Below are 65,589 nucleotides of genomic sequence, written 5' to 3' on the forward strand. Positions count from 1 at the left end.
TCACAACTCTCACATTTGTACGAGTTAATTGAACTGTTAAATTCCTTAGTGGACTTGAAGGTTAAACTTACGGCCGCATTAGAGCACAGCATCATATTGCACAGAGAGGTATGAAATCTAAGATCTATGTTTTTAGCTGCAGATAATTTGTGTTATATAATAAAAGGCTATGACTTGTAAAAGGAAAACTCATCAATAGCGTGCTTCTTTATTTACTTGCATGCTTAAATATCCTATCTTTTCCCCAAGGTGATGTACATAGTTCTTCCCATCCCCATTTCCTCCTCAAGGAATCAATCCTATGAAGTAGGTTATGCTGAGAGGTTATGCTGAAGGATATGCAATGTCCTTCTTAGCCAAGTCCAATACACTAACCACTACAAGTGTGCTCTATTCATTGTGACAACATTCAGTCCTACCCTCTGCTTTCCATTCCTAAGGCAGTGACCAACTCATAAGAAGGCTGTCATCCCATGATGGCTAAGTTTGCTCAGTAGCCCTTAGTGAGGGTCTAGATATTTGGCAGTACATGGCGGCTAGTGGATTCCACAAATGCACATGTTACCTAACACTTTCAAAGACTCCTTCAGGGTTTCCAAGTATGCTGAAACCATACTGATTCTCCACAAGGCTTCTCCTTGGATGTGTTTTAATGCATCAATTTACTAAGGACAAATGTTAAGCTAATGGGTGTTCTATCCCAGCACTGGACTGGACCTCCTGCCTGGCCACATCAAATACATAATTGTATTTCTACCGTGATCTCACATGATGAGGAAACGAGTCAACAATAGTGCATGCCTTTGCATCGCACAGACAGGGGAATGATGCCAAGCCAGGTATTCTGGGAAGTGAGAATCACAACTGGAATCTGCTCAAACTGAAAGTGGATAATATGTTTATAGTTTAATTGCATTGTAGTCCCTGTTTAACAAACACAAAACCAAATAAGCCCCCCCCCCGCCTTTTTAAGCGAAGCTTTTGAAGAAGTCTGCATGCCATTCAAAGCAGCCAGCAAATTTGATGAGATGTACAGCAGAGACAATCTGAGTTAATTGCTATGGGTGCATAAAAGCTTAGCCATCTGTGCTATTTGATAACTATCAGATAAAATAGTTGGCTGATTATTCAAATTGTTTTCAAATAATTCATTGCAATTCTGCAAGCAATACCCAAAGAGATGCCATCATTATTATTATGCAAATTTTAAATGGCACATCACAGCCATAATTTTTGTTATACGCTTATGAAGAGTCTCCTTCTATCAACTCAAAAGCAAAATAAATAAATAAATAAATAAATAAATAAGCTCAACTGGAAAAAAACCAAAATAGAGTCCAAATGACTTCTGCTTGGCTTCCTGAAACAGTTTGGTGAGGCATTTGTGGTGTTTTAAAATGCTACCTTGGGATTGCTGTCAAGGCACCTTCCCCACCTACATGTGTTCAGTTCACATGCAACTATGCATGGCACTGGGAAATAATTAAATAACAAAACCAACAACAACAACAATTTATTATTTATACCTCGCCCATCTGGCTGGGTTTCCATTTAATCCATTTGAACTGCAAAAAGGCTCAAAAAGATCAGAAACAGCCAGAAAAGAGTCGGAAAACTGCAAAAAGAGTGTAAAAAATGGGAAAATAACTAGCAATCCCAAGCACTTTGAGATACTGGTATACCTCCCCCTCCCTGCTTGTCATTGCTTCCACATTGTCCTCCAGCGGAGAGAAAGATGGAGGGCCACAATTGCCATCATTCATGCCAGTGCTGCTGGGTTTTTTAAGGGTTTCCAGAGGTTGAGGGGGCGGTTACAGGCTTTTTAGATGATGTTCCCCACTATAGGTGATTTTACATACCCTGGAATGTAGCTCCTGTGTAAGTGGGGAGATATCTGTACATCAACACATACTCTAGACATCTTTTTTTGGATTAGAAGAGAGCCATTTTTTTATTTAAAAAAATCCACTGAGGAGTATCTGGAAAATAGCTGTCCTGCTCACGGCATTAGCATTGAAGCATGGCAGATCTGGACTCCACCTCTGAAATAATTTAATCAGCCTACTACTGGCACAGACGTATTGTGGACAACCGCTACTGCCATAACTGTGCCTCATTGCAAGTAGTCTGAGATCCTGCACCATCCAAAACAAAACTCCCAAATCACTCACAACTCTGTGGACTCTTCTCCTATGTCTGTCTACGCCATTTTGCACATTGGGGCTCACCCCTAGGAAAGTGTGCATGGGCACCAAAGTCCGAACTGCAGCCGTTGCATATAAAAATACCTCCCTAAAGGCATTCGGGTTGTCCCTACCAGCAATACTTAACAGAAATGCCTCTGGTCTTTTAAAAAAAGTTATTCCAAACATTTTTTTTTTTTTTTTTTTGGTGGCAAAGGGGTGGAAGGAAGAAGAAGTCCCGACAATAATGGATTGGCATAACAAGCTACAGTGGTACATTTGATTAAGTACTTAATTCGTTCCGGAGCACCACTTTAGCTAATGGGGCCTCCTGCCGCTGCCACGCTGCTGGAGCCCAATTTCTGTTCTCATCCTGAAGCAAAGTTCTTAACCTGAAGCACTATTTCTGGGTTAGCGGAGTCTGTAACCTGAAGCGTATGTAACCTGAAGAGTATGTAACCCGAGGTACCACTGTACAAGAATTTGCTGAAATGGCGCAAATTCTTTGAATAGCCTGAGAGGCAATTCAAAACAAAAATTTATGGAAAAGTGGGATAGATATAATATATATGTGCAAAAATACAGTAAAGGTTCTCTATCTATGCTAGCATTTGAGAGAGCATTGGAGAGAGACTGAGTTGAGAAATAAGACCAATGATACATATTGATATAAGAATGTATTTGATAAAATGTAAAGAAATATACAATAATAAGAGTACATTCATTTGTAAAAAAAGGAATGTACCACGGGATAGACAGGAAGCTCAAAGTGTTGGTACATATATGATTTTAGAATACTTTTTTGTCCTTGGTTTTTTTCTTTAGGCATATGAACTTTGTATATACCAGTAAACTTTGTATACATGCTGAAAATTATATTATAATAAGCCTTGTAATGTAGTATGATAATGTAAATAAGAACGTTAATAAATAAATAAATAAATAATTTTTTAAAAAAGGGAAGTGTACATGGGACTGAAGCTTGAGGCATGTACCCGTGTCTTATACTGTCTGCATTTCACTGGACGACCCCTTTGTTCCAGTTCACCTGACTTGAAAAACATCTTTCACAAAAGATGAGAAATCACTTTAATGAATGGTTGGTACGTTTTATTTTAGACTTAGAATCATAGAATCATAGAGTTGGAAGAGACCACAAGGGCCATCGAGTCCAACCCCCTGCCAAGCAGGAAACACCATCAGAGCACTCCTGACATATGGTTGTCAAGCCTCTGCTTAAAGACCTCCAAAGAAGGAGACTCCACCACACTCCTTGGCAGCAAATTCCACTGTCGAACAGCTCTTACTGTCAGGAAGTTCTTCCTAATGTTTAGGTGGAATCTTCTTTCTTGTAGTTTGGATCCATTGCTCCGTGTCCGCTTCTCTGGAGCAGCAGAAAACAACCTTTCTCCCTCCTCTATGTGACATCCTTTTATATATTTGAACATGGCTATCATATCACCCCTTAACCTCCTCTTCTCCAGGCTAAACATGCCCAGCTCCCTTAGCCGTTCCTCATAAGGCATCGTTTCCAGGCCTTTGACCAATTTGGTTGCCCTCCTCTGGACACATTCCAGTTTGTCAGTGTCCTTCTTGAACTGTGGTGCCCAGAACTGGACACAGTACTCCAGGTGAGGTCTGACCAGAGCAGAATACAGTGGCACTATTACTTCCCTTGATCTAGATGCTATACTCCTATTGATGCAGCCCAGAATTGCATTGGCTTTTTTAGCTGCTGCGTCACACTGTTGGCTCATGTCAAGTTTGTGGTCACCAAGACTCCTAGATCCTTTTCACATGTACTGCTCTCAAGCCAGGTGTCACCCATCTTGTATTTGTGCCTCTCATTTTTTTTGCCCAAGTGCAATACTTTACATTTCTCCCTGTTAAAATTCATCTTGTTTATTTTGGCCCAGTTCTCTAATCTGTCAAGGTCGTTTTGAAGTGTGATCCTGTTCTCTGGGGTGTTAGCCACCCCTCCCAGTTTGGTGTCATCTGCAAATTTGATCAGGATGCCCTTGAGTCCATCATCCAAGTCGTTGATAAAGATGTTGAATAAGACTGGGCCCAAGACAGAACCCTGTGGCACCCCACTAGTCACTCTTCTCCAGGATGAAGAGGAACCATTGATGAGCACCCTTTGGGTTCGGTCAGTCAGCCAGTTACAAATCCACTGAGTGATAGCATAGTCAAGACCGCATTTTACCAGCTTCTTTACAAGAATATCATGGGGCACCTTGTCAAATGCCTTGCTGAAATCAAGGTAGGCTACATCCACTGCGTTCCCTTCATCTACCAGGCTTGTAATTCTGTCAAAAAATGAGATCAGGTTAGTCTGACATGACTTTTTTTCAGAAATCCATGCTGACTATTGGTGATCACAGCATTCCTTTCTAGGTGCTCACAGACTGTTTGCTTAATGATCTGCTCCAGAATCTTCCCTGGTATTGATGTCAGACTGACTGGGCGGTAATTATTTGGGTCCTCTCTTTTCCCCTTTTTGAAAATAGGGACAACATTTGCCCTCCTCCAGTCTTCCGGGACTTCGCCTGTTCTCCAGGAATTCTCAAAGATGACTGCCAGTGGTTCTGAGATCACATCTGCCAGTTCTTTTAATACTCTTGGATGCAGTTCATCTGGCCCTGGAGACTTGAATACATCTAAACTAGCCAAGTATTCCTGTACTATCTCCTTAGTTATTCTGGGCTGTGTTTCCTCTGCTGAATCATTTGCTCCAAATTCTTCAGGTCGGGCATTGTTTTCTTTATCGGAGAAGACTGAGGCAAAGAAGGCATTGAGGAGTTCAGCCCTTTCTGTGTCCCCTGTTTGCATTTCACCATCTTCTCCTCTGAGTGACCCCACTGTTTCTTTGTTCTTCCTTTTGCTACGAACATACTCATAAAAGCCTTTTTTGTTGCTTTTAACCTCTCTAGCAAGCCTGAGTTCATTCTGTGCTTTAGCTTTTCTGACTTTGTGTCTACACGTGCGGGCTATTTGTTTGAATTCCTCTTTGGTGGTCCCCCCCCCTTTTCCATTTTTTGTACACATCCTTTTTTAATCTTAACTCAGTTAAAAGTTCTTTAGATAGCCACCCTGGCTTCTCTAGGCACCTTCCATGTTTCCGTCTCATTGGTATCGCCTGAAGTTGTGCTTTTACTATCTCCCTCTTAACAAACTCCCAGCCATCATGAACTCCCTTTCCTTTTAGTATTACTGTCCATGGGATCTCACCCAGCACTTCCCTAAGTTTTATGAAGTCGGCTTTCTTAAAGTCAAGAAATTGAGCCCTAGTATGCTTGGCTGCTCCTTTCCGCTGTATAGTAAACTTCAGAAGAACATGATCACTCGCGCCTAATGATCCTTCCACTTCTACCCCACTAACCAGGTCATCAACATTGGTTAGGACCAGATCTAAAATGGCTGTTCCTCTTGTTGCTTCTCCCACTTTCTGGACAATGAAGTTGTCTGCAAGGCCAGTGAGGAATCTGTTTGACCTTATGCTCTTGGCTGAGTTTGACATCCAGCAAATATCCGGGTAATTGAAGTCCCCCATTACTACTATCTCCCTTCCTTTTGCATGCTTGGCCATCTGTTCCAGGAAGGCATCATCTATGTCCTCCGTTTGGCTTGGGGATCTATAGTAAACTCCCACAATGAGGTCACTGTTATTCTTCTCTCCCTTAATTTTGACCCAAATGCTCTCACTTTGGCTTTGAGGTTCTAAATCTTGGATCTCTTCACAGGTATACACATCCCTGACATTCAACGCCACTCCTCCTCCTTTCTTGTCTGGTCTGTTTCTCTGAAATAGATTGTATCCCTCCATTATTACATTCCAATCGTGGGACTTATCCCACCAGGTTTCAGTGATGCCTATTATGTCATATTTAGTTTGCTGTACCAAGAGCTCAAGCTCATCTTGTTTATTTCCCATGCTTTGCGCATTAGTGTACAGACATTGAAGTCCATTAATCATTCCCCCGTGTCTCTTATTTAAGGATTTTTTCCTCCCACCACTAGGTCTGCGTGCTTTTTGCTCCATTTGGTCTATGACGTTTGGATGATCATCTTCATCAATTGATAGACTCCTACCTGCAGGAGCACTGTCTCCCTCCCCCACATTAGTCAGTTTAAAGCCCTCCTGATGAGGTTTCTGAGATTTTTGGCAAAAACATTCCTCCCAACCGTTGTGAGGTGCAGCCCATCGCTTGCCAGAAGTCCATCTTCAAGAAACTGCAGTCCGTGATCTAAGAATCCAAACCGTTCCTGTTTACACCATTTGTGAAGCCAGCTGTTCACTTCCACTATTTTTCCCTCTCTCCCTGGGCCACATCGTTCAACTGGGAGGACAGATGAGATGACAATTTGTGCATTTAATTGCTTCAATTTCCTTCCCAGAGCCTCGTAGTCTCTTTTGATCTTCTGGAGGCTATTGCTTGCAGTGTCATTGGTTCCCACATGAACCAAGAGGAAGGGGTATTTGTCAGTGGGTTTTATGATTCCTTGCAGTCGTTCAGTTACATCTTGGATCTTAGCCCCGGGGAGACAGCACACTTCCCGAGACATCTTGTCAGGCCCACAGATCACTGCTTCTGTTCCCCTCAGTAGGGAATCCCCTATCACCACTACACGCCTCCTCTTAGGTTTGGTCGGGGTTCTTCCGTGAGCTGTCCGTTCCAAGGTCGCCTGCACATTCCCTGAGGACTGACTTTGCTGCTTGTCTTCATATACCTGATCGACTGTAATGTTAGGTTACTGCCTAAGCTGGCATTTTTACTTCAGTTATTCTACTACTGACTGAACGACCTGACACATCCATGAGGAAACACAGAAGAAAATGTAGCTACGTAAAGAGCCATGAAATGTGGCCTTTTGCCTCTGTCCCACACTTATTCTGCTGAGAAATGTTAAGCATTAGGGTAGAAACCATTTTTAACGGTATTACATAAAAGTCTGTTTCTTTTTATATAGAATAGATGCACTTTCCCAATGAGAGGATTATTTTTGTGCTTGTCACAATTTTGCCAGAGGTAGAATTTGCATCATTCACTCTGCGATGAGCTAGGATAGCAGGGGGCAGGAAGAAGAAAGAAAATATTCACTGATTTTTTAAAACAACAACAACAACAAAACAACTTAAAGAACACACAGTCCTTTCTTAACTTATCTTTGTTCTAAGTATGCTATATTGTCAGTGGGCATAGCAAAGAGTAATTGTGGCCAAGGAATATTACCGGGGGGGGGGGGGGTATTTCACTTTCTCTAGCTCTTCTCAATTGTGCAAAAATATACTCACCTACTTTAATTTCTTCACTTTTAGCAAGGATGAGCAAACCATTTGTTTCCACCATGACATCAAAATGCAAAAGAGATCAGGTGATCAATCCATTTCAGTGGCATAACTTACATTAGTATATGACAAGTTAATTCTGAAGTAAGTCAACTGCGAGGCAATTTACGGAAGCAGAAAAAAAGGTGAATCTCTTTGGATAGACAGCACGTAAATTAACAGGCAGTGTAGTCCTCTTGAAATCAATGGCAAATCTCCCATTGATTTAATGGAGCAGGGATTGCAGCAAAATACTGTAGTTTGTGTACTTCCTTACTACAGAGCCAAAATCTTCTGGAGGCCACTGATTTGAAATAGATGGCACACATCCAACGAAATGTACTGAAATCGACCTGGATTGGCTCTTGGCATGCTTCATTGAGACCTCAAAAAGCTTACCACAATAATATATATTCCGGACTTACTTCAGCATGTGCCATTCGCCTGAATATGACTGGCATTTACCTGTGACAGCATAGCTGGAAGCAGTGTAGATTGACTGAAAACTACACTTGCCATACACAGCAGTTGGCAGCCAGGACCTTTCTGGGAGGCTTCAGGCAAGTCTGTTTCTCAGCGCTGGATATCATTAGGCAGAGTGAGGTGGCGGCTGCCTCAGGCAACTGATTTGGGGTGTCATAGTAGGGCAGCAAGTTGCTATTAATTATTGTTGTGCTTTATTGCCAGTGTGGGAGAGAGGTTTCAATGGGATTTTCTGACTAGGGCACCAGAATAACTCAACTGCCTTGAGTACTATCTACCCTGACAGGCAAGTCATTTGCTAATCCTCTGGCATAATAGTGTCTTGAGCCAGCCCTGTCAACTCCTTATCTGTACAATTGATCAGACTTAGTCTAAGGCAGCTTTATATGATCGTGTTAATCATTTTACATGGGATTGTCCCCTTCCATGCATTGGGGACTTGCTCTTAATTTTTATTCATGTTGCTGCTACTTTATGGGAGACAGGTTTGAGAAGAAAACCAGCAACAGTCAGATCTACAACATATCCTTTCTCCAACAAGCATCAAGCAGATGGCTCTTAGGAGGTCTTCTAGCTAAGCAGCTTTTAAGAGAGAAGCCCACATGGCTTCTGTAGCAAAGCTATATCAGATGTCTTCAGACTTTTGACTGGGCCAGAGCACAAACCTTGCTCACACCTGCTTGCACCTAAGTTTCAATGAAACAATTTAGGTTTGAATCTATATAACAGCCTCTTGATATGAAAGTGGTTAACATTGGTTGTCCTTGTTTGGACAATGGTATATGGTATGGCTCCTTCATGGATAACTGCCTTGTTGGGGTGAAGGGGCTTGAATAACTCAGAGAAGTTATGAGCCATGCCGTGCAGGGCCACCCAAGATGGACAGGTCATAGTGGAGAGTTTTGACTAAACATGATCCACCTGGAGCAGGAACCAGCAAGCCACTCCAGTATCCCTGCCAAGAAAACTCCATGGACAAAGTCAACAGGCATATAAAAGTTATGATTCTGGAAGATGAGCCCCTCAGGTTGGAAGGCGTCCAACATGCTACTGAGGAAGAGCAGAGGACAAGTACAAGTAGATTCAGAGCTGATGAAGTGGCTGGGCCAAAGCCGAAAGGTCACTCAGTTGCGAATATGCCTGGAAACGAAAGGAAAGTCCAATGCTGTAAAGAAAAATATTGCATAGGAACCTGGAATGTAAGAACCATGAACCTTGGTAAGCTGGATGTGGTCAAAAATGAGATGGCAAGAATAAATATTGACATGTGCATCAGTGAACTAAAATGGACAGGAATGGGTGAATTGAGTTTGGATGACCATCATAAAAGAAATGGAGTGGCCCTCATAGTCAACAAAAGAGTGGCGAAAGCTGTACTGGGATGCAATCTCAAAAATGATAGAATGATCTCAATACAAATACAAGGCAGACCTTTTAACATCACAGTAATCCAAATTTAGGGACGTGGGTGGCACTGTGGGTTAAACCACAGAGCCTAGGACTTGCCGATCAGAAGGTCGGCGGTTCGAATCCCCATGACAGGGTGAGCTCCCGTTGCTCGGTCCCTGCTCCTGCCAACCTATCAGTTCGAAAGCACGTCAAAAGTGCAAGTGGATAAATAGGTACTGCTCCGGCGGGAAGGTAAATGGCGTTTCCGTGCACTGCTCTGGTTCACCAGAAGTGGCTTAGTCATACTGGCCACATGACCCAGAAGCTGTACGCCGGCTCCCTTGGCCAATAAAGCGAGATGAGCACCGCAACCCCAGAGTCGGCCACGACTGGACCTAATGGTCAGGGGTCTCTTCACCACTGGCTGTGGTTTGAAATGGTTCTCTGTTGCTTGAGAACAGCAGCAAGGGAGTATGGTATTGTGTTCATTCATGTTCTGCTTTTGAGCTTCCTAGGAGCATCTCTTTGGCCACTGTGGGGAAAACAAAATTTTGGGCTAGATAAGCCTTTGCTATGATCCAGTAGGGCTCTTCTTATGTTCCTATGGCTTCAAGGAGACTATCTGGTATTGAGTAAAGGGAATTAAAAATCATGCAGAAGCTGAATAATAAAGAGAGGCAAATAAGTAGTGAAATAGTGCCGTAAAAACTGCTGTGTGTATTTTTGCTCTGTTTATTCAAGAGGAGCAAATGGGAAAAGAACACAGTTTCATTCTAGTGGGATTCAAATGCTTCAGTGCCTAGCCTAGGGCTGTTACCAAAGCAGAATCTTTGTGACAATGGCGTGTGACAGTTTCTTTGCCTATGATAAAAACAGAAGATGAGCCTCTTGGATAGGGCTAATGGCATTCTGTTCTCACAGTGGCCGGCCAGCTAGATACCTGTGGGAAGCCTGCAAGCTGGGCATGAGGGCAATTATACTCTGCCCACCTGTGATTCCCAGCAACTGGTTTTCTGGCAGCGGAGGCAGAACACATCCATCATCGCTAATAGCCATGGATAGCTTTGTTCTCCATGAATTTGTCTAATCCTCTTTTAAAGATATCCAAGTTGATGGCTGTCTCCAGTGGGAGCAAGTTCCATAGTTTAACTGTGCACTGCATTCAGGTAGGTAGCCGTGTTGGTCTGACGCAGTTGAAATAAATATAAAAATTAAAAAATTGTCCAGTAGCACCTTAGAGACCAACTAAGTTTGTTCTGGGTATAAACTTTCGTGTGCATGCACACTTCTTCAGATACACTTGTGCACTGCATGAAGGAGTACTTTTTTTTAATCCACACTGAATCTTCCAAAATCCAGCTTCATTGAAATGAACCATACTGGTTGCTGTTGGTGCTTCTTTCATTGGAAATGTAAGCAACAAAATTGTAAAGAACTTTCAGGAATAAATCTTTGCCAAGACCCACTTTTGTGGCCATACCATATTTGTTGTTGTTTAGTCGTTTAGTCGTGTCTGACACTTCGTGACCCCATGGACCAGAACACGCCAGGCACTTCTGTCTTCCACTGCCTCCCGCAGTTTGGTCAAACTCATGCTGGTAGCTTCAAGAACACTGTCCAACCATCTCGTCCTCTGTCGTCCCCTTCTCCTTGTGCCCCCCATCTTTCCCAACATCAGGGTCTTTTCCAGGGAGTCTTCTCTTCTCATGAGGTGGCCAAGGTATTGGAGCCTCAGCTTCAGGATCTGTCCTTCCAATGAGCACTCAGGGCTGATTTCCTTAAGAATGGATATGTTTGATCTTCTTGCAGTCCATGGGACTCCCAAGAGTCTCCTCCAGCACCATAATTCCAAAGCATCAATTCTTTGGTGATCAGCCTTCTTTATGGTCCAGCTTTCACTTCCATACATCACTACTGGGAAAACCATAGCTTTAACTATACGGACCTTTGTTGGCAAGGTGATGTCTCTACTTTTTAAGATGCTGTCTAGGTTTGTCATTGCTTTTCTCCCAAGAAGCAGGCGTCTTTTAATTTCATGGCTGCTGTCACCATCTGCAGTGATCATGGAGCCCAAGAAAGTAAAATCTCTCACTACCTCCATTTCTTCCCCTTCTATTTGCCAGGAGGTGATGGGACCAGTGGCCATGATCTTCGTTTTTTTGATGTTGAGTTTCAGACCATATTTTGCGCTCTTCTCTTTCACCCTCAATAAAAGGTTCTTTAATTCCTCCTCACTTTCTGCCATCAAGGTTGTGTCATCTGCATATCTGAGGTTGTTGATATTTCTTCCGGCAATCTTAATTCTGGCTAGGGATTCATCCAGCCCAGCTTTTCACATGATGAATTCTGCATATAAGTTAAATAAGCAGGGAGACAATATACAGCCTTGTATATTATTGTATATCCCTTCATGGATCACTGCCTTGCCATGGCGAAGGGGATTGAATAACTCAGAGAAGCTATGAACTATGCCGAGCAGGGCACCCAAGATGTAACATGTAAAAAGGTAAAGGTAAAGGTACCCCTGCCCATACGGGCCAGTCTTGACAGACTCTGGGGTTGTGCGCCCATCTCACTCAAGAGGCCAGGGGCCAGCGCTGTCCGGAGACACTTCCGGGTCACGTGGCCAGCGTGACATCGCTGCTCTGGCGAGCCAGAGCCGCACACGGAAACACCGTTTACCTTCCCGCTGGTAAGCGGTCCCTATTTATCTACTTGCACCCGGAGGTGCTTTCGAACTGCTAGGTTGGCAGGCGCTGGGACCGAGCAGCGGGAGCGCACCCCGCCGCAGGGATTCGAACCGCCGACCTTTCGATCGGCAAGTCCTAGGCGCTGAGGCTTTAACCCACAGCGCCACCTGCGTCCCTATGTAACATGTAGCTAGGCCCTAATACAAGAGTTTCATGTATTCGGATGTAATACATGAATGTAGCAGATCTAGGGTGTGCATTGCCATCTGCAATCTTGAATGGAGGTTTTTGGCTTGAATACAACTGGATGGGTTGAATACTAGGATTAGATAATTCCTTTATGTAGTTTTCCTACAGCACCTGATATGCTGTAGGGGAAAATCATATTCTGTTTGCATGGAATATACAAGCCCGGCCACTGAATCATTATTTTCCTTTCTCAAGTTAAAAGTTCAATATTTTTACACATGTCCAATATTTTGTTAGTGCTAAAAATGGCACTTAAATTTTTAATCCATTCCCTGGAAGGATGTCAAGATTTTAGACCACCCTTACAGCAAAATGAGATGGCTGTCATCTTGTAGCCTACCTAACCTCCTTGGTAATCATAATATATTATTTTTGTTGTGAGTAATTTGAGCCATAGTCCCAGGCCTTCAAGCATATCCAGTATCTATCTGCCTGGAAATCCCCTAAGCAACTTGTGAGTCATTCAATCACCGAAAAGGCTTGGAAGCATTTCTACTGGGAAAGAAATCACTTACAACCTTTTATTATTACACATTTTTAAGCAGGCTTCGAAGAGAGAGAGACCTTGGGGAATGATGGATTTGTGGTTTATGCCAATACCTGTGAAAATAGCTGAGCAAAATTGTCATGAAAATTTACTTCCACGGGAACAAAACCTACACAACTGCTTTTACCGGACGGTGAATGTTTCTTTAAAAAAATTAATTATATTTAACTTGAACATCCATCAAAGCAAACTCCCTTCAGGAAAGTAGACTAGTGCAAAGCTGTGTTTAGTTAAGAATTAGATAGCTTGTGAATTGGACAAGAAGAAAATAACCCATGCTCCAAATTGGAAAGTGAGCCCCATGGACCAACTGTTCCCTATAAAAGATTTTATAGAATGGGGTCTTCTTTTAAAAAAGGCTGAGGCACTTGGCCAACAACATTAAGGTATCTATTGAAGTAACAAATGCATTGCTTCACCATGGAAATTGAACCCTTCCTGATAAACAAAATTGAATGCCCCGATTGCTGTGTCAGGATTCTTGGCAAGCTACAAACAGGTTATAGGAAAGATGAGCAAGAAAGATGGATGGTGCCTTATAGCAGAAATGGGGAATCTGTGGCCTTCACTTATTGCTAGACCACAGCTCCCATAATCCCTGTGCAATGATGCTGGAGACTTGTAGACTGGGCAGTATCTGAAGGTCCACAGGTTCCTCAACTCTGGTTCATAGAAAGCTGCCATACCTTGATTCAGACCATTGAGCTCAGTAAGGCCCACACTGACTGGCAGTATCTCTCCATGGTTTCAAGAAGGGATCTGTCCCCGCCCAACATGGAAAGGCTGGGGATTGAACCTGGCACTCTTCTACATGAAAAGCATGTGCTCTACAACTGTGCCATGTCTACAGCCTGCCTTTACTGTTGCTTCTCCTCACAGCTGTTCTCTAATTGGATGCATTTCCTTAATTCAAACACCTCTTTTCCTCTGTTTCAGATCTCCAGTGTAACTCTCATCCTTCCTTCTCAGTGGATGTTCCAAGAGTGGATTCACTGGGGGGTTTTTTAATTAAAAAAAAAACAGCTTGGAGAAGGAAGATTGTGCCCCATTTTTACTGCAACGGTGGAACTAGTGAAACTAGAGCTGGAGGGTGTTTAACCCACGTAGTGTGTCTCTGATCAACAGCCTGCCCTGGAGGAGGAAAATGTTATCTATAACCGGAAAATAGGAACCTGCCCTATACTAAGTCAGACCATTGGACCATCTGGCTTTGTATTGTCTACTTTGACTGGCAGAAATTCTCCCGGGTTTCAGACAAGCTTTTCCTAGCCCTTCCTGGAGACATCACTAATTGAACCGAAAACCTTCGCATTCAAGGCAGATGCTCTTATTTATTAAGAAATTAGGTGATCTAATCATGGATTCTCCATATTACACTGGCTTTTGACCCTCAGTACCCTATGGCAAGGTGATGGACCTTCCTGGCCTGATCTTTATCTCCATCGCTGCCCCTGAGCCAACTTGGACAGATTCCACAAGCTCTGTGCCTCTCTCCAGATCACCTGCCCTGGCCTCAAGGAAATGCATTTGTTCACTCTGGGCTGGAAACTCATTGCACCCATGACTTCTGTCAAGCAGGCAGATAGTCCTACATGTGGCTTTCTATGCAACCCCACAGTCCTGCTGGTCTTCTACTTGCACACCCATTATGTCAGTTTACCTGAGAGTTGTTAGGTCACTGATGGGAGGTGCAGCCTGGTTTGCCCTGCTGCTGAATTTGCCCAGTTGTTTGTCACTTGTTCCCTTGGTTTGATGTTTTGTCGCTGGTGCAGAGATGCTACATCTGCTGGGGCTTGCCTCTTGCTTGTGGAACAGATTCCAAGTAGTCATCATCATCGTTAGTCCCTTAAGCAAGGCACTTCTATATAAAATATTAGGGAGTATTGCACTCAGCTGTTGTAGCTGACCGTATCCATTTTTACTTGAATCTTTCACCTATTTAACACCCCAAGCTACTTAGCATTTATTTATGGAGTTTTAAAAAGTCACTTTTCATAAATAGTATTCTAATCAGGACACCAACATCAGTAAGGTAGGTCAGTATTGTATTCTCAGCATAATGCCAGGCCACTTATACACTGACTAGATCACTTCGATCATCTGGAGGAGCCTTCTTGATTGTCCTATTATGTCATAGTCATTTAGTTTATATGCAAACTAAAGCTTTTGGCATAGTGGTGCCAGTACTTTGGAACACTGTTCTCATTGGAATCAGCCAACGATGATTCTGATATTTTACCACGGGTTGAAAAGGTTTCTCGTTTCATCCATTATTATTAGAGGATGAGACTGATTCAGAGTTGGCAATTTCTTTTGCACCTTATTCTTTTGCAATGCTTTAATTATTGTACTCTATACCACCATGGTATTTCCGCCTGAATGTTGGTTTAAAAACTCTCCTGTAAATAAAATTAATTGTACAGAGGTGTGTGTGCTTGTGTGATGGAAACGAGGTAGTGGCTTAACTAGTGAATTCATAGACAAGGTGACATTTGAACCAGAGACTTCTCGACCCCCCGTTTCTGGCCTGAGACTGATCTAACTGGATTATTATTATTTGCAGATAAACAATTAAAAACACTTAATGACCTTGCTAAAATGGATAAATGGCCCCAAATCAGTAAGTGTGATATCCTCCAAGGGCAAAGTAGCAGTATCTCTTAATGAATATTGGCAAACTTTAACCCCCACTTCCACAGCCAGTTGAACAGTTCCATGGGGATTTAGTAGGAGTTGCAGTTGCACAACTTGCAAGACAAGCAAGGCACTAGATACCTCACTTCATTGCATATAAGTTCAGGCACTCTCCTTTGACTTCCTACTACTTTTGCCCACTTTTTCCACACAATGCAAACTTTTACAAACTATTCCTATTGTAATATTCCATTTAAAAATACAGAAATAAAATATTGAAACCATGGTTTCCCCCCTATACTAACCTTGTATTAAATTTTATGCCTTTCATCTTGTCAGCCTGATCTGGAATATTGTCCTAATGGAAGTTCACCCAATTCCCTCTTCCTTGTCTTTTAGACAAACTGAATATGTTTCTTTTATTCCAACACTTTCAGTGTCACTGTTTTTAGACTGACGTTTTTGACTACCACTTTTAAATTGTCTTCTTATAAAATGTGTATTTTCTTTGTATTGAGAGACTTATTTTATTTTATTTTGGTGTAAGGTGCTTTGGGTGCTCTATGACCAGATAAGGGAGGTACAAAAACATTAAGCTAAAATCCCCCTTTAGTGTTTCAGCCTTTGCTGAATCCCCCCACCAACTGAAACTCAGTAAGCAGTCTGTATAAGGCAAATAAACAGCAAAGTAGGGCATGGAGGATGTATTTTTGGCTAGTATTCCATTACAAAAGGAAAAGAAAAGAAAAAAACCTCATGCAAGGCTAATGGATTTGAATAAACACATTTTATTTTTGAAATTTCGAGCAGTCCAAACAAAAAGTTGTCAATATAATATAAATACAAAAGTATTTAAAGCACATCATTGACAGCCAACTACATGGTATGCAAGAACTATAGCAAACCACAGGAGCAGCAGAATATTGGAATATTGGTAAATAACAATGGTTTCCTAGGGCATCACGGTATGTTCACATATACAGGGTATGCAGACTTTTTGAAATAAAACTGAAATTGTATAGAACTTCAGGTCTTTTCAGAAACAGAACAGCATTTTTAAAAGAGAGTAATACATTTACATAGGCACACATCAGTGTTCTGCTTGTTTCAAGAATGTAAAAAGAAACTTGATAAAGAGAGTCTCCAATTTGTGGGTCTCCATCATTCTTTAAGAATACTGCTATCAGAAAGAATACAACTATCAAGATAAAAACAAACAGAATGGAAAACAAACAAACAAATTCAACATCTGAGATTTGAGTATAGGCGTGGAGCATTCTAACATTGGGCTGGGATTCAGACAAACAAGATACACAACTCCATATGCCCAAGCAGGTTTGGCTTTATGTTTCTTAGGTTGCAGCTTCCCAATGTCATATGGCAAACCACTTTTCACACTAAGGAGAGTTTCAAGACAGCTTGCAAAAAAAAAGAAAGAAGCAAATAAATGAATTGGGCACATCTAAAGTAGGGCTCTAGTTCCAAGCCCTGGATTAAAATCCAAGACACTTGTCAGAAAATCCCTTTCTGATAAAAGAGACTTTAAGCCAAATAGTATTTTGCATTGGTGCCTTATAATGACAAATTAGTCATGGGTGTTACTTGTTTGTTGTGTAAATCAAAAACCTTTATTCAAACCATTCAAACCATTTGTGTATATCCAAGAACAAAGTTTATTTATAATGATTTTAAAAATTATACACCAAAGCTGACTTTGAAGGTTCTCTTTCAATTCTAGCTGTGCAATATGCATGTTTATTCCTTGGTTTAATGCTGTTTTGTGTTGAATTTTAAACACAGGAACAAAAATTTAGAAAGTACAGGTTTACTTGTTTAAAAGCATCTGTTATGGCTCATTCCCACAATGTGTATGGCACTCAACCAAATATTTTTCAAGAGCAGAACACAAAAGTTTGACACACCAGATATTATTTCAAGGATGCATCCTTCCTGCATTGGCATGTACCATAGTGCCACCTTCTGGTCAAGCCTACTGTATACATACAGCCTCACAGCAAGTTTTCAATTGTAGCGTGTAAATTGGGTGTTTGAAGTAGTTCAAATATTGATTTTCCAAGGCATTGTGGTTGAACTCCACTTTATCAAAGATATATTTTACTAACATAGCCAAATCACAATTAGGACAGGAACAATTTCTCCTTGAATTAAAATGGTGTTAATTTCCTACCCCACCAATCATTGACAATATTTCAACCATGTTTTTGTCATAATTATACAAGGAAAGCTATGGACAGTTTTTGGGAAACAGTTCAGAGGTATCAACAGTTTAAAAACATATAATTGGTTTAATAATAGCTGCATTGAAAGAAGTACCCTGTGAAATGCTAGAAGCCAAATGTGAAGGCTGAAAAGATAGGATTTTAATATCAAGAGTCTGCAATCTAGTGTTATTTCTAAGACGGTTAAATGGAAGAAACATCAACTGTCTTAGAGACTCTAACTTCAGTAAAGAGAATTACTTTCTTACGGATTCAAATTTTGCTACTATTAGGATCATGGAGTAAGTGAAGTATAGTGGCAATGGCAAATATGTTTAGAGAAAATTGTTCACTTCATTAAATAACCACTTCCCAATTTATTACATACGATAAATGTAATATGTAATTAATTTATTACATATGAGGGGAGTGTAAACTTATTACAACCCACATTCAACAAATGTAGACCTTTCCAATTGGAAAGGCAACATTTCTTATTATCAGGCAAAATCATGAACTTGTAATAATTGAAAGTGAAGCTCCCACGGTGACACTAAAACATCTCCATTAAACCCAGGGGTAATTGTGGTCATATAGGGATAGAGTGGTCTGTTTTGAAGGAGCAGATAATGTGGGTTCATGTAGTTGACTTTGTGTGACCGCATGCAATTTCAAAGTAATTGAAGTAGCTTCTGAAAGGGTTTCCATTCCTGTGACAGATTTGGTAAGTCACATTTCATAGTAAACTAGATCTGACTGTTCAGAACAAGTATGGTTCACTAAACTTGTTTAGACGATTTATTACCGTTGGAATTCCACTCACAATCACTACACAATGGGGGGAACTCTTGGCTGCCCGAATCCACCTGAGTGTTGACTTTTAGAAAAACCAAAAACACAGAAAAACTCCCCCCCTCCCTCAGGCTTATAATTAAACAATTTAACATTTCACACTTTGGCCTTTGTGTTGTCCTTTAGCACATTTGCCATTTCTTACCCATGGATGTCAGCAGCAAAATCTACAAATATTTATATGCAGGAAGAAACTAGCTTAAAACAGAGGTTATTGAAGAACAGTTCCTTTAAATAAGTTTTCATATTAATCACTAAAGGAATATGACTACATTTGCCAAGTTTATGGTAATGTGCGTATAATGGCTATAATGAGATCACTTACAACATTAAGGAAAAGAAGTAGACTTGTTTGCTCCCTACTGAAAAAATCTGGCAGGTCACTGTTCTTCATTAGTGACTCTAGCAAGTATTCAGACCAACGGTTTGCAAGCCTACATTGAGACCTTTCTGCCACAGGCCAGAGGACACAGAAACCAAAAGAAACTGCTGTTCGGACTGTGCACACATTTGACAGTTCCAGCATTATTTGGCCTAGCAAAATAAAGCCATGATATGCCTGTTTCTGCACAGTTCACAGAGGAATAAAATGTCACATTTTTTTTTACAACTTTTGCATGAGCTGAGCATTACAAAGATTAGGGTACAGGACTGCCAAGAGGAAGCACTTATGTTTAATTGCTTTAAGTGAGTGAGATATAAACACACTCAACATTTATCTGCTTTAGGGTGCAATCCTATAAAGACTTAACTGGGAAGAAGTCCTATTGAACTCAACAAGGATTATTCCCAAGCAGAAAAGCATCAGACTGCACTCTGAAAGTACTAGACTTTGGGCAGGGTTGTGCTCTAAATTACAAATCTTCTCCCCGGTGTCATTACCATTTAACACAGCTACATTGTAATGACAGGATGTATGTTAAAAGGTAAAAATGTAGGGTGTGTTTATTGTTAGAACCAACAGGTTATCTGCATTATTTCAAATTGCCTGCTTTATCAATGTTGCTTTTCACAGATAATGTGAATCACGCAAATGTCTGCTCTTAAAATGTAGCAGTGAATGCTGTGTAAGAAGCATTAAGATGTTCAAAGCCAAACATTGGGAAAAACCACTTATGTGGTTTTCTGCAAAGTGCTTCAGGAGGAAGCAAGGAATAAAGCAAAAGGTGATGCCTAAACCCCAAGGTATTCAATTATCTTCTCTGGTTCATTCTAAGCCACAATCTTAGCACTCAATTTTGGACACGGCCGAAGTGTGCCCTATGTGTTACTGAAATCTAGTAGAGTTTGGAATTCTAGTTACTACAGTATTAGGTTAGTTCAGGTAAAAGCCCTAGATGAACTTAAGTTTGTTTAAAGCGAGCACAATGCTGCATAAGCACCCGATATCCTGCTGTTTAATCACATACTGTTTGTTGGTTTTCAAGGATTTAAAAGCAGCATGCGAAAAGCCCTTCCAACACACCAAGCCAATTTCTCTTTGCTGGTGGTTTGCTCCACAATGCTGTGATCCTTAATACATTTAGAGGTGTTTTAAGTTCCAAAGGGATTTATAGACACAAATTGTACAAACTGAAGATAGGACGATTTGATTTCAGGTGGATCTTAAGGCTCTTCTCTATTTCCACGGTAGAAAATACTCAGGGCAATTAAAACAGTATACCACTGCAACACTAGAAATCCCAAGGTCTGATATTAAAGCAACTGGAACTTGATACAAAACAAAACAGCCTGTCCCCCATCTTCACCTTGACAAATAAAGGCCACCTTTTCTGTAGTAAGAAACCTAAGTTCCCTGTCAGATCCCCTGAGGTAGTAAAGCGGGAAGCTTAGTGAATCTTCGTCTTTCATTTTATTTCAGACTGCAAAAGTGGAGTTTCAAGAGATAAGCATTTATGAATCTGCTTTAAATGTACACAGGCATACCCTTCAAACTGGCTACTGTGCAGTAACAGAAAATGGATTTTAAACCAGCAATGAACACGAGTCGAAAAAGAGATGTACGCTTTCCAGTGAGAACACACATATTATTATGCCCCTCCTTGCTCACAACCAAGTGTCTGATGCTCACTGCATAGCGTTAGAAAAGTTGACACAATAGGAGAAAATTGCAACGTTGAAATATGAGGAGTTTAAAGGCAATCCTTTAGGAGCAGCTTCAGATCATCACATTGCAAAAGATGCCATATGATGAGGCAGGATGACTGCCTACCAGCCTTCCATTTTGTCCATAGCTGCATGTTCTTGATAGATTTTACTCCTACCTACCCACACTGAGAGTTCATGGTCCACTGCAAGCTTTTGGTCTTCCATCTTCCTGAACACAGCTGGTAATATTGCTATCCATTCAGTAAGTAGACTACCACTTCATACGTAGACATCATTATAGCTGTGTTTGGAATCTGTCTAATCAGATGCGTTGTTAGGCCACGGTATAGGGCGTTATAGCCTTCTTCTCGCACAAGCAAAGACAGTGTCTGAAAAAAAGACCTGTACTTTGTTCCTTCTTCTCGTAGTCTTGTTCGTACAACCTCTGCATCAAAAAAGGAGAAAACATTTTATCTTCAGGACAGCTTTCCACAATCTTGGAAGGATTACAACGCTTGCCTACTTCTACAATGCATTACTTATTTCATCTGTTGTAGGACACATTTTTAGCCAAAACAGTACTCAAAAGCAACATATTAGACAATAGAGCAGTATCTAAAAAGAAAAAAAAAGGGTATTAATATACTAATACTTGTGCACAGTTCTCAAAGGCAAAATGTGATAAATGTATTGGGCAATGGGAAACTTCTGTTAAAAATAGCAAAATATTTACCAAAACAAAAGTAACTTATCTCTTGTACCAGGGAAAAAATATATTTGGTTGCTGATTTGCTTAAGAAAAGCCTCCCTTACCGTGTGGATAGGCTATGGATGTAGCACAAGTTTTCGAAGTAGCTGCAGCCATCATCATGCCAACAAAGTCAGATGCTTCTTTGACAGTTTCATCTTCCTCATCCATAGCAGAAGCAGACTTATACTCCAAAAGTCTTCGCTTAATACTCTCATAAATAACAAAGTGAATAACAGTTTCTGATATGCCTGCATAGCTCGCAGACATTCCTCGGTAAAAGCCTTTAATTCCATCTGTCTGATAAACCCTGCGCACACATTCAAAAGCGCTCATCCGTTTTTCTCCACGATTCCTGAAAGAGGGGGGAGAAATTCAACACTCAGAAGAGCTTTATTATATTTTGCCAGATGCAGACACCACACACCATATTTGTAAAGTTTCCCATTTCATTATTTCATTTCATGAGTGTACTTGCAAGCTACAGAAAACATACACCTTTCATATGAACACTGAAATGATATCTAAAACTAACCCAGATCTACTGAAACAGTTTTCAGGTTATACTGATTCAGATGTTACAGAAATCATAAGAGGTACTGATGATACCTCACACCCAGCAACTGCATATAGATATCAAACAGCATTGGGGACAATATTTACATTTTTTAAAAGAGTTCAGTACCTTGCATCAAGTTGTAATCGTGTCTTTATTAGCCAAATTGGATTGGTTGCGGTGATTGCAGTGAAACCTAAATAAATATTTAAAAAGAAAGATTAGTTTTGCAAACTTAATGTAAAACAGCAAAGCTAAAACATGAATAAAGATACAAGTTGATGCAAACTGACTTGTGCTATGCTAATGGTTAAAAACCAAAAGTAGGCATCTTGACATTTTATTGTTTTTTTCCAGTCCACGTAGCCAATATTTGTTTTTGCAAGATTTCAATAAAGTAAAATAAAGCCTCTTTATTCTTCTTAGTAACTAGCCATAAGTACATCTAGAACCCAATTTGTGCCCATTTATTCATACAAATCCCTTTTTGACACCTTTCAAACAGCCAGAGTGAGACTAGGCTAACTGAATTTAAATGCACTCCAAACAAAAGCAAACTGCAGTGAAACTAAAGCATGCCAGAAGAGTCTAAAATGTTCTCTGCAAATTTAATTTATAAACAAATCAGATCATAAAAACACGTTAACTACTTAATGTCGTACAGCTTAGAGACACGTTACTGTACATCAACACAGTATAGTTTATACAGTATAATTTAGCAGGATGTTGTATTAATTGTGCCAGTGAGTTCCACTAGCAGTAAAAGCAAGGATTTTTGGTTGGTCCCAGGAATACTTGTACAAACATACAAAAATGAGTTGTGAAAGGAAAGCAGCTACTCAAAATCTAAACGGGATTAACAGCCAATAGTGTGATTGTTTTGCAACTTGTAAATAATATCTCCTACACTACACTACCATAAAGAATAGAAAAGCAGTACAGGAGGGCAGCTTTTGAGAACTGTACAGTTATAATATAAAATGCATTGCATATCAGGTAAAATGTCTGCAGAAGGGAGGTTGGGAATTTGTTGTGCTCAAAGTACCCAATTTATTACTATTTATTCAACTGGAATGACAATTCCTCTAACCATGCAAATCCTGCTCTCCTCTTGCAGAAGTGAGTGTTCAGGAGCACCTTGTGTGGTGCATCTCCCATGCACATTTCAAAACAGAATGGAAAAGCCTGCTAGTGAACTACACAAAAAGGAATGTTTGCAAAGCAGTCCCCCCCCCCCCCCGGACAATCTCTATTGGCATTCACATGGGGGGGGGACTTTGCACAAAAGTGACTGAAAAGGTTAAAAAAAGAACTGCCAAAGGATCTTAACTGTTTTAAGGTTTAGTTAACGTTACAAAACTTTCTCTTACTTCATGTCACAAAAAGCACACTTTAATTACTTGCACAGAAGCAGAACTGGTAATTAATATTGTTTGGCTAAATGGCAATATGCCTAGCTAATGTTAAGCTCCTTTTAATGTTTGCATCCCCCAAGTCATTGTTCTTCCTAAACACAGGCATCATATTTGGCTTTTAGCCACAGAAATACTGCGTAAGGGCATTAATGGTGGGAGGGTTTTTTTGGTTTCATATTGTTCAAACAAATCAACAAATCTGGAGAATTGGTTTAGACATTGCCCATGCATACGGGATATAACACAGGACACAAAAAGAACTGTGCCCTAGCTGCTCTAGATTAATCACTATTAAATGGTTTTATGGAGAGTTAACTAAATGGTCTGCCTGCCAGTGATGTTTACTGCTTACAGCACATGCAAACACAGGTCTACTAAGAAGCAAGCTCCACTGAGTACAAGGCGGCTAACTTCCAGGTTAAGTGTATAAAGGTCTGTAGCATTAATGTATTTCTAATTGGTAATCTAAAGGGGAATAGAAGCAGAGAAGAGACTGGGTACAACATTCCATGAACCCAACTTCAAGTCCTGGGTATAAATGCAAGCAAACATGCTTATACTTAGCATCTTTGGAACCTATACAAGCTTAAAAAGGAAGAGAATCAAGACACTGCATATGTTGGACAATGTTTATGTCCCTTGTTCCAACTGAGGAAATAACAACATAATGCAACTCAGAAGAGTTTTTAGCATTGGGCAGATTGTGCCCAGTTTTTACTTTTAAGACTTAAGCAGTGTTCAGCTTTATAATACTGCAATCCCAAATTTAAAAGCACCAAGGTGCTTGGACACAAAAAACTGCTGGAGGGGAAGTTCACAAATACAAATGCACATGCTACAAAAGAGGGATTACTCTTTTGGCAGTTGTTGAATCAATCCATCAGATCACATTTAAAACTTGGCTAAATTTTAAAAGGTATTAGGAGGGTTCAAATGCTGCTCATAGGAATGTCTCATGCCAAAATGCATTTGAACAGTGACTACATATGACTTCAGCTTTCATCCAGCTGCATATCTATAGGGCTGGATCGAAATTTTTCATGATCAGAGGAAAGTGAAGTGATTTTTTTATGCCAATTCCTTCTTTTCCCTGAACATCTGCTCCAGAGGGTAGAAGACTACCCAAATAGCATGGGAGTGGTGCTAGAGGGTGGAGAATCAGCAAAAATTACCTTCTCACACTCTCCATCCTCCAGTAGGAGCCTCCATTGCATCAGAGTCCCTTATGTGAATGGAAGAAGCCCTTTAGTTTGTGAAAACGCATAATGTTTTAGTTAATTATTATCTTTAAATACTGGAATTCAATGCAAAATATTTAAGGCCATTTATATGGCTCCATTAAAACAAAATGAAACAAAACAAAAAGTTGCTCAGTGCAATCCTATGTATATATTTATATTTTACTCAGAAGTCCTAGTATGCAAGGGGAATTATAGGCCTTATTTCAGTATGCTGTTTATTTCTAAAAGCAATTCAAGTGAACCTCTAACCAAAGAAGGAGCGCCCTCTCTCTCTCTCAAGATTTTTGGAGCAAAACAAGCTTAAAAATAAAACAGCTAAGATCCCAGGCATGCATCTGCATTGTCTTTGTTTGCAAGGGATAATGTATTGATAAATGCATGTGAATACATATTATGCCAACAAAATTTAAATAGAAAGGAAAGAGTGTGGTGACACATACAGTTAACTGTACTATTATTTAATGGCAGTTCTGAAATACTTTGCCTAAATAAAATAGAAATATATAAATTAAAGGTAGGAATCCTACGGATTGTCAATAAGGAATGTAATTTCACCAACTTGGCTAAACACGCAACAGTAGTCCATAAAACTGTTTTTCCACCTTTCCCCAGGCTGCACTGGAAGGAATAGCTGGGTGATGTATTAAAACAATGTATACAACTGGAATTCAAATAAAAATATTCCCCTTACATTGTTTGTTTAAGAGTGGTTACAAACCCAAGGTGTGGTTCTTACGCTAGAGGCTGCAAGAGACGCTCAGTTCAGTACTCACGAGGTTTAAGTTAGTCCATATTTCTGCAGGAAGTGACCTGCGGATGGGGAGCATGAGATGACACGATCTCACTCTTTTCACGGGAGAAATGTACAGTAAATGCCTAAAATAGACACAGGCTTTTCTGTATCATAACAACAAGCAGTGACCTCATCAGACATATGTGACAAAACTGAATCCCAATGGAAGGATTTGTGAATTAGTAAATGTGAGATCTAACTTTTTAAAAAAAGTTTAGAACAATAAAAAAGGAAAAAAGGTAGTACAGGCCACAGGTATTTTTTTAAAAAAGTTTTTCAAAATGCACTGAGTACTGAAATTTCTGCCATCTGCAGCAGTTTAACCATTTAATAGCTTGCAAAATACTTACCTATACTTATTTTTAAAAGCCCAAAGTGCTGGGTGTGTATGTGCGCATGTCAAATAAAAATGCTAACCTTGTCACAATGGGCAGAAAAAACAAGCCTTAATGTCAGGTTGAAACCAGTTTAATTTAAAATTTGAGACATGCCTGAACTGAATAACTTGTACGTATTTTACAAATGTTTGAAGTTATAGATTAAGCTAATTTTGAGTCTTTGGGAAGTATAAAGCAAGGGGAAGACAGGGAAAATTAGAACAGATCATATAATTCAATTAAGCCATTATCTTCCCTCTTTGGCTCAAAATGGGCTATAACGGAATGCAGGACTAATCGTAACTGGACAAAACATCTTCCATACAACTTTTTAAACTTTGTCTATGAGTTGGTTCTATGAAAACAGCAAATGATTTAATAGTAAAGGCCCTGAAGTTATCAAAGATTACAGAGCATGTTGTAGTTGATGGACTAGGAATGCTCCTTAGAACACAACAGCTTCCAACTGTTCCATCAAACAGCTGGGTGTATAGTGTCAACAAAATCACAAAAGAAAGTGTCACTGCTCTTTAACCCAAAGTAGCATTGCTCTCCATTACGTGTGAAACTCTGAAATTCACAATGCACTACCTCACCGCAACACCACCTCAAAGGACAAGGTAGAATGAAATGCCCAGCTTCCACACATTCAAGAGGGTATATTATACTAAACTGAATCATGTGTCATGGACTGGCTGGACACAGTGGAGTGGTGGGAGGCACCAGGAAGAAGGCATCTCAGAGCCCAGGTGGGACGATGATGAGTGGTCAGAGGGAGAAGAGAGTGAAGACCAGGAGAAGGTGCTGCTGGAAGCTGAAGAGGTAACAGGGTTTAGTGAGCAGGAAGTCTAGCAGAGAGGAGTCCAGAATCTGAAGCAGGAGCAGATGGAGACCAAGGGACAGAGATGAGTCAGACTGGCAAAGAAGCCAGGGTGTCTCCCCTCCTGCTGTGACAAGCTCCCTTCTCCCTGGTCTCACAGGACCCAAAGTGGTATGCAGAGGGAAGAGCAGAGACAGACATGTCGGTGGAGTCTCAGATTGCATGGGAAGGACTCATGAAAGGAGGAGACTTAACCAGCTACGGAAAGGTGGGGATCTTCAGTCCCCACAACTGCCTCATAGGGACAAGATCTACCAGGAAGAGTTGCTGTGCTAATTAGACCTGGCTCCTCTGAGCAGGCTTTGTTTCTGCTAATAGTTAACGTCACATACTCCTTGTGATTTATTGCTGGCTGGCTTCCTGACATTCTGTATGCACACTGGAGTGTATGCAAGGCTTTAGACTGAGATGATAGACTCATTTTGGAGCTAGCTTTTTTTGTAACTGAGGCAACTAAATATCTTTGAGGAGTTCTGTTAATTTCCCTGTACAGTGGTGCCTTGCAAGACGAAATTAATCCGTTCCGCGAGTCTCTTTGTCTTGCGGTTTTTTCGTCTTGCGAAGCACGGCTATTAGCGGCTTAGCGCTATTAGCGGCTTAGAAAGGGGGGGGGAGGGAAAAAACTCGCAAGAACTCGCAAGACGTTTCGTCTTGCGAAGCAAGCCCATAGGGAAATTCGTCTTGCGAAGCACCTCAAAAGACGGAAAACTCTTTCATCTAGCGAGTTTTTCGTCTTGCGAGGCATTCGTCTTGCGGGGCACCACTGTAGTTTGCAAAGGGGGAAAAATCCAATCAGGCTTTCTTTACATTCTTAGACTACAGTTTATTTTTGCTATTTCTATTCAGCAAAGCAAATGGAGCTTAAAAAATAAGGCGTTTTGTTGACTGAACTCATTAGGCAACATATTGAGGGTGGAATGGGAGCATGATGGCAGTCTGGCTGGCTAAGGGTCCCCTGGGTTCTGCAGCAATTCTATCACTGAATACAAGTGGCCCTGTATACTTGTCTAACTTAACCCCGAATACATTCCAGAATGAAGGATGATAAGCAACTCCAATAAGGGTTGTGAAAAAATGTCTGACAAAAATGCTTCTCCTTCGTTAGATAGTAAAAGTACAATGAAGACTAGGTACAGAATAGCATGAATTTTAAACATTGCAGACTTTGAAAGTTTTTTTTTTTAGAAATTTAAAAAGGAATACTGTCTACAAGGTTTCAAATAAAAGCTAATTTAGAAAATAGTTCACAACCAAAACAGAGTATAGCAATATTCTGAGTGTGTAGTTTTGAGACTGTTTTGGTGTCAAGTGACTCAAATAAAATGGTATATATATTTACAATTGCTAGTGATATGAAAGCAATAAAAACATCTATAAACAAAGTTTCAATAAAATATTTTTTTTGAGAAGCCAAGACAGAAAAAAGCCTCATAGTTCTTAATTGTTTAAGCAACTTTGAATTTTAAGCCAAAACAGACCTTGTGGGTACAATTGTTAATAGCATAATGTAGTGCATTCAATGGAAGTTTTAAGAAGCAATTAGAAAAGTGACAAGGTTAGCATTTTTTCTCACAAGCTAAGTTAGCGGCCCTTTATATTAGTTATATGGCTACACAGCCAACACTATGAATCAGTATTTTATGCATCTTTAGCGGAGGTTTTAAAATGGAGTCTATGGGATTTCTAGCATCCTAAAGCTATGCTAGTTCAAGAGGAAAAAAATAGCTACCTTCCGAGCCAATCTGCATGGGACATTCTTTCACCAACCATGTGGTTTAGGTGCATAACTGCAAAGCTGAATGTTAATGCTCCGTCAGTATTTCATGAGCACAAGAGCAAAATAATTTCAAGTGGTAAGATCAAAGCCACAGAAGTGCAAAAGAGGCAGCTTCGCATTTTAAAAGCAGAATAAAATAGGGACAGGTTTTGAAATGATAAACAGAAAAATCTAAGTGTCTCAAGAGATTCAAAATTTAAGTTTCGTAAACCCAGGGTTTAAATAGCAAAAATTCAAATACCAATACAGAAATTATTACTGGACATGTATGTAGATATGAAACCTGCCAACAAATCAGATTTTCACATCTTTATTTAACTGGGCAAAGATGCACATCTCTTACGAAAAACAGATGAGGAACCTTTAAGTTAGTTCTGAATAACCTTTTGTGTGCAATATACATTGCATAAACTAAAAAATAATCTTAAGATTACTAATTCATTTTCTTATCTTCTGCTCTGCTCTTTTGTCAAGAGAAATAATATTTCTTTAGAAATTTCTCTGGAGGGAAAAAAAACACAGGTAACAGAATAGTCTTTCATATTAACAAAGCCTCTGAAGCAATTAATTGAGGTGCAGTTTCAAAAGAATAGCCAATAATACAGTTATCCCTCTCCCACCAAACCCATTTCATTCCCCATGGATTCCTTCGGTGGAGTGTAAAAAGAGATAAACTATATTAGAAGTACAGTTCTAAGCATGCCAGACAATTATCTTAAGAACACAGTTTTCTTTTCTATTCATTTCTTAGATCTAACATTTTTAAGTTTTAAAAAAAGAACATTTGGGTCACAGTGCCCACTTGGGGAGAAACCCTATGCTACAGGGTTGGATGAATTATTGGGCCATTATAATTTTCTTTCATCAGAACTATTTGTGAGCCACTCTAAAAATGTCTAAAAATATTTGTATGCTATATAGAGAAGATTCACAGCAGAAGCTATCATATTCCCTGCAAGTATCATAGAGTATTAAGAACTATTATGTCCCACTTTAGCCCCATTCTTCTCTTTTGAAGAAACAGAAATAAAAAACTCTACAAAACACGTCATGGCTGTTATGCTAGAGGAAGTACACAAAAAGAATCTACATGTAAGCCATGAACTGAAACATTCAGTAAATCCCCCCGATTCAGGTGGGGCTACTCTTGGGGGAAAGGGTACAGCATTGCACCTAAAGGCTGTAAAACCATGCACAATGACTCTGGAGTAAAGCTCATGAAGTCAGCAGTACTGCAAAGAATTGTGCTGGATTGCATTTTTATTTCCCTCTTTCCCCAAGAGGCTTATTCACCTCCAAAACAGGAAAAACATATTTACTGGCTTTCTATCGCCTTATCAAAAGGGGGGGGGGGGCATATTACCTAATAGTGCAGCAAATTTTAAATATTTCAAGCATAGGAGGGTGACCAAAATCTGCTGGTATATTATTACAGAAAGTCAGAGCGGTTGTCTTAACACAGAAAGGAGTTTCAAAATAAAATGAAGGGGCAAGGAGAAGTCTCATTGCTGGCTTCTTTAGTTCCTATAAAATTTGCTTAGCAAATTTGACATTAAGTCCACATGACTTAGCTATCTGGAATGACAGCAAGCAAGTCTGTTCATATACCATAAATTCTCTATTCATTCTCAAGCCATAAACTTTCATAAGCAGCATTTAAGACCAGAAGATAGTCTGCCCAGCCATTCTGCCGCTATACCCCGAACCAACCATTTCCTGTATTTCTGCAGTTCCCCATTCACCATAGTCATGCTAACACTAAAAGGCTTTCCACATAATTAAGCACAAAGTTACAGATCCTTACCTGCTACTCCAGCTGAGGTCATGTGTACCTTGGTAGATTCTGGCTCAAATATATTATTCAGCATTTCCTTGCAATTGGAGTATGCAGCAAAATATATTGCTCTGAAAGGAAAACAAGTTAAATATGATCAATGCAATATAGCTTTGTAGTAAAACTAGTAACAGTGATGATAGTTGCATGGAAGTGCATGCCAAGCAGATAGGTCTTTTTCTCCATTGAAATATAAATGTACCATTGAAAGCAATAAAAGAAAGCAGTGCTAGTTCTTTCAGATGTTCTGCAGAAAGACCCCAGCATAGATCCTCATTCTCACCACACTCTGAACTTCCAATTCCTCTTAAATCTGCATCATATGAATTACTAGAACCTGCTGTTAAGGGGTGGGTGGGGTGGAAACAATACACCATTTAGAATAGTACAAGACAATGACCACCTTCCCTCAGACCTAAAAAGTTCTGACTTACAAAATGGCTAGGTCTGAACTGTGACAAGTTGGTATGTTTCACCCTCTGTTGGATCCTTCAAGAGCACCAAGCAAGGGCAATACAGTGGTACCTCTGGTTACGAACTTAATTCGTTCCGGAGGTCCATTCTTAAGCTGAAACCACTCTTATATTGAGGTGCGCTTTCGCTAATGGGGCCTCCCGCTGCGTGTGATTTCCGTTCGCATCCTGGGGCAAAATTCGCAACCAGGAGCAGCTACTTCTGGGTTAGCAGGGCTCATAACCTGAAGCGTTCGTAAACAGGAGTGTTTGTAACCAGAGATACCACTGTACTGAGATGCTGCCATACAGTCGTACCTTGGTTCTCGAATGTGTTGGTACTCATACATTTTGGCTCCCGAACACTGAAAACCCGGAAGTGTCCAGTTTTTCAAAGTTCTTTGGAAGCCAAATATCTGATGCAGCTTCCACTTGAGTGCAGGAAGCTTCTGCAGCCAATTGGAAGCCGTGCCTTGGTTTGTGAACGGTTCCAGGAGTCGAAAGGACTCCTGGAATGGATTAAGTTCGACAACCAAGGTACCACTGTATTATGAAGTCGTTTCAGTACAGTTTTATATTTACAAAAAATAAAAGAGATTTAGAAACTATCTTACATTGCCAAATGGAACATTACAAATAAAAATCAAATGCAAAATGCAGCCACATTTAAAGCTGCAAGATAGGAAAAAAATTTTCTTCTAATCAAAACAATAGACACCCACAAGGGGTCTTGCTTACAGCTGCAAGTTAACACAAGCAATAAAATGTTTTGGATGTTCAAAAGTGTTATGAATCACCTACTATCACAGTTTCTCTCTCCACAGTCACTGAAGACAAAGAAAGTTGACCAGGCAACAGCTACATGTAGTAGGAGCACACAGTGTACTTGCTAACACAGCTGGTGAATACAATTTTGTATTTTTATTTTGTGAACCACCCTGTGATCTTCAGATGAAGGCCAGTATACAAATTTAATTAATTAACTAATTAGAGCTAAGTAGTAAAAGGTTCTTTAACACTTGAGCTAGGATTTTTTAAAAATCCAGTGTTTTTTTTAAAAAAGTGGTCCACTTTTTTTAAAAAAGGGACTTAAAATTGAGACAGAGCACACCCAAGCCCTTCCTTTCTCAACCTGTGGGTCCCCAGATGTTGCTGAACTACAACTCGGGAGTTGTAGTCCAACAACATCTGGGGACCAGATCCAGCACAAAAACTAGTGCTTCACTTCATTTTCCTGTTGAGATGTTTTAAAGTGCCTGATAGGCAAGTATATATATTTAGTTTTAAATGTTTAAAGCAGATAACAAACTACCTTAGTAAACATATATTTGTTGCAAAAAAATTTTTATATAATCAACTTTTTGCAACATAGATAATCTTGCCACAAGGGGGCAGGAGAGAATTTTCTACAATCTTTATTATATATATATTATTTTAACAGCTTTGTTTCAAATTTGTGCCATTCGGACAGCGCTGGCCCCCGGCCTCTTAAGTGAGATGGGCGCACAACCCCAGAGTCAGACACAACTGGCCCGTACGGGCAGGGGTACCTTTACCTTTACCTTTATATTACCTAAGAAGTCCCTTAAAACATATTTAATGTACAAATAGTAATTAAGCACACACCAAGGAATACTTCTGTAATACTCTAAAATTTAACTGATGTACATTGACTTTTGAATGGTAGTAACATTTTGCTTGTTATAACAAAACAAAAATAAAACCCACACACAATCAGCAGAGGTTGTTATATGAACAGCCTCTAAGTCTTCATGAAACAGAACATTAAGTTAACATCATTAGCTCCTCAAACATGTGGCCTTTCACAAGGACCTGATAAAGTGGTTGTTTTACGTGATGTAATGAACAAAATGGAATCCATAATCAATGGTGTATGCTATACATGTTAAGAAACAAGCTTATTCAAACAGAGAGAAGCTGTTAAAGCTACTTAGTGGATGTTTAAATGAAACAAAAAAGTATTTGTCCATGGTTGATGACTGGAAAAAGTGTGCTATGTTCATTCATAAGCCTGAGAATACATTAGCAAATGGACAAGCCTAGCATGAAAATTGGGTAAAGTCCACAGCCACATTTTGAGAAAGAGAGAGAAACAGGTTAAGTTATTTCCTGAGGCTAATCTGAGACACAAAATACACAAGGCTGCCTGCACCTTTCTATAGCTTAAGGAGCTATACACCAAACTATTGCATTAAACTTATTAGAATACTAGTCCCATCTTATGTGATGCACCTTACTTTTGCCCACTTTCCTGGCAAATTAATGCAAGATGGCTTCTACAGAATAATCTCTTATTGACAAGTTTAAAAGGAAAGCATCTGGTGGGTGAGGAAAAATGAAGCGTTCGCCTTCAAGCTTCTTCCAGCTCTAATGCTGAACTCATATTACAGACACAAATTTATGGGCCACAATATTAAAAAATACTGTGCACAACAGCACCCCCAAATATTTATGAAATGGAAAAGGGCTAGGTAAAAATAAAAATGCTATTTCAGCAGAAACTTTTAGTAAGGAGTGGAGGTTGCAATACTAGGATCTATCATCAAGACAGAAACCTATTTCATTTTTATATTGCTGTGGTTTGTATTGTCTGTTATTTTGCACAATAAATGTGATTTATATGAGGTACTAACCAGCCAGAAATTAACTTTGGCTGAATTCCAACCCTAAAGTCAGGGTTTTAATATCAAGAAGCAAAGAGAATGGCTGTGAAGGAATCAGATACAGCTGCAATTTCTGAATGAGGAACAAGACACACACCAAAAAAAGATTTTACAGTGTTATTTTGTAGACACAATTCCATTAAAACCAGCCATAATGATTTTTTTACACAAGATGCCTGGGACTGCTGTATTAGTCCACTATTGTAATCTACACTTTGTTTTAAGGATATACAAATGGTCCTTCTTCCCTCTGCTTACCAAACAACTACAATTATTTACCTACATGGCAACAGCTTACAGCAGAACAAAAGCAAACAGTATTTAGCATTATGGAAACTTTAAGCAGAGCAGTATCAAAAATGGAAATGATACAGTACTGAAAAAGCAGTATGTTGCACACAAAGCAAAAAAACTACCTAGAATAATATTATCATGTCTGAATACATCCATGACGTCTAAAGTGCTTCCCAGCAACCAAGTGAGAGTGGGCTGAAAGTTGGACCTGCCAGAATCAAATCTTTATTTCGTACAAAAGGTGGCTGGAGTGAATTCAGAGGAAACAGATCACTGCGTCTTAGTGTGCATCCAAAACTGGGCGTGCAGCCACTGTGACTCATGCACAGAACAGCTGTTTCTTGGCATATGCCTCCACCACTTTTGACATTACAATCTAATGATTTTTTTCCATTGCTCATTCCATACATTTATTGTCTTCTACAGAAACAAAGCAACAAATTATCTGCATTAAGTCTATTCTTCTATTTCACTTGTGTATTTTGTACAGTATAAAAAACAGAAAACCTCTAGGACTTGTTATCGACCTCCAAATGAAATCACATCAGTTTCACAGTGTAATCCTAGCCCTGTATTGCTGACTGCAGGGGAGAAGTGGGGTGTGGGATGCCAACTAGGTGCTGCTCTGCTGGCCTCCACCAGCAGAGGAGGAAGAGGGGTGATGGGCTTCACCATGGCAGAGATCACAGCTGCAGTCTAACAGGTGGAAAGTTATCACTGGTGATAGTAAGTGGAAAACCCTGAAATGGGGAGATTCAGGTGACAAGCACTAGTGGCTTTGGATTCAAATCCCCATGGATCCTCCAATGGACCCAGAACTCAGGTCACTCAGCCATCAACACAAGCATAGCAGTATGGAAGGAAGCACTGCCCTGCACTTCTGCTTCTGGTCAGTGCAAACTCACAGGGCTTTTTTGCAAATTTGATGCACTGGTCCTCCAAGCCCAATGTTAACATTGCTCTGCCGGTCTTTCTTTGGCAAAAATGGTATATACAGTGGTACCTCGGGTTACATACACTTCAGGTTACATACGCTTCAGGTTACAGACTCCACTAACCCAGAAATAGTACCTCGGGTTAAGAACTTTGCTTCAGGATGAGAACAGAAATTGTGCTCCGGAGGCGCAGCAGCAGCAGGAGGCCCCATTAGCTAAAGTGGTGCTTCACGTTAAGAACAGTTTCAGGTTAAGAACGGACCTCCGGAACAAATTAATTACTTAACTCGAGGTACCACTGCAATAGCCTTTATGCCTTGGGGGAACAACACCACAAAGTTAAAACTGATCATAAAAAAAAAAATACATTTGACAACCATGGGGCATGTTTCAACTCAAAAAGCATGCTCATTTTGTGAAAATGTTGTTGGTCCAATAAACACATTGTCTGGAGGCTGGTGGGCAAGGAAATGGCAGGAATCGCCTACCCCAGCAAAATCTGGAGACAAATCATTCACTGACCCTGCAAAAATGTTGCCCAGTGGCTTCAAAAGAAGGAAAAGTTTTATTTGTGTGATAACATGACTACTTTGAAAACTCTGCACAACTCCTAATCCTAAATAAGCTATGATAACATTTGTTCATTTTACCTGGATGGAGCCACGCCTACCAAATTAGGACCCAATCCCCGGAAAAGTGAGCGAGGGCCTTCCTTCTGTAAAATCATCCTGCAAAAGAAGCACACATGTAATAAAATACATATTTAGGAATACTGAAGTTATATTGAATCAAATAATTTTATTTTGAAGCACTAAACATATACAAACAGGCATATGTATACACTGCACGTTTCTGCACCATAGAAACTAAACAAATGTTGGGGGCTCTTTTGTAATTTTGTACATTTTTCTTTTTTTAAAACAAGTCCCACACTCATTTGCAGGACTCTTTGTAGACAGGATCCCAGCCCAGCACAACTTCCATGCATTACATCACCCCACCCCTGTCTGACTGGGGATCTTGTCTACAAAGAGTTCTGAACTACTGTGAGCAATTACTCCCTACCACCACCATCCATAGTTCTTCCTCCACTCTCACCCCCAGCCACACCATTCACTTCTTTTTTTCCTACACTGCATGCTGCATTGCTGCAGCCTCGCTCCTTAAGCAACAACCATTTCTGTGTATGCACTGTGCATGCAGAGAGCAGCTGCTGTTAGCATCTGTCCAACCACAGGATACTGTGGTCTTGAGGCCCACTGGTGGCCCCTGGTCCACAGTTTGAGAATGCTGACTTAACTGTTCTTGAGTCTACCCTACAATTGCTCGCATGCAGGGAACCAAGGCTAAAAGTACAGCACATAATGTCACTGCTGATTTTAATGCGCTTTTATGATCGAATGGTCCTGGTGATTTTATTCTTGCACAATTGTTTAATTTTGTGTTGCTGGCTGCCCTGTGCTCCTAACTAGAGGAAAGGTGGAATATAATAATAATTTAAAATTGCAGTAGCTGAGAGCTGGGGCAGCTGCAACTAACTGTTCTTGGATGACACATATTAGTTAGTCATATTCTAGTCTGGGTTTAGGCCTGGCCATTGGAATTAGTCTCCCTTGGTTGCCCTGAGGCATGACCTTTTTACAGAGAACAGGGCAAGCTCCTGCTTCTTATGAATATTTTTTGATTATTTTTAATACCTGCTTTTAACTATTATTATTACTGCAAACTACTTGGAGGATTTTTTTTTTATTTTTTTGTAAAAAAACAAGCAGTACAGGCCCACACACCCACACACCATCATTTAGTTCAGGGTTTCCCAAGCTTGGGTCTCCAGCTGTTTTTGGACTACAACTCCCATCATCCCTAGCTAGCAGGACCAGTGGCCAGAGATGATGGGAACTGAAGTCCAAAAACAGGTGGAGACCCAAACTTGGGAAACACTGATTTAGTTTACATGTAGCCCCAGAAAGCCAGAAGTGGGGGAAGAGACGTGATGAGCCTCAGCAAAGCCCCACTGCTTTGCCAGCTGGCAAGCAGACCCTCCCCAGTCTGAAGTGGACATCCTCTTTAGGCTCCAGGGGGAGTCAAAGGGACAGCAGGGCTTCCTTGACCAACTCAAATGATGTGTGGGGAATCTTCTTCTGTGTGCAACAGCAGAGCTTTCTGAGCTGACAGGCAGCTCCTCATTTCACGCAATTTCACTGATGAATGCGAGGGTTCAGAACGTAACCTCCGTGTAAACAGGAAGTCGCCTATAAAAAATTTAAGTAAAAAATAAAAACTGGCCACATCAAAAAGTGCCTTTAAAGAGAAATCACATTTCCTAAGAAGTCAGCACAGAATTTGTTTAAAGCTGGATGAGAAGAGTTAGACGATACACGTATCAGGGAACAAGACATGACACTTAACATTTGGGTATTTAAATTATAACCCTTAAAATATAGTGCTCCAAGGGCACTAGAAATTCAGGATAAATTCAGGTAACTTTAGGTTCAAAGCCAAACTTGTTATCTAATCAGCATGTTGCAATATGCACCATATTATGCTTATCAATACAGATAAAGTGTCCAATAATGTCAAATTTTCTTTAAAGCACTTCTTGTTCAAACAGAAATACAGGTTAATGACATATAAAACTAAGCAATCTACAAACAATGTTGCAAGAGACATTCACTTGGAACTGTTTGAACTAATCCAAGTACCTACATTCATTTCAACACAGTGGTTTAAAGATTCAGTTTATTTATGCAAGCTGCACTAGGATAAAAATCTCGTTCTGCCTCATTCTTCTATCCAAGTGCAAGATCAGAAGTCACGTTTGAAGCATGTAGTTTTAAAAAGGATTTGCTAGTAAATTACACTGTGCCATTTGTAATCACCACTGAGAGGTCTGAGGTATGTTGCACAGCTGGATTCCTGAATGCCAATGCATCTAAGATTCATTATGTAAGGTATGATTTTGCAATCTTAACTATGGAGTATGTCACTGCACAACACCAACAACAAACAGTACAGCAAGCAATACATGAAAGATGCTGCAGGAATTGTAGTTAATTTCATTGTTACATTTAAAGCCATTTCTTAATCTTAAAAGGCAAACTTTAATTCAGGTTGAAATTGGCAAGCATGCCACCATTAAGTATCCCACAGGGTGCAGATCCTGATTCTACAACTGGGGGGGGGGGAGCATGAGGAATACAGCAGCCTTCCAGGCACTTTAGTTGCCACTCCTTAACATTTCTCAGTCCCATAAGCATAAATAATTATTAAAGTGAGTGAAGTATGAAAGGCTCAGTACCCCACAGTTGCTTATGCTTTTAGAAAACTTTAGAAAAGGCAGCATGATTGAAGACAACCCATCAGCCCATTCTCAGCATAGGAGGATGGATCCCTCTTTTCTTACAATGGATCCCTCTTCTTACAATGACACTGTAAGACAGGTCATTATTACCTATCCATGTTGTAGATGGGATGAGGTGGCTGGGGCTGAAAAGACAGAATGCCCAAGTAGGACTTCCTAATTCAACACAACTATTAGCTAAAAACAAATCTGTAAAAGCAACTACTTTGTACAAGTCGCTTACTGTCTGAGAAATACTGATGAAAATACATTTTAATCTACTTCTTCTTTATGGGTTTTCTGCCAAATGATTTCTCTGTGCTTTTCTATCAGAACCGTTTTGTCCTTTGGACTCAGATCTAAATTTGTAATCCTACTTATGTAAGAACTACAGAAACATAAACTGTTCACAGTTCATATTGAAAGATGCCCAAATCATTCCATGTTATAGATCCTACAACTGCAAGCTGCAAAGAAAACTCAAGAACACAACGTTGCATTCTCAAAAATTAATAAACATCTTATTTCAAAAATAGCAACACTTGCGTTCTTCAAGCAGTGGTTGTTCATTGTCACACCTTAACTCAAATCAGAAGCAATCTTTCATCTGTCTGATAGCCAGACCATGTCAGATTCCTTTAAACTATGGTGAGAAACTGTTTGCAGCCTATATAACAGACTTTTCCACCTGATGCCCTCCATATATTTTAGACAACACCTGCCTGATAAGTTACAGCCCCAAACATATAGAGGGCGCCAAGCTAGGAAAGGGTGGAATAAACCAATTACCCTGCCAAGGAGGGAGGGACACAGCACAGTCCCCACCACTATGACACTAGCTTTGCAATGGAATAGCTTGCTATGCAAATGCTAAATTGTGAAATTCCGTCCCCACAGGTGAGCATCTGGCACCTTTAATGTACATTAAAGGTGCCAGATGCTCACCTGTGGGGAAGGAATTCCACAATTTAGGGGCTGTCACAGAAAATGCCTTCTCCTGGATTACCCCTTCCCTCATCCTCTGAGGGTGATGGAACTACCAAGAGGTAGTCTTAACACCCAAGAATGTATGTAGGAAGGAGGCAGTCATGCTATGCTCTCAACTGGGTGACCAGACAGTTGTCATACTGAAGAGATAGAATTATAATTCCAAAATATTGTTACAGAACTCTTTCTAGAGACCAATTGTATCTCAAGACAGGAAGCCAAAATGCAAAGGATTGTGCAGCAGGCCATTATTATTATTTTCCATTTCAAGGACTTAGTTTCCTTCAAGAAATCTAAATTTGCTCAAGCCAGAAGACAACCATTTCCACAAATATTTAACCTTCAAAAGTGTGAATGAAATATAGATCAATAGTTAACACTAACATCCAGAGATTCCAGGGTATCCAGTATGAATTACTGTCAACAATCAGATATCAGTGCAAGAAGAAATGGAGAAGGCAAGACCCCTTTTATCCATGACAAGTATATCAGAGCACAGTATTCAGACATTTTTGTTTTTGGTACCCATTAAAGATGGATCAAAATGGTGGGTTTCAGCTGGCAGGGCACATTCTTGTCTGCAAATAGGATTGCACCTTGTCTTAAAGTATGGGAGGTTGTGCACAAACCGTGACCTGGAGCTTACTTTCTAAAACCTGAAAACTCAAGCTCAGAAGCAACCAACTTCAAAAGAAGGTGCCATAAAGATAACAGAAGAAAATTCATTTATTGCTCGTTTTGTGATGACCCATGACAGATAATCTGTGACACACCCACCCTAGTAAGATGTGTCTCCCTCCCTCATTATTGGCTTTCAAGAGAAATTTAAAAACATTCCTGTTTACCTAGGCATGTTATGGCTGAAAGACATTGTTCTTGGCAACCCTGAGATAACTGGTTGAGAATGTTTTAAACTGCTCTATAGAATGTGTTAAAATTGTTTTTAGTATTTAAAAAATATATTTTGTGACTGCTGTGTCTGCTGCTCTGGGCTCCTTCCTCTGGGAAGAAGGGTGGGATATAAAGCAAATAAATAAACGAACATAAGATACTGTGTACAGTACTCTGGTTTACCATATAACCCAAGACAGTCACATTTTTACAGTAATATCAAAATCCTGCAGAACCTCACATTGCAAGTCAGAGGAGTAAGGATAAGCCAAGGAAGACTACCTACAGCAGATGAAGTGCATCTCCAGCATGTCTTATTTGAATTTTTCCTTATATAATTTTCTCTTTTCAAGGGCCATAAGGGTGTACAGTGGTAGCTTGGGTTACATACGCTTCAGGTTACAGACTCCGCTAACCCAGAAATAGTACCTCGAGTTAAGAACTTTGCTTCAGGATGAGAACAGAAATCGTGCTCCGGTGGCACGGCAGCAGCAGGAGGCCCCATTAGCTAAAGTGGTGCTTCAGGTTAAGAACAATTTCAGGTTAAGAACGGACCTCCAGAACAAATTAAGTTATTAACCCAAGGTACCACTGTATAGCAAAAGGGCACCTTTCAGCAGACTTAAAAACAGGAAAACTCAAGGAGGGTTGGTACTCACTTTAAGCAATGGAGAGGCCCTGGGGAAACTCTAGTTACACGATTAACACTGGCACCATTCACAGTATTCAGCTGAACTTCAGAGATGTAGAGTGTAACAGAAGAAGACTGCAGCCGTGTTTTTACAACTTCTAGTGGACATGTCAGAATCGCACCTACAGTGCCCCCACATCTGCAAAGAAGAAAAAAATAGTAAGCCATCAAGGAATGTAGAATGTCTACAATCAAGCAATTTTACAAGATAGTATAAGATAGCCAGGAACTGTGGCAAGACTCTTGGCAGAGGAATACTTCCTTCCAAAAGTAGCAAAGCTTTGATGCAGTATTGCCCTTGTATTATGCTCTCTGTAGGCAGTGCATGCATGTATGACATTTAACAGAGACATGCACTTCCTGTAAGAAATCCTCAGCAAACTGTTTGATAATATGGATTTCAGTATTGCTTCTGTACTGAAACAACTAAGGATTGAAACTCGTTCTTTCTTTAAAAAGTTCTTTGTTGACAGCTCCTTTCATAAGCATTCAGTACTTAATTTCTATCATTAGCTTAATCTTGTAAATATGACTGAATAGCTAAGGCTTCTAATATTTGTTATCAGATCTAACTCAAGTTGAAATTGATTGCATTCTCTCAACCTTCTTTTAAGTTACCCAAGATATACAATTAGACTTTCTAGTTCAGTTGTTTAAAATTGCATCATACAATGTTCCAGTGTTTTCTTATATGATTTTGCATGCAACCCTATGCTGTATTAGCAGAATTACGATAGTGTTAGGGAGGGGTAGAGAGAGACACTTGAATGCTGGTGATGAGTGATGATTGGATGAGCGTTTGAAAGGGGTTTTCAATGTTGGGGGTATGACACTTGAGAGTCAGTGGAGTGGAGAGTGGAGCTGAGAAAGGGTGTGAAAGTTGGTGGAGGATGGGAAGCAGGGTTTGTTAGTTAAGAACTATAGGGAAAGCATTATAATAGCAATTGATGTCACTGTAATAAGATAACAATTAACAATAAGATGTTATTACATCTGTAATAAGATAACAATTAAAATCATATGCCTCAAATAATCATATAACCTTTGTTTATTATTTCTCTTTAACAAATCAATTGTCTTTACACTGCATGTCTCTTACTTGGCTCTCTCAAAAGTGAAGTCTTTAGATAAATATTATCTGTGGTGGCAGCAGGAATAAAGAAGAATGAGTGAAATAAAATACCCATCAAAAAAAACCCCAGCTCATAGCTGTACATCTTATTAAGAATGAAAAAGTGGTACACGGCTGAGTGGGGAGTGCCAGAGCATCTCAGAGAAGGAGGGGTGGAGGCTACAACACATGAATGCAGAAAATTGCCTGCTGTGTAAATGTTTAGTTTCTTGGACTAGTTATTCTAGTAACAAACTACTGTAACTTGGCATATGTTCAAATACACCACAGCAGCACATGAAAAACTACCAGAAAATAAGCAAAAATAGAAAGTCAACAAAGCACAGTAGACATATTCAAATATTGTGCTACAAAAATAAAATGTGCACCCTTAATTTGAGGCATGTTCAATGCTATTCTTAAAATTTAGCAAGCTCTAATCCTTGAGGCCTTTGGTGCTGAAAGGGCCAACCAAATTGAAACTATAGGCTTCTCTGTTTTTCACTTGCCACCTTCCATCATGGTGAATGCTCTATAGCTTGCTGGTGAATGCTCTATAGCTTGCTCCCTTGGGTAAAAGCAAGCTGGTTGAGAAGGGGAAACAACCTGGTGACCACAAATTTTGGCTTCGCTATCGAGCCTAGGCAAAAACGGTGGTCCCCTAATGGTTGCAGAATGCTATCAGTCAAATGCTCTTTGCTGCTCAAGTGTCCTTCAAATTGGAATCTGCCTCCTCATGAAAACCAAGTAGATTAAATTTCTGCATTTTTAAAGAGACAGCACTTGTTTGTGAGCAGCACAGGAGCACTAGGCTTTTGTCATTAGGTCTGTCATTAGGTCTACAGGCGAACAGTCAAGCATAGTTAATTGAGGCATAAAGACAACAATAAACTCTCATCTAGATTACGTTTCATGCCAATGACCTAGATGTATCACTTTACCAACCCTTTCAACTATCTTGTCTTTGCACCAACACCAAAGTAGCATCAAGTAAGCTTCCAAGTTTATAAATAGAAATGAATTACAATGTGCATTTTCAAATTCATTCATGTGATTTACCCTCTGGTGAAGAGACATTCTCTCAATGATAGCAAATGATACCACGTCATGCAACGTTTTAACATTATTTTACTAGTTCTGACTATGAGATGCTTTTATTTACAACTACTTGTGTGATCTGTGCAGAATAATGTTTCAGGATTGCCTTTGAACCCTGCCTTTGAACCCTGCCTGGGACCTATTTTTACCCTCCATTTTTACCATATTTTTCACTCTATAAGACGCACCAGACCACAAGACGCACCTAGTTTTTGGAGGTGGAAAACAAGAACAAAAATATTCTGAATCTCAGAAGCCAGAACACAAAGAGGGATCACTGCGCAGTGAAAGCAGCAATCCCTCTTGCTGTTCTGGCTTCTGTGATAGCTGCGCAGCCTGCATTCGCTCCATAAGACGCACACACATTTCCCCTTACTTTTTAGGAGGGAAGAAGTGAGTCTTATAGAGCAAAAAATACGGTAATCCTACTTTGTTACATTCAATTTTCCCCAAATGATCAAAATTATAGGCTGCTTGCTTAGATAAAACCACACTTGAATGCCACTTTAGGCAAGAACAAGCGTAAGGAAGCCTTGGGCTCTCATGCTTCCTCCTCCCCAGTGTGATTGGAAGGAGGAGGAATCTGGAAGCTTTCACTCTTCTTGTCAGTCAAACTAGGGAAGATGAAGGGAAGGGGGGGGGACACAAGCCAGAGATTTAACTATGCTTGCTGATGTTACCCTAGTTTAGTGTGACATCCTAATGTGGCCATTCCATACTTAAAGAAGTGATAATCTAGAACACTGCAAAACACTGTTGCCAAAGTGGGAAACATTGGACTAGGTAGTCAAATAGGTTAATCTGGTTTAATGACAGCTTCTGATACCATTCTCTGGTGGTACAGCCTCATGAATGGACCATATCAGAAGAACTGAAGCTGCTAGTTTCAACAACACAGAATGCACTGCCTTCTGTCTGAGCTACAAGGAACTAGAATCATTTGGTACAAAGAACTAAACACATTTTACACATATATACATATGTTTACTGCCCAGCATTTCATACTTCAGGTACATGTTTTTGTAAAATGAATTTTCCCAAAATAAGATCTGCACACAAAAACTGAAAGCGTTCAACAGAGCTCTTAAAGAAAACAAATGTTATTTCTGTACGAATTAGTCAGACAGCCAGGTGCCTAAAATGGGACTAAAGTATCTACTCTTAACAGAACATGGGGGACTCTGTATTGAAAGATTCTTTTTTCCTACCTGGACTGTTTATTTACCAAACTTGTTACCAGAAATATAGCAAAGGAAGCAACAAGTCTGCATCAACCTGGAAGGTCATTAAGACAAACAGGTACCAGCAGTACTGCAAACAGAATCTAGACGTATACAGCCACAAATACTTTTCATTATAGGTTGGACTCTTAATAAGCAGTCAGTTTAAAATGTTCAATAGCTCCTATTTTCTGTTATCACATATCATTAAGCTATTTTAACTGCATTAGCAGAGTATTATCTCTACAACATGAAGTGTTAATAATATTATTTGGGTTTGACTTAGCTCAGTGACCAGCACAGATAAATATATGAACTGTGCTAGCTGAACAGCTAAAGTACCTGAGCAATACCAAATGAAGAAAACAAAATATTAAGTTCCCTTTCTCAGTTCTTTATACCTTTTCTTGCATCTAACAAAACCTTTGAAACAGATAACAGAACTCATTATGAATATCTCAGGAAACAAGCTTAACTCCCACATTTCAAGGTCAGTTTGCAGAGCTGAAACTTAAAAGATCAGTTATGCATTTATGCATAAAAAGACTCATTGGATACACTTCTTCCTATTCTCTGCTTTACAGCTCTTTTACAGAGTGCTTTACAATCTCTGTGTGTGCATACACATTGTCTCCATTATTTAGCCTGTCAATAATCAGCCAGGGTCAGGGCTAATTACTGTGAGTGGGACAGATATTATATTAAAAAAAATAATGGGTATACAAAAATGAAGGGAGAGGCTTTGAATGTCACACAGAGTAGTCATCAACCTGTGCCTCCATTTTATGTATTTTGTGTATCAAGTGAAAAGAAATCAAAGAATTACAGAATCATGGAATTGTAGAGTTGAAACACACAAACTACTCTTATATTAGCTCTCCTTCCCATATTCTGTGTAACACTCAAAGCAGCTCTAAACAATCTGAAAGGGAAATAAAGGGGGGGGGGGAATTATCCCCCCCCCAAGGCGCGAGGCTGGGGCGGGGGAAGCCCAAGCTTCCCCCGACCCCAGAACAGGCTGCTCTCCACAAGCCCTCCTGCGGCTTGCGGAGAGCTACCCGAAGCCCCGGTGTGACTGCTGAGCGCGCCGGGGCTTCGGGATAAGAGGCAGCGCTGCGCAAACCAGGGGAGCCCTCACGAGGCTTGCGCAGAGCTACCCGAAGCCCCGGCACGACTACTCAGTGCGCCGGGGCTTCGGGATAAGAGGCAGCGATGCGCAAGCCGGGGGAGCCCAGCGGGAACTCCCGCAGGCTCCCAAGGCTTGTGGATAGCTTTCTGAAGCCTGGAGAGGGAGAGGGGTCGGTGCGCACCGACCCCTCTCACTCTCCAGGCTTCAGCGAAAGCCTGCATTCGCCCCATAGGACGCACACACATTTCCCCTTCATTTTTGGAGGGGGAAAAGTGCGTCCTATAGGGTGAAAAATACGGTAAACTGATTTTACGTATGTGCTGTTGCTTTAAACTATATTAATATTTTTTTAAAAAAAATGTAATTGTTTTAAAGGTTATATGTGTGTTATTATGTGGTGAATCAATTCAGGCTGCTCCATGGGAAGTGATTCATAAATGAAACAAAAAACTATCAAGCTATTTCTGATCTATGAAAGGAGTATTCATCTATTGGTTAGTTTACATGGACATAAAATGTGAGTGGCTTTCCTGGATCAGGCTAGAGCTTTAATGAAACGAGAGCTATTTCTGCGAGCGATAAGTGAGATGCCACCAGACAACTAGCACAACGAACGTCAAGGAAGAGATAATCACTCTGTTTGCCCTGAAACTTCATAGTGTTATGAACATGAAGATTCCATTATTGGTTGGAGCTATAAAAGTAACCCCTCCTCATCGAGGAATTTGTTGATTAAAAAAAATGCTATCTACATCAATGGCCCATGACATGGCACCAGTGCATCATTTAGAGATGTAGATGGTGAAACATATGAGGAGGACTAAGTTTGCTGATACTTGGCAGGAAAGGTAAGGTTTGAAATGGCATTCATTTTTTAAAAAATCCTAATATAAGTAAAATAAGAACAGTCAAGGCTTTGGTACTATTTTCAAGACAAACTGTGTTTTTCTGAGAAGTTAGCAATGACTCAAATAATCTGAGCCAACACCAATATTAAGCAAAACTGCATTTCTAATTTTCAGAAACCATATCAGGTTTTTCATCAACCTCAAGTGACCCTGGAAGGAAAGTCTAACAAGAATCTAATTGTGACAGTTAAGGTAATAGTTACTTATAAAGCAAAGTTAACAGACAGACCTAATGAAGAAGCTGTAAAAACTTTATTTTGAACATATGTATTTCTAAAACCTGCAGATGGCAAGCACTATCTTAAGAGGCATTATTTCTTTAATTGGACAGCTGTGGTATGAGAGCCACAAAACCAAGTCAAAAACAGATTCATAGTTGGAATAATTGTATCATTTTTAGGAAGGAACTATAAATGATGGAATTTGGTATCAAGATTTGATACCAACTGATAACACTGATGGGGTTTTTTTAATTGCAGACTTGCACACACAGAGGGGAAGGGAGACACTGTTGACATTTATGAAGAATTGAACACAGAACTCAATATTCTTATAGGAGTCCCTCACATCCAACTCAAAGAAGACTTTCCACAACACGTACTATATTGCTACAATAATGAAACAATCCAGGTGTCAGGCTCTGGACATTATTGGCAGAAACTGCTTGCAACCAAGCTCACTTTCAACCTCCTGCAACAGACCATAGTAATGGGCTGTAAGAAATTTACTACATCCAGGCAACCGTCAAGCTTCAGAAATCCACAAGTAAATGATTAGCCATACAAGCTGCTGAAAGCCCAGGCAAATACCATATTTGTACAGCAACACAGGAAGAAGCCTATTGTTGTCAAGATAGTTTTTTTACAAAAAATAAAATAAGAGACAGGCATTTAGAAGATAAAGCTTCCCTTCCCCCACAACACAGCTTTCCAGTACTATAAATACTTTTATCTACCTGCCTTAAATGAAGGGTGACTTCTAATGTCACATGATGGACATTCCCTTTTGTCCCTTCTCCACTGCAATTCCCCAAGCAGCCCAAATCTATTGAAGAGAGTCCCTCAACCCCCTAGAACAGATATTGGTGGAACATCTGAAGTAGAGAAGAGTAATCTGTTCCACCAACAGAGTCTTATTCAGATGGTGGATGGGCACAATTTGATTTCTCCAGGAGTCTGACGCCATTATACTTCAGGCCTGCCTTAGATTATATCTGCTCTATCATCAGTTTCCCTTCTAGGAAAATATGCCTCAAGTGTAAATCTAAGACTTAAGGTGCCTGCAGTTTGACTTCACACACCTGAAAAAAGTGGTTTATAGTGAACAGTTATATTCTGAGGAGAGGAAGTCACATATACAGAGCACAGCAACATCACAACGTTCAACCTTTGCATAATACCACCGTGCTGAAAAGAGAAATGTTTTGCAATGTGACCACTACAAACTATTTCTTAATGTTACTTTTGTTGTATAATCCTATACACATTTAACTTACAGTAAGATTGTCTTTCATGAACACGGTCTTAACAGTGAGTTCGTAAATGACCATGGAGGCCACTTCTGGATCTTTGTGGCTTTAAAGAAGCTCTGTGCGTCATGAGTGTCAACTAAGTGCTTGATCTCTTTAACTTTTTTTTATCCACCAGGTGTTCTTTAGTTCTCTGGTTCTTCTTTGAACCTCAGCCTTAGTGTTGGCATAGGTTTTTTTCTTAGCAGCGCCGTTTCTCTCTTTGCCAGATCTGAAAGGCCTTCCTTTTCTTGTCAATAACACATTCATCTTACTATCATTCTCATCAAACCAGTCCTGGTGTTTCTTGGTTTGGTAGCCAATAACTTTTTTAAAAGGCTGCAATAATGGATGTTTTTAGCTTGATCCAGTATTCCTTGATGTCGTCAGGGAACTCCGAAAGCAGATGGTCTTTAAGAGTCATTTGGAAGCAATCCTGATTAATAGGATCTTGCAGGGCTTGAGTGTTCATTTTGTGCCTTGGTTTCCTTCCTTGAGGCCTGCGTTGAGGTATAATCTTGATAGCCATCATGAAATGTATTAATCAGTGATCTGTCCAGCAATCATCAGCACTAACTCTGGGAAGGAGCACATCAACGGTGATCTTCAGCTCAGACAATTACATAGTCTAAGAGGTGCCAGTGCTTCGATTGAGGGTGCCTCCATATGTTTTTAATTTATTTTTTGTCAAAGGAGTGTTTCAGTAATATCAGATTGTGCGCTGCACATAGTCAAAAGTAAGACTCCATTCTGGTTGTTGTTGCCAAGTCCTTCTTTCCAAATAGTCCCAGGCCACAGATCAAAATCTCAACCAACTCTTGCACTAAAATCATCCCGGAGGATACCTCAGGTGCCTCTGATAGGATGGTATCCGGCTAAGAGTAAAAAATTTCTTTAATGTCTTCATCGGCATCCAGTGTTTGTGCATAAGCGCTTAAAATAGTAGCCTGTTGGTTTTTGGCAAGTTTTATTCAGTAGGGACTTCTGACAAGAGTTTCAAAAGATCATTTTTGATAGCAAAGCCTACTTCATGTATTCAAAGTTCTTGCTCAGGTAGACCTTTCCAGAAGAACGTGTAGCCTCCCTTTTCTTCCTTCAGTTGTCCCTCACCCGCTCTTCGAAATTCCTGAAGCACTGCAATATCGATGTTAAAAAGTCACAATTCTCTTGCAATGATGGCAGTCCTGCATTCAAGACGTTCATTATCTGTGTTATCCAACAAAGTTCGTATATTCCATGTTCCAATGTTTGATTGTCTTTTACGACCACAGGGTGGTGGTCAGGGGAAAAGGGAGGCAGACTATGTTTAGGGGGTGTTTTCTAGACCCTCCCCCTATTCAGAGTGAGCAGAGTAGATCCTAAATAGGACTGCTCAATCATGGGATACAGCTGCCGAGCTACTCAAATGCCGCATTCCTTGAATCAGAACAACTGAATCTGTATCCACCACCCATGTACCGGTTCATGACTAAAGGCTTCCAAATTTCATGGTCTTGCCCCCATTACCATTTGCCGATTGCCATAGGACTTGTTTGGGTTGGGGATGGGTTTTTGGAAGACACCTGTGCGTGAATTTGTTTTATGTGTGTAGATCAGTGCATGCTGACCAGCGCAGAGTCTTCGCAGTAAGGCTCTATGCATGAGTATCACGACGACTGGTAGATTCTTATCTGCTGCAGTCTACACCCACCTTCACAGCCGTTGTAACATACCACTTGTTATCTTCCGCCTGTTCTGCCGTCGAGGACTTCTTGGATCATTCCTTGTCCAGCTCCTCCCCACTGACTTTACTGCCTTGGGTGACCCTGCTGGGAGTACGAGACTCCCAATGGTTTCACTCACAAGGGTCATAGGAACGTGCAAGCCCACTTACCATGACAGGGTGATGATCCAAGGGGTGAGAGCATGCATGCCACTTAACCAGGCAGTGTGGTTTAGCCATCAAGAGTGCCTGACTAGGACTGCAGGGACCTAGATTCAACTGGTGACCTAAGCTCTCAGTCTAACCTGTGTCACAGGGTTGTTGTGAGATCATAAGAGGGGAGAGGGAGCCATGCAAGCAGCCTTGAGCTCCTTAGAGGAAAGGTAGGATATAAGCAATCAATAAGCGTTTATGAAATAAATAAATAATAAAATATAAATGTAATAAATATATTATAAACGAAGAAATAAGTCCTAGTAAACTACCACTTTTAGCTTAGGTTATCTATTGCTGGGGGGAAGGATCTATTTGTAAGTCATTTAGGACCTATGGATGCTCAAAATTCCACCCTTCCTTTATTGTACATTCGATACGATACGATACCTTTATTGTCATTGTCCTATACAGAACAACGAAATTGAAAAATCTACATAAGACATTCAAAACCCCCTAAAAACTCTGAAACCCCATTTTAAAATACAATATACTCCTATAGAGACTCCTTATACTGCACTTAAAACCAGCGCAGTAGAGCGCAGAAGCTGAAAGAGATCATTTCCGGAGTGCACATTACCCTGCGCTATCTCTGCAGCTTTCTTATGGCACCTGGCAGCATATATTTAATCTAAGGTGGGAAGAGTGCACCCAATTATTCTCTCTGCAGTCTTTACAACCCTGGACAGCATTGTTTTTCCCCTGACCATGCAGCTCCCAAACCACACACACAGACCATAAGTTAATACACTCTCCACAGTACAATGGTAAAATACCATCAACAGGTCCTTTGAGAGATTGTTTTTCCAGAGGATTCTCAGAAAATATAACCTCTGCTGTGCTCTCTTCATCAGGTCTTTGCTGTTTTCTCTGCAGGTTAGGTCATCTCTCAACTGCATTCCCAGAAACTGAAACACCGAGACCTGTTCCACGCACTTCCCCTAAATAATACGTGGCTGAATATTCAGTTTACATTTCCTAAAGTCCACAATAATCTCTTTTGTTTTCTTTAAGTTAAGGAGTAAGTTGTTTTTCCTGCACCACTCCCCCAACTGCTCAACTTTCTTCCTATAGGCCGCTGCCCCCTCTCCAGGCGTGATTAAACCAACCACTGTTGTATCATCTGGAATTCCCTGCCATTGCTACTACTGAAAGTTAAGTTTTCAGCAAAGAAAACGGGTGAGGGAAGAAAGCTTCCCAGACTCACCAGGAAAAAGAAAGGGGGTTGGTGTTGTTGCATAGGGGAATAAGAACAAGGTAGTCTCTCCTACAGCCATTTCTTCTTCTCCTTTCCCTTGACAAGAAAGCTTGGGAAAGCAGAAAGGAGAGAAAGTGACTGCAAGAAAGATTGGGAACAAGTTGTCAGAAAAATATTTGCAATAAGTAAGGTTTTCTGAAAATACCCTGCAAAATGGAGCTTTCTCCAATAATTCCCTGAAACCAGCTTCAAAAGACCAGCACCACCCAAGCAAAGTTAGAAACTATCCAATTAACATATTTACAAGCTAATATGATTTGGGGAAAAACAATGTTTCCCTTTGGTGCTGCTGTTTTGGTATTATCAATTCCTTTGTCTATCTCAAATATATACTGTATAGTCAAGTGTAATGATCAATACAAGTGACATACAGCTGCTATGTGTATTCGGTAGTCAAGATAAAATGAGAGAGAGAAGCATGCCACTCGAGAAATGATGCCAGAGAGCATTCCCCAGCAGCTAGGTAACAAAAATAGTTGAGACGGATGACCCAGAGTTACTTTCACTCTGCTATGCATGTGACTATATGCATATTTTGCAGCTCTGCCGATCCAGGGTTTGGGGATAAACGTTCAGCTGCTACTCCTAGAACAAGAATCTCAAGGTCTCTACTGTATCTTCTACACAATATGAACTTTGGCCAATTCCATGGGACCTTGAAGCAGAAAACAGATTCTAGCTCAGCCACCTTCCAAAAAAAAGTGGAAAATTACTAGCTTCAAGCAAAAGTCATGTGTCTCTGAACCCAGTTATCTAGTTATACAACACTGGTTTTCATCCACACACACAACAAAAGGGGTGTAGAAAAATGTGCATTTGTGGAGGAGACAGAATAGGAAGAAATATTTGTAGTTGGTCTGTTCAAAAGCAGCACAATAAAAGAGATGAATAGTAAAACCTGTGAAAAACCTGTGACCATTCAGAAAAGGAAGGCTAAGATACTATTTTCTCTTATCAAAAAAAGGACAGGGACAACAAATGTGTTTCCCAAGAAAGTAGATGAGATAACATTGGTCTCCTGCTACTCAGAGCTGCGTGGAAAAACTGAGACCACACAGCACAGTGTTATTCACCCAACACAAAGCAGTTTTCCAGAGAGTTAAGGCTAGTGTTTCCATTTACAACTAACAAGTCCTACCACATTGACATAAAACCACACATATTCCATCCCATTGCCTTCAAGATTCAGTCACAGTAGAGTCTTTTGTAGGTTAGTTCCTGAACTCTACCTCTAAAGTTACTTATGGATACAAGGAGGCCTATCTTTAAAGCAACTTAAATATCTGCTTTTTAGTGCACAATAAAACACAAAACCTTTATTTATGTATTTGAAAAATAATGTCAGCAAGATGCTTACAAACTAATCCTTAAAAAGAAAGGATCCTTTAAAAAAGGTGCAGACGTATTCAATGAGGCTTATTCCTACATATATCCAGGATATGTATGTATACACAGGATTGCTTCCTAACAGTATAATCCTATGTATGCCTACTCAGAAGTATGTCACCTTGAGTTTAATGGGTTTATTCCAGGTATATGTGACGGGCCTATTTACTAGTTATGTAGAAGACAACAGTATTACAGTAAATTTATTCCAAGATGCCATGAAGCCAATCTAGAAAGAAGAACACTGTGTCAGGCAATGTGAAGTATGCTTGATCCCTCCCTTTCCCTTATCAAAATAAAAGCTACTACTTTTATGTCACTGCTCTGCTAGGATTACAGTTCCCTCCAACACAGCAAATTTGGGTGGTTGAACACCTATCACTCTGGCAACAACCCCCCCCCCAAAAAAAAAACCCCTAGCAGTTTCTACATACCCAGAAAACTTCCTAGGGACATGAATACATTTTCAAATTTTAAATCCCAAACGCAGCCTCACAATGATGGGTGAGTTGCCACATCTTACATAATGTCAAAATCACTTGAGCAGGGAGAGACAAGAAAGCGATAGGTGCAAATTTAGAAGAAAATGGTTAAATCCTTAAATTATAGGAGGTATTTTAGAGAAGGGAGATTATAATCTGACCAGAAACACTCCCTTCCCAACACAATAGAGGACTGTATTCTGGAGATACGTTACAACATTTTCCTGCAGGTTCCACTTGTAACTATTTATTAGAAATGCTGACTTAGTCGCCACTGGTGATGCATAAAGATTATCTACATAAGCAGGCCAAAATCAACCCAATAAAAACAGCAGTTCTGTTTCCCGGCGCCCGAGGCGAGTCTCTTTCTACACATTCTGGGCAGAAGAACTAACATTTCCTCAGTCACCCCAACCAAATAAGTTTCGTTTTCCCTCAGCACTTGGATGCTGAGGGAGAAGTGTATGAGTCGTGAAGAAACGATAGAAAAGGAACGAGGGAGAGAAAAAGGGGAGGAGGAGAAGAAGGGCAAAAGGCCAGTGACAATTCCCACCTACCCTCCAGCAAACAGGTGCACGAAAGTGTCTTTCTGGTTCATCTTCTCATGCTCGTCCCAGGAAGACACTCGAGGGGAAGGCGGCGAGAGGATCAGCCTCCGCCCGGCGCTCCTGGGCAGCCTGAGGAGAGAGGACGCGGGGCCAGGAGCGCTGCCATCGACCTCGGAGAGGAAGGCAGCCCAGGAGGGAACAGCCTCGGCCCTGCCGCGCTCAGGGGCCCCCACACGACCCTCTCCCAAACGGTTCCTCCCGCCTCAGCCCCGGAGAACTCCCCACCCCGCCGCCGCCTCCTTCCGCCTCCTCGCCCAGCCGGGGATACGCAGCGACAGGCAGCTTCCAAGGCACCGAACGGCCAGGCCCGCTCGCTTCTTCCAACGCGAAACGAGGCCCAATATAAACAGACGCCGCCATTGGCTCGCGGGCGACGTGACGTCGCCGGCCCAAGCTTTAATCAGGCTTTGCGCACGTGATCGGAGGCGCTCAGCGCAGCCAGCGCATCAATGGAGGGGAAGGAGGCGGAGGAGGAGGAGGAGGAACCCGATGCATTTGCAAAAGCTCTGGTGGAGGGAGACAGCTTGCTAAAACAAGCTGTAGCTTAGGGACCCACTCAAATTTAATAGTATTACACTGTTAATATACTTCTTCTTAATTGTATTTCAACAATTACTTCGATAAAATACATATTTTGTTAAGTGCAAATGGCTTTAGATACCTATTAGGTCCATAAAATGTCATATAGCATATATTCAGCACAAAAAACAGCGACAATTTGTTGTTGACAAAGGACAGCCGGACATATAAAGGGCCCCAGTAGCTGAGGGCCTCATCAAACCTAAATCCGGGCCAGATCCTATGCCCGCGCTTACTTGGAAGCAAGCAATGCCCGTTGGACTTTTCGGGAGCTGCTCCTCCCCCCCCCCGCCAATACTGAGCGCTGAGACGTGCGGTTCACAAGGGAACGTTTAAGCGCGCTATCTGCCCGGATTCCGCAGCAAGGAAAACGCTCACAAGCGTTATCTGCCCGGATTAGAGGGCTATCTCTCCACCTTTGGCTCTTACAGGTAAGGGGGGGGCGGACGCACGGGCTGTGCACGCCGCCGGTCTTTTGCAACTCGGTTGCCTGTCCTCTTGGGCCAGAGGGAAAGGGAAAGGGAAAGTGAGCCTTGTTCAAATCGTTCCTAGGCTTTACAAGATTTGTGCTCCTTAAGCCAGAGGTTTCACCCCAAAGCCAATTCCATCTGCCTAGGAGAGGATCTGCAAGCAAACAGGGTTGTTTTGTTGGGTTTTTTGTCCCGGAGCGGGGGGCGGTTTGCATATTTAATACCAGTCAACATCTATATTGGAATTTCTTTTAATGTGTTTTTATTTTGTCACCTTTTTTTAATGCCCTGGGCTACCGAGGGAGGGAGGGCTAGGTGTGAATTTAATAAACAAACCCCAAGATACAGATTGGTTCCCTCAAAACCAAGATCAGAAGAAATTTGGTAGAAAACTGGATTTTTAAGACTTGGAGGAAAAGCAAATGGTACCCTTCCCCAGCTTGCTGTTCTGCCTACTTCTGTCAGATCATGCAAGTGTTTGATAAATACTAAAGGCGAGTGTGGTGGGGGAAGGTTACATTCACTTTTTGAGATATCTAGTTTCCCCACCATTTTAAAGTTCCTGCCCCAGTGGTGTTCAGCAGCCAGGCAACCCCTGTTCTTAGGGCATTTTCCAAACTACTTGCTTCTTTCATGCAATATTTAGTAATTCTTACTGGGCCTCAGGATCTTTTATTGTACTTTAAGCAAGTTTTTTGGTCCCTGGTATTGGAGAAATAGGATTCCCCCATTAACACTCCAAAAGCGTGATTAGTGTTGAATGGGATTGCACAAGCATCATAAAAATAACATAGGTGTCACTCTATGCCCCTCCTTCAGCCACCAACATGGGCATTGGGATTGCATTGCTAGGCTACAATTCTTACCTGGGAGTCAGCCCCACTGAATTCAGTATATTTTAGACATGTATAAGATTACATTAACATTTCAACTGCCTCCCCCCTCCTTTCGTTTCAGCTTCACACCCAACACATTCTTGTGTCTTTTTGGCCTATCAATTAGCTGAATTATGAGAATGGAAATAATTTTAAGTCAGACACATTTGTGCTTCTATCTTGTATTTTTATGTTGTGAACTGCCCTGAGATCTACGGATTAGGGACAGTATACAAATTTAATAAACCAACCAATAAATAAATAAAAATGGAATCTGGCTTAATCAAGAGCAACATCTCATGAAGAAAAGCCTTTCCTTGTTCATAAACCTTATATAATTCCAGCTCTATGCACATTTACACAAAATCAAACCCCATTGAATCAAGAGAGATTTATTCCTGAATAGAAAAGCAGAGACTCTGGATATAGAAAAGTGTCCTTAGGATAATTTGGGGGAGGTGGGAGGGAAGCAGATGACCACATTACATGAATCTATTGGCAGAATTAGAAACACAAAATAAATAGGCCACAGTATATAAGAGAAACTAAGCTGAATAGGTATAAAAGTTGGGTCTAGCCCAGGAATAGGTAATTATTATTTTTCAGCTTGAGGGCCACATATGTAAAACCTGATGAATGATGAATTTATGTGGTGAACTGCCCTGTTATCTTTGGATGAACGGCAGTACACAAATAATAAAGAATGAATGTAAACTCTCCTTTTATACAGTAGGCAAGTTTCTACACACATGCATTCAAACTCCTCTTTATCTACCATCCAGTGACCTAAGCAGCATTGTCAGAGGTAAAAGGCATGTTTTAAACCATGCAAAAACATGAGAGTCAGGAAGCAGGGTGGCTAAGGGGGGGTGGCCTGCAGAGAATCCAGAGGGGAGAATCATATAGAGACCAGGAGGGCCACATTTGCCCCCAGCCCCCAGGCCTGAGGTTCCACACCCCTGATGTGGGTTTTTACAGCTGAAAGCCACATAATGTAATCTGAAACAAACAAAAAAATTGCTTCCAACTCTACGATTCTATGACATTTTCAGCAGCATGCACTGAAAAATTTGCTCGGTTTTCTCCCCTAAATGGTTGCTCCTGTACTACCATGAAGTAAGGGGTCCTACATAAATAGTCCAAATATTGACATCTTCGTCTTCGGGATACCTGTGTGCGCAACCCTAACCCCACTTGTCTGGAGGTAAAACCCCACTAACTTCAGCATAACTTGCTTCTGAGTACAGATAGGTAGCCGTGTTGGTCTGCCATAGTCAAAACTAAAAAAATTCCTTCCAGTAGCACCTTAAAGACCAACTAAGTTAGTTCTTGGTATGAGCTTTCGTGTGCATGCACACTTCTTCAGATATTGCTTCTGAGTAGTTGTGGTCAGGATTGCAGAATGTTGCTTAATTAAGTCCCACACAAAACCAACCGGTGTAGAGCCAGTCTCCTCCCCTTTCCCCCAAGCGCAACATACAACCCCAAAAGGTGACGTCACGGCCTTCCCTATTAAGGATGCAAAAGCGGAGGGTGGGGAGGGAGAAGAGAGAGATACGGAAGGAAGAGGCTCCTCCGCCCAAAGTCAACACAAGGCGAGAGATTCCGAGAGATTCTGCTCCTTTGCTCCCTTCCCACCCCACTCGGGCACTGGATCAGGCCGGGTGCTTGTGCAAAGCGTCTCTTGTTTTGTCAGGAAATCAGCCCTGCCGGATTTCAGAGGGATCAGGATTGCAAGCCTTAGCGCCTACCCCACCCTGCAGCAGTTGCTGCTCCTGCTCCATTTGTACCGCGGCTGCCGCAGCCCAACCAAAAAGCAGAAGGGAAGGTTTTCTCCGGAACGCCGCCTCGGGTCTCTCCCCAGGCGGGCCCGCTTCCCTCCGAGAGTCCCCTTAACACCCCCAGCCAGTCGCCTTTTCCCTCCCCGGCAGGCCTTGTGTAACCAAACCGATCTGGCCCGCTTGCTCCCCGAGCGGATCTCTCTCGCGCTCCTGCAGAGGCAGAGGCGCTGCGTTCACACGTTCCTCCCTCTCCCGCGCGCGCCCCCGGCAGCCCCCGCCCGCTCGCACCTACCCTCCAGCAAACAGATGCACCAGGGTGTCTCTCTGGCTCATTCTCTCTCATTCTCGTCCCCAGCAAAACGGGAGGGAGGTCGGGGAAGGGAAGGACGCGAGGCGGCGCAGCGCACTTCCTTTTCTCCCAGGCTGCTCAATGGCGCAGCGCCGAAGGAGGGGCTCTGCCGGCCGCCACCTGCCGGCCGAGGAGCGAAGCGCGTCTCTGCGGGAAGAGGAGCGAGCGCGTGCCAGCGGAGGAATCCATGCTGAAGTGGGGATAAAGGGGCCTGCAATAGACGACTCTAACCTACGCATCACCTGCCCAGCCACCCCCGTTTCTTTCCGTCGCGCAGGCTCGTGGGTTTGTGCCCAGCATTGGGCTAAATAAATAAATAAATAATCCTGCATCGCAGGGGGTTGGACTAGATGACACTAGTGGGCCCTTTCCTCTACAGTGGTACCTCGGGTTAAGTACTTAATTCGTTCCGGAGGTCCGTTCGTAACCTGAAACTGCTCTTAACCTGAAGCACCACTTTAGCTAATGGGGCCTCCCGCTGCCGCCGCGCCGCCAGAGCACAATTTCTGTTCTCATCCTGAAGCAAAGTTCTTAACCCGAGGTAATATTTCTGGGTTAGCGGAGTCTGTAACCTGAAGCGTATGTAACCCGAGGTACCACTGTATTGTATACAATTCCACGCTGAACGCATGGAACTGCTATATAAGGAACTGTCAGTGGTGCCCAAAGTGGGCAGTAGCACCGCCGGGAGGGGCACGATGGGATTACCTAGAGGGGGCACTGAAGGTGTACTATCGGCCTTCGAAAAGCGGCTGGCTACCACGGGGTCAAGTTCATCCACTTTGTTTAAAACATTGGATTTTGAAGAAACGGGCAATTAATTGTTACTGTTTCGAATTTTGTTGTGGTCCTTCCCTAGTACAAACCGCGATTCTGAATAAGGTTTTTTAGAGGGTAGCGGGCACTGGGGATGGAACCAAGAGGCAGGAGCAGGACCAAATTTGGGAACCCGGGCTTCTCATAACGTCTCTCCTGCAAAGCCTGCACCTCGCAGTCGGTTTTTCGCCTTGTGGGGGCAACGCACAGCGGCTCAGACGGCTGTCTCTGAGCCAGACAGACACCTTCCATATCTGCCTTTTTTGCAAATCCTCCTGCCACCGTCCCTCTCACCAACCCTACTATTTCTATTAGCAGCAACCCTTTATGCTTCAGCTCCTTCCTAATTCAGCATTCGCAAGCCGGTAGGCGGCACAGCGCCACTTCATGTCCAAACCACACAGGCCTTGCATAGTGAGCTTCTCCCTTCCTCGTCGTTTGTATCCAGGATCCCCTCCTCTTCCTTAAGGCACACAGATCATCTGATCACAGGCTCTCCCACAATGGCAAGATGTACAGTATTGTAATTCTATCTAAATGATGGTGATGATTTTTTTAATGTGCATCTCTACATATATGCCAGTATAATCAAATTTTGGCATCCCTGCGATGGGGTGAGCTCCCGTTGCTTGGTCCCTGCTCCTGCCTGCTCCTGACGTTCAAAAGCACATCAAAGTGCAAGTAGATAAATAGGTACCACTCCGGCGGGAAGGTAAACAGCATTTCCGTGTGCTGCTCTGGTTCGCCAGAAGCAGCTTAGTCATGCTGGCCACATCTGCTGCAAATTTCTGCCTCGATGGGACCATGGGACATGTAGAACCTCAGAGATGAAGTTAAAGAAGTGTTCATATGGTACAGAATGTGAAGCCAAGAGAGGGAAATAAATCAGTCCGTCAGGGTTTATGGACTCAGTTTTGCACCTGGATGCTCAGGTGGTGGCTGCAGCTAGGTGTACCATTCCCAGCTTATAGACTAGTGCACCAACTACACCTGTTGGATGATGCCAGCCATGGCCCATGGTGACACATGCCTTAGTTATATCTAGATTGCCTTGTTGCAAGGCATTGCACTTTATAAGTGCCAGGTGCCAATTTGCTTCCAGGACTCATTTTGTGTTTTAGGAGGATAATTTGATGTACTTTTTAATATGTACCTAATGCAAAAACGGGACGCAGGTGGTGCTGTGGGTTAAACCACAGAGCCAAGGGCTTGCCGATCAGAAGGTTGGCGGTTCAAATCCCCGTAACAGGGTGAGCTCCCATGGCTCGGTCCCTGCTCCTGCCAACCTAGCAGTTCGAAAGCGTGTCAAAGTGCAAGTAGATAAATACGTACCGCTCTGGCAGGAAGGTAAATGGCATTTCCGTGCGCTGCTCTGGTTTGCCAGAAGCGGCTTAGTCATGCTGGCCACATGACCCGGAAGCTGTATGCCGGCTCCCTCGGCCAATAAAGCGAGATGAGCGCTGCAACCCCAGAGTCGGTCATGACTGGACCTAATGGTCAGGGGTCCCTTTACCTTTACTTAATGTAAACACACACACCAAGAAAAACATCACTGGAAAGTGTTCAGAGGCAGAGGGAGCAGCTGTGGGAGAGGCCATTTTTAGTAAACTACATAGCTCAGTCGGAAGAGCATGAGTCTCTCAATTTCAAGGTCATGGGTTTGAGCCCCATGTTGGCCCAAAGATTCCTGCATTGCAGGGGGTTGGATTAAATGACCAAAGTAAAAGGTAAAGGTAAAGGTACCCCTGCCCGTACAGGCCAGTCTTGACAGACTCTGGGGTTGTGCGCCCATCTCACTTAAGAGGCCAGGGGCCAGCGCTGTCCGGAGACACTTCCGGGTCACGTGGCCAGCGTGACATCGCTGCTCTGGCCAGAGCCAGAGCCGCACACGGAAACGCCGTTTACCTTCCCGCCGGTAAGCGGTCCCTATTTATCTACTTGCACCCGGAGGTGCTTTCGAACTGCTAGGTTGGCAGGCGCTGGGACCGAGCAGCGGGAGCGCACCCCGCCGCAGGGATTCGAACCGCCGACCTTTCGATCGGCAAGCCCTAGGCGCTGAGGCTTTAACCCACAGCGCCACCTGCGTCCCTCCAATGACCAAAGTAGTCCCTTCCAATTCCAGAATTCTATGATTCTACCCCACTCCCCATTCTAGTACCCCATCTTGCTACTACTTTTCTGATTGAGCTGTTTTTCAGTGCAAAGTTGGGACATTGTTACATGTTGTGCAGCTCATCTTTACTCTCTTTTCAAACAAGAAACCTAAAGATTCCTGGCAAAAAGTCACCCTTTGTCCTCTTATCAGAACATTCAGTCATATTTGGGTTTGATGTTTTAATACTGTTTTTCCATGTGAGCACAAGCATTAACCAATTATACATTTTGAAAGAGTCTGATTGTGTACATTGCATGTGCCTCAAATATCTCTAAAAGCGTTTCAAATGTCTGGACAAAGTGAAAGACTGTGCAATATTAGATAACATCATGCGGAACTCGTTTTTCCAATGAACTGCATCACCACTAAATAATAATAATAATTATTATTATTCTATATTAGTATTCAGTTGAAATTGAAATTCAGTAACCTTAAACAGTGAAACATGAATCAAAAGTGAATAGTCACCTTTAAAGGCTCCTCTCTTCTGAGGATTTCACCATTCTTTTATAATGCTTCTGGTGTCATTTTATCTGCTAGGCAGCTGGTTCTGTGGCAGGCAAGATACCATTAGAACATTGGAATCACGGCCCAGTCATTAGACGGGAGAACGCTGCTGCTTCAGGCACCAGAAATGTGCGCCCCCCCCCCCAGCTGAGTGCCCTGTCTGCCCTGCTGCTGGTGGAGGCACCAATTTGGGGCCTGAAATCACATGAGATCCTGTGGTGGATGCAGCAGGGAGGTGGTGTGGTGGTTGCAGGAGCAGGTAGGTTGTGGTGGAAGAGGCACAAGTGGCAGGGAACAGCAGCACTTCTGTAAGGGGCTGGTCTGGATTGGAAGATTGGGAAATGCAATCACAGAAAGATCAGCTCCTAACAGAAGAGGAGGGCGAATATCCCCCCCCCCCTCACTTCCAGTGTTTCCAGAGGCAGAGAGACAGGCAGACACAAGCTGCTCAGTTCAGAGAGGAGCTACCCAGCTATGAAATAGTAGCTAAACAACTGGAAGCGAGGGAGCAGCTGGGCGATACATCACTCGAGAGTGAGGGAGTAGCACCTCCCTCCCCCCGAACTTGGAGGTCTGAGCATGTCAGAGAACAAAGGAGACACGGGGGGACTTCCCATTGGTGTGCTTCTTGTTGCGAAAGTGGGGAGGAGTCACAGTAGGCAACTGATATCCTTGCGGAGGGCTGCCTGTTTGTGCTTGCAACATAATGCTGTAATAAAAGGACTATAAATCTACCAAATGCTCATTAATTCTTATCACTGAGCTACCAGAAGGGAGAGAGGAACTCCCGTACTTGACAGCTTCCCATTTTGCCTCAAATGGTGAAATGGGATGCATCCCTTCTGATTGGAGTGAAGCATCTGCAGTCCCCTTCTAGGCCATGCTCTGCCATGCACAACTCTCATTAGTATTTCACTCGCTTGGCAGAATAACCCAAACCCTCTTTGCACCGGTTTGGGAAGTATGTGTGTCCCTACCTACCTCTGCCAGACTCGCACCAGCTCCTGCCTGCTGAGTGACAGCAGAGAAACTCCTCCCCCCCCCTCTACTCGTCAAATGATGGAAATGCTAGTAGCAGGATCCCCACTGGCTGCTGCCAGCAGAAAGTCCCCAGAATGACTCTCACCTAGCAATGGAGGAGGAATATGCAGAACTGAAATTCACAAGTGGACTCACCTGATTCAGTCCCAATAAATCATGACCCAGATCTACTCACGAGTCCACTATAAAGTGTTTTTATGCACTTAGAAGAAGTCTTACATCCATTTACATCTGTTCAATTTATCTCTGCATTGAAGTATAATAAAAGCTTCATACTCTGAGCAATATCTCTGCACTATCATTTAATAAAAAATCCCTACACCCACTACATAGGCATAGTTGAGAGATGAGCAACTTTTGATGCCCCTTTACTTGGGCTTTTCCACCCAGGTCATTTTTTTACAACCTGTTAATGGTTCAATTTGCTCTACGCTGCTTTTAGATATTTTTCTATTTTATGTTGTATGGAAATGGTTTTAAATAAATGAATAAATATAAACTTGTAACTAAGAACTTGGACCTAAGTTTGTTTATTTCCTTCTTCCCAATCCATTTTCCTTTTCTGTCCTGCTTTTTTAAATAATACACCTGAAGACAGAGGCAGTCCCTAACCCTAACCTTTGTGGGTTGAAGAACTGGATGATAATTCTTTAAATAATGAAACAACTGACATTCTATCTTCTCTAAAACTCATTGCTGGATCTAGTTGGGTATTTTTCTGTAGCCAGTAACAGTTAATGCTACCTGCATTGCCTTTGGCTCCTTGGATTCCACAGCAATCAAGTCCCCCTTTTAATAAGCTTTGGCTGCTAGAGGGAGAAATGCAAGTCACAGCTTGCCAAGGAATGGAAATGTACTGATTAGGCTGGTTGACAGCAACTGCTACCTGTAGCTGCTCTCGTTTCAACCTCTCACAGCAGGAAGAAAAATACAGTTTGCCCTCTTTCCCCCTTTCCCCCACTTGATCCCGTAAGCAGTAAAGCACAATCTTTTAGGGCTTTCTCAGTGGTTGAACCCATATTATGGATACCCTTTCCCAACCAAGCTAGAAGTGACTCCTTCTCTGGTCTTCTGCCAGTTTAGCAAATACCTTTTTTATTTATTCATCCCAGAAGGCTTTTTAGGTGGATAATGTTTTGTCTGAAGATTATCCGGTAGGCCTGCCTTTGATATTACTGCTTTATTGTAATGTTGCCATTGTGATCTTTGCATTGGCAACCTCAAGACTGGATTACTGCAACATGCTGGGGGGGGGTGTTCCCTTGGTTAAGGAACCCAGAAACTGTAGCTGCTGCAGAATATAGAAGGCAGGTTGTGGGGAGCACCCTGCCAACACCATATAATCCCCTGGTGGCAAACAGAGTCTCTTCCCTCAGAGTTCTTCCTCTGGCATGCAGCTCCCTTTTGACAGGCGGGAGGCATCAACAATGCACCTGAGACCATTATGGCACCAGGTGACCCATGTTTCTAGTGTAGCAAGCTGTGCTAAAAAGGAAATCCAACCACATCCAAGTGGGCCTTGAAGTTACCACTGATTGCTTGGTCAGTGGTGACTTCTAGCACCACTTTCTGTAGGGGTCTGCTGTACTCCTGAGTTTCCTGTAGAAATTCACTCAATTGCAACAGCTGTTCCAGAGTGGCAGGATATTTCCACTATACTATGATTCTTCGTCAGGGTTCAGCCCTGACCTGTTCTCTTCCCAGCCTTCTTGACGGACATCGTAGCAGTAGATCCTATGCCCTTTTAAAATGTGACTTTTTTGGGAGAGGTTATTGGGTTGTTTTTATTTTGATTATATATATATATATATTGATTATATATATATATTGATTATTTTGATTATATATATATATTTTTACGTTGATCTTTTCTGTGAACCTCCCTGAGACCTCCAGGTATAGGGCGGTATACAAATTCAATAAAATCATCATCATCATAGATCTAACAACACAACTGAAAGGAGCGGAGATTTAGTAGATTTAGGTTAAGTTCTGTGTTCAGTCATGGAACTCTCTGAATGACTTTGGGCACAAATCCAAGTCGAAGTATATGTCACATTAGTCTTGTAACTTTCCCCTTAAGTGCAAGAGTTTTCTGATTTTGACAGATGTCAGGGGCTGCACTGAGGAGGAATGGTGGGGACCGCCCCCCCTCTTCCTACACTTTCCCAAGATGAGGAGGAAAGTATAGATTTAGAACAGTGGTTTGCAGAAGGTCATAGTTCAGAGGCTGTAGTAGGGAAAAGCTGGGAAATATTGGGAGAGGAGCAGGAGGGGGGGAGCACCAGGGGAGAGACATCTCAGTGTCTCTAGAAAGCACTCCTGACCCCCCCCCCTCCCAGGACCAGACGGGCATTGCGGGTAGTAGATAATGGCAAATCTAAGAGAAACCACAGTCCTTTGTGTGTGTCTCTGTGAATATTGAATAAACTACTGGTAAGAACAGTTCTTGTCTATCTGCTTCTTGGCATCCCACTACACCAATCCAGAATAGGACCCTGGCTCAGGAGCTGGAGGGGCTTTAAACATTTTCCTGTCCTGCTGCAGACCTGATCCTGATTGCTGCTCCCTCAATCTGCAGTATGCATTGCTGAAATGGTTCCATTCTAGGTAACTTCCAAGTGACCTCATTGAAGCCCACTTCAGGAAATGGACATGTGACAGCAGTTACCATTACAAGTAATTTCCCTTTCTCCAACTTTGTTAGCATCAAACAATAACCATAGAAAGGGAAAACCAGAAACTCATGTGAAGCATGGGAATGGAATTATTGCATTTGTACTATGAGTACTTTAGGAGTTCCAATTAAATTAAATTCTGTCTTATGCAGGACGCGTGCCTTTTAAAACAAATGATTAATTTTTCAGTAGAAATATCTTTGCTCATGCCATTAGCTGGTACACAACTCACATGTCCCTTAGTGGGAGATATCTCTGTTATTGGGATAAGTCCAGCCTGGTTACATGGATCTTGAGTGCTGGACAGAGAGAACCCTTTCATCAATTATGACATCCACTGAGATTTTGATTATAGAGAGTAGCAATGAGAGAGAGCACTTTCCCCCCTCCATGAATGAAATTGAGCAAGTAATCAAAGTGCATATGCGTCTGATATATAAAAATGGTTCAGCTGCCAGCTTAACAGAATGGATCTTGTATTCATTCATCCACTGAAGTATTTCAGAAGCTAATTCTAGGATATGTGGTGGATATTAGGCGTGTGCACTGATCACAAGATTTAGTTTGGATGCCAGTGCTTTGGGGGGACATCTTGATTCAATTCAAAGTGCTTCAGAGGTTGCTCAGTTTGGTTTGGGGACAAATCTTGCTTCAGGAAAAGATTTAGTGCTTACCCTATTCACTATTATGGGGAAATTAAAAAACACACGCACACACACACATAGGAGCCAACTCCTAGGGGCCAAGATTCCTTCACCTCAATAAAATATTTGAGGGGGCCGAGCCCCCCAAAGTTGTGGGAAAATCCCATTCAGTGTGTGTGTGTGTGCGCGCGCCATGTCATGTTATGTGATTGATTATGTGGGGCAGTGCTTACCCGGCCCCCACTCTTGGAGAGTGGATCAGGTATGTTACCTGACTATATTTAGTTCCCAGATTCAGTGCTGTCTGAAAGTAGCACTGGTTTTATTATCCCTTTGCCTCAAATCACCCTTGTATCACTGTAACTCATTAATGCAACTCAAAATACTATGGCTAAATGTCAGTAATTTCTACACTTTGCAGCACACAGCCAAATATATAAAACGTGGAAATTATAGCTTACCAAGCAATTTATACAGGAGTCAGTTCAGGGGGAGTGGGAGAATCTGAAGAAAT

The 65,589-nt window shown here is 41.6% G+C and overlaps 1 protein-coding gene across 2 annotated transcripts; it reads right to left on the reverse strand.

Annotated features, from left to right (window-relative positions):
* Positions 1-16,276: 16,276 nt before the first annotated feature.
* On the reverse strand, positions 16,277-57,337 carry SLC25A36 (solute carrier family 25 member 36). 2 transcript variants are annotated; one of them, XM_079975929.1, is made up of 7 exons: positions 57,178-57,337; positions 40,527-40,697; positions 35,300-35,377; positions 30,255-30,355; positions 22,097-22,163; positions 21,477-21,766; positions 16,277-21,108 (listed from the first exon to the last, which is right to left on the reverse strand). In XM_079975929.1, the coding sequence occupies exons 1-7, from the start codon at positions 57,216-57,218 to the stop codon at positions 20,915-20,917; spliced, it is 942 nt and encodes a 313-aa protein (XP_079832055.1). In that variant the 5' UTR covers positions 57,219-57,337; the 3' UTR covers positions 16,277-20,914. The 2 variants fall into 2 exon arrangements, with proteins under 2 accessions (XP_079832055.1, XP_079832056.1); XM_079975930.1 differs by lacking the exon at positions 57,178-57,337 and adding an exon at positions 53,130-53,537.
* Between the last annotated feature and the right edge of the window lie 8,252 nt (positions 57,338-65,589).

Source organism: Podarcis cretensis (genome assembly GCF_951804945.1).
Source record: "Podarcis cretensis genome assembly, chromosome: 5".
In the NCBI taxonomy this organism is placed as follows: domain Eukaryota; kingdom Metazoa; phylum Chordata; class Lepidosauria; order Squamata; family Lacertidae; genus Podarcis; species Podarcis cretensis.

What these genes read in the sequence shown, in the direction of transcription:
- SLC25A36 (XM_079975929.1), bottom strand. Translation starts at nt 57,218, where the DNA reads ATGAGCCAGAGAGACACCCTGGTGCATCTGTTTGCTGGAGG. An exon ending in CGATTACAACTTGATGCAAG is followed by an intron (nt 21,767 to 22,096) that starts GTACTGAACTCT and finishes CCCCTCTTTCAG; the next exon opens with GAATCGTGGAGAAAAACGGA. An exon ending in ATCCATAGCCTATCCACACG is followed by an intron (nt 21,109 to 21,476) that starts GTAAGGGAGGCT and finishes TTTTTGATGCAG; the next exon opens with AGGTTGTACGAACAAGACTA.